This window comes from Delphinus delphis, chromosome 6, assembly GCF_949987515.2.
Source record: "Delphinus delphis chromosome 6, mDelDel1.2, whole genome shotgun sequence".
Taxonomy (NCBI): Eukaryota; Metazoa; Chordata; class Mammalia; order Artiodactyla; family Delphinidae; genus Delphinus; species Delphinus delphis.
In genome coordinates, this window is record NC_082688.1 from 101037873 (window position 1) to 101098820 (window position 60948).

The window sequence follows — 60948 nt, forward strand, 5'->3', positions numbered from 1 at the left end:
GAGTGACTTTGTGGAAGTTCAGACAACAGGTGCTCCTGGAAGGCTTTTATCCTTAAGCTTTGTGAATTGACATTTACCTCTGAATTTTGAAGTTTCCTGTTACTTTCTGCTTGGAACCTAGAAGCAATCCATCATTGTAGTTCCGAGGTATAAAACATCTTCAAAAGGTTCATATCTTGAGAATTGTTCAACTCTCTAAAGAGTGAGCCTTGATCCTCAACAATTTATTTTATCATCTATTTAGAAAGAATCTTACTTAGTTAAATTATAGTCCATCTCATTTTTAAAAAATTTTAATTGGCTTAAAATACCCGTAACATTTACTGTCTTAACCATTTTTAAGTGTACAGTTAGCATTAAGTACATTCAGTAGCATTAAGTACATCAATAGCGTTAAGTACGTCAATAGCATTAAGTGCATTCACATTGTTGTGCAACCAATCTCCGGAATACTTTTCACAAAACTGAAACTGTATACCCATCAAACAAAAACTCCCTATTTCCCTCTTCCTCCAGCCCCTGGCAACCACCATTCTACTTTCTGTCTATGAATTTGACTATTCTAAGTACCTCGTACAAATGGAATCAAAAGTATTGTCTTTTTATGTCTGTCTCATTTCACTTAGCATCATGACCCCAAGGTTCACCCATGTTGTAGCATGAGTCAGAAGTTCCTTCCTTTTTAGGGCTGAATAATATGCTGTTATATCGGTCACCTATTTATCTGTCGATTGACACTTGAGTTGCTTCCACCTTTTCGCTATTGTGAATAATGTTGCTATGAACATGCTTGCACAAATACATCTTTCATAGTATTTCTTTCTTTCTTTTTTTTCTTTTTTTTTTTTTTTGGCGGTACACGGGCCTCTCACTGTTGTGGCCTCTCCCGTTGCGGAGCACAGGCTCCGGACGCGCAGGCTCAGCGGCCATGGCTCACGGGCCCAGCCGCTCCAAGGCATGTGGGATCTCCCCGGACCAGGGCACGAAGCCGTGTCCCCTGCATTGGCAGGCGGACTCTCAACCACTGTGCCACCAGGGAAGCCCTGTGTCTCTTGTTTTTAATTAATCTCTTGCCAGATCATATGCTCTACTTTAGTTTTTTTCCTTTTCTTAGTGATTCATTAGAACTTTTAATATATTAAGGATATTAAACATTTGGGTGTTGTGTGATGAGAATGATTTTTTTTCACTTTTTATCATTCACTTTAATCTTCTTAACAGTGATTTTAGTATTCACATATTTTAAATTTTCAAAGTCAAATATAAGTACATCATTGTGAACTCTTCAGTTTTTTCTTAGAAACAGTAACTATCACATAAAGGAGATTAAATATACTTACACATACATCCTTCTATCATAAATGGTTTATTTGGTTTTTTATGATATTATGGACATGTTGTACATATAGATAAAAAGTAAATACATCATCATTAATCAAAGGCAATAGCTGTCATTATTTTGGTATTTATGATTCCAGATTCTTTTTAACATTAAAATATACATTGTTTTTTTAACTTGTTCTTTTCACTAAATAATATATAGTACATTTTTTATCATTTCATAATCTAAAAATTATTTTTATAACTCTATGACTTGTATTTCTTTATTAAGAAAATCTTTTTTTCTTGAACATTTTCAGTCTTCTGCTATTGTAAAAAAAAAATGTTGCTAGGATACCATGGTAATTAAATCCTTGTGGACATTCATGATTATTTCCTTAAGATCTGTTTCTAGCACAAGTTAGTATGTCATGGGTATGTCTACTTTAAAGTCTCCCATCAGGGCAACAGACTACTAATTTTGAAGTGGGACGATGAGGTCAGGCTGCTTCAGTTAGAATGTTGGTTTTGCCCCTCACTAACCATGTCACAAATTCTCTGTGTCATTTTTCTCATTTGTATATCATCTGTAGTAGTATCTACCTCAGAATTGCTATGAGATTATGTGAGCTAATATATACACTAGCAAGAGTGTTTGGTACATAGCAAGCAATCAATAAATGCTTTTTATGGTTGTGTATAGCCAAATTGTTCCTGTAAATATTGTGACTATTTACAATTTTACCATTACATTAAAAATTCCCACTTCTACAGGTTATTTTATTTAAAAATCTTATGATTAATTGTATATTTAAATTTGCATCTATTTAGCTTTCTAGCAAGACTAAACTTCTTAATTCATATATTTGTAGCTGATATATGTATATATATTTCTGAATTACTTGCTTAAACATTTTCCAAAATTTGTAATGAGATGCTTGTTTCTTATTTATTAATAAGATTTTTTTAAATGCATTGATATTAACTCATAACTTAAATACTACAGTTATTTCCTGTCAGTTGTTTGCCTTTTAAGTTGTATACATATTATGACTAATTTTTATGTAGTCGAATATACACATTTCGGGGGGAGATAGAAGAAGTGGTACGATACTTTTTTTATAAAGAAACTTCTTTCTGTGATTACTAACCTGTTCCCTAAAGTACTAGAAATTTATAGACATTATAGGAATTAAATATAAAGTTTACAAATCCAAGGTAATAATAAAGCAAAAGCTTGGATTTAGAAATTTTTTTTAATGAAAGAATATTTAGTAATATATTTTGAGTAGAATGTGTGTGTGACAAAGAGTGAGAGAGAGAGAGAGAGATGAGTCCCCTCAGTAATTCTTGAGATGATTTGGGACTATCCCATTTGGCCCTATGAATAAAGACCTGGAGTAGTTTTACGAAACAATATAGGCACTTCACCAAAGCCAATATTGTTTCACCTGTAAAAATCTGCAAGTGGAACTCCAGTTTCTTCCCTAGGAAGACAAAGCCCAATTTTACTGGAGACAGAGAAGAAAGTTCAATCCCCTCTTCATTAGGGTGTACCAACTCAGCCTGGAGTTATGAAAATCTCTATATCTCCCTTACTACCTTCAAGTACCACCACCCTCCATTTTATTATACTACCCACAGGATGAGTGTTGAAGGGGAAATTAAAACTTACTTTGTTTCATATCTTGTTTCTGGTGTAAAATGCCACTCATTTGGAGGAAAAATTATCTCCTAAATCCACCTTTGGAACTTAGAAAACTTGTCTTTATTGCACTCAAACAAAAGCCAAGATTAAAGATTTACAACTGTATTTATCTTAAAAATTAATGGTTCCATTATTTACATGTTTGTCTTAATCTGGTGTGTATTAGTGCTCATGGAAAAATAAGATTCTCACTTAATTTACTATTAAATGATTGACTAATTTCTCCGGTTCCATGAATTTAAAATTTACCATTTCAGCATACCTTTAGAATATAATACGTATAAAATTTAAATTCATGCATAAATGGATCTGTATCCTACTATGCCAATAGAAATACCGTTTTTATTATCATGGGTTTATAGTATGTTTTACTCTCTGAGAGGATATTAAATCCTTTCTGACTCTTGTTCTTTAACATTTTCTGGCTGAACTTTCCTCTTTATTTTTCCCAAAGAAGTATAGGATTTCTTAAGAGAAAAAATATTAAAACTATTCCAGAGGGTTTTTTTCCCTAATTTTTGAAAATTTATGTATACATTTGGTGAGTATTGCTATGTTTATAGCATCTTCCCATCTGGGAACGTTATATATGTGTAATTAATATTTTATTCTATGTCCCTAAAAGTAGTCATACTGTATACTCTACCTATGTGTGTATGTATGAATGTATCTATCTATCTGGACATACATATATATACATACTTTGTGCATAATTAGACAGTTTATAAGTATAAAATGGTTATGTACTCTTGTATATTTAATATTTTAAAATTTGAATTGCCAATACAAGATTTTACTCATATATTCTTTCAGAGAATTGCTGATAAACAGCAATACTACTAGTTGTCAGACATTTATCTTCATCTGGATATCTTAGTAAATTATTTTTGTTTAAGTAGTGCATCATTCTCTTTAGATTTCTAGATAGGTAATCGTGTCATCTACAGATGCTATTCTTTAATTTCCCAGTAGAAATTAGTTTTTTTTCCAGTTTCACTCACTTATCGGGCACTGATAAGATAGTGTACATAACTGTAGTAAAAATTATTTCACCTTAAGTTTTGCTGTTCTCTTTACTTTCAAACATTTCTCAAAGAAGTGGTCGAATAGATGTTTTCTACTATCTAGTCTCCAAAGAACACCAGTTTTGACAATCACCCAGAGGCAAGAGTGCCTTTGTGGAAGTCCGGGAATCCAGCAGAGAAGTTCCTGCATATCACTTGAGTGAAAAAATACAAAATTGATGCATCGAAAGAGCATAAAAAAAGTTTCACTTTACCTACATCACCCCTCACTCGTGGCAGAACAGGAAGTTCCGAGAGAGATGTTCTCAGCCAGAATTTCTCCCACAGGGGAAAGTGAGGGTATGTGAGTGAAAAGCTGGTGTTCCCAGAAGTGCACGCCACTGCCAAAGGGCTCAGTTTGGTCTTGCCCCATCCAGAATAGAGGAGTTCTGCATAACTAGAGGGCAGGGAGAAGCTGGGGGAACATCACACAGGGTTTTCAGAGAGGACTAACTAACCACTGTGGGGTCCATCAGGAAGTCTGCCCATGAGTCACTGGGGGTGCCTTGACTGAAGATTCTCTCAGCAGTCAGTTGGAGGAATCTGGAGGTGGTGATTGCTTCTTCAGATTTGAAGGTAGCAATGCAAGACTTCAGGGAACATGAAAGATCAAGGAAACATGACACCACCAAAGGAAAACTAAAATTTTCCAGTAGCTGACCCCAAAGGAAAAGAGATCTGTGATTTGCCCAATAAAGAATTGAAAATGGTTATTTTAAGGACGCCCAGTGAGCCTCTGGAAAACAATACATGAACAAAACAAGTTTAACAGCTTTAAGGACACATATAGGTGCAAAGCGATGGGCTAGAAAAAGGTATTTCATGCAGATGGAAACCAAAAGAGAGCAGGGGTAGCTATACTTATATTAGACAAAATAGACCTTAACTCAAAAGCTGTAACAAGAGACAAAGAAGATCCTTATTTAACGATAAAGGGACCAATTCATCAAGAGGATATAAAAGTTGTAAATTACATGTACCTAACATTGGGGCACCTAAATATGTTGAGTGAATATTAACAAATCTGAAGCAAAGAAATAGACAGCAATACAATAATAATGGGGGATTTCAGTACCTCACTTTCAATGATAGATAGATCTTCCAAACAAAATTGATAAGAAACCATTGGGCTTGAACTACACTTAATACCATATAAACCTAACACATATGCAGAACATTCCATCCAACAGCAGCAGAATACATGTTCTTCTCGAGTGCACGCATAACATTCTCTAGGATAGATCACTGTTAGGCAAGAAGACAAGTGAAATTAGTCAGAGAGAGCAAGACAAATACTGTATGATCTCACTTATATGTAAAATCTAAAAATGAAAAATTAAAGTTGAACTCATATAAACAGAGAGTAGAATGGTGGATACCAAGGGCTGGGGGATGGAGGAGATGGGGAGATCCTGGTCAGTAAAAGAGTCCAAGCCTTCAGTTATAAGATGAAAAAGCTCTGGGGATCTAATGTGCTGTCTAGTGACTATGGGTAATACTATATTCTTAAAAACATATTTTTTGTAAGTATTCTTTAACACTTCTCTATGTGTATTAACAGTTACATTCATTCACTGATATAACACCTTTCTCAAATGTAGCAAGCAAGTAGCATTTTTAGAAATATCCTTTTTTTAACAGCTGTTCTTAAAATATTTCTCTAAATGCATACAGAATGTACTGAGAGTAGACCGTAAGTGTTCTCGCCATACACACACAAAGGTCACAATGCGAAGCAATGGATGTGTTAATTAAAATGATTGTGGTAGTCATTTCACATAGTATGACAAATCATCTATTTGTATACTTTAAATATGCACAATTTTCTTTGTCAATTATACCTCAATAAACCTAAAAATTTCTTTGTTTTGCTAAAGAAAACAGTATTTTCTAAAAATCAGGAATAGGAGTTCACTCATCAAATTATAATTGAAAAAATATTAGTCAGTACTTCCTATGAACACAGTATTAAGTATATCACATGTCCGATTGCATTGAATCCCCAAACTCTATAAATCAGGTATTATAATCTCAGTTATACAGATTAGGAAATCATATTTTGGAATGTTAAAAAAAACTTTTCAAGTATTATATTTGAAAGTGGTTCCTGAGTTTCAAATTCGTATCTTAAATAATCTATGTTCTTTTTTTTAGGGTTTTATAAACACAATTATATTCTTTGTCTCCTCTGACTTACTATAATGAATTAAAGTAACTAATTTTTCTTTAAATTATTTTCTTTCAATTCCTACAATTGGCCATGCCGGTTACTTATCATGTAGTGTTGGATTCAAGTAGGTAGCACTTATTTATGATACATTAAATTATATACATACAGCTTCTCTGCATTTGTTTTTGTTTTGTTCAATTTAGAAACAAGAATTAAAGTATATCATACTTATGATCTCAATTTCTCTATTTTCATTTCTCTGGCCACGCTCCAATCTCACATTTCTACCACATTATTCAAATTCAACTGAATTTGTCACTTCCATGCTACCTGTCAAATTTAATGGTCAATTCTCTGTCCCTATTCACTATCTTCAGCAAACTTTGAGACAGCAAACCCATCCCACTATCTTGAAATGCTTTCATCACTTAGCTTCTGAAACAAATCACTGCCAGATTTTCTTTCTCCTTCACAGTTTTCCTCTTTCAATTGCCTTTTCTCGGTCATTTTCCTCTTCCCCAGCTCCAAATGTTAAATTTCTCTAAGACTTAGTGCTTGGACTCTTATTTTCTCAAATTACACTCTCTCTCTCTAGATGATCTTAGCCAGTCCTGTGGCTTTAAATGACATCTATATGCTAATGATATTTGTGTAGGAAAAACCCAGTTCTCTTCCTGTTTCTCCTTTATTCTCACACTACGACCACAGTCACATTTCTGACACCAGATGTATGGGTTTTTTTCCACACCAAGTAATTCTGCAACACCAGCTGTGTGTCCTACAATTTACCTCAATTCTGAAACTATCTACCTAGAGATAATGTCAGGACCCACGTTAAAGGGCCCCCTTGCCAACATCAAATGCCATTAAGGGCTCAGTTTACAAGACTGCTCCCCCTCCAATTCAAATGCCAATTGCATATCCAGTTTTTTACCTGTGCTGACCAATTGGCTATGAATTGGAGGTTCCGATGACCCTCCCTCTTCAGTTTTGATTAATTTGTTAGAGCAACTGACAGAACTCAGGAAAAAAGTTTACTTAATTTTTTACTTAATTACTGTTTTATTAAGTAATTAAGTTAATTTAAAGTAAAATTAATTTAAAATAAAATTAAAGTAAAATTAAGTAATTTTACTTAATTACTGTTTATCAGTTTATTGTAAAAGGATACAATAAAGGATACAGATGAAGATCCAGAAGGAAGAGATGCATAGGGAAAAATATGTAGGAATGGACATGGAACTCCCATGCCTTCTCCACTCTCCCCACCTCCACCTGCTCACCAACTCAGAAGCTCTCCAAACCCCATATTAATTCTATTTTCATCCCTCGTCCCTCTCTGGAGAATCAAGGATGAGGCTCTCAATTCCAAGCTTCTAATCATGGCTTGGTGTCTCTGGTGATTGGCCCCCATTCAGGAGCCCACCAAGATTCACCTCATTAGAACAAAAGACACTGCTATCAGCAAATTCCAAGGGATTTAAGAACTGTGTCAGGAACTGGAGTAAGGAACAAATATTAGAACAGAAGGGGCTCCTAGTGCTTCAAGGACATTACACTTAGGAAATTATAAGAGTTTGGGGAGCCCTGTGCTGGGAATCTGGGACAGAGACCAATATCAATATTTTCTATTATCTCACAATATTCAAATGTTTCCAGTCTCGGTTTATCCAGTGAAATCCAGACTTTTCTTTTTCCAACTAACTTTTTGATTCCTCCATTTGGATATCTAGCAGAATTCAAAATTGGCATAATCAAAATGAAACTTAGGACAATTATCAATTTTAGTGGTTAAAAATAAGAAAAATGTGTTTTATATTTACTTCATTTCTGTTGTTTCCAGCCCTCTTCCACATTTCTGTCTGGTATCATACTCCTTCAGCCTGAACATTTTCCTTTAACATCTTGTATATTTCAAATATTCTGAAGAGGTTTTATATTTTATCTTCATTTTTTAAGGGTATTGATATTTTACAGAATTCTAGATTGCCATTTTTTCAGTACTGTAAAAATGTCACTCCATTGTCTTTTGAATTGCCTAATTTCTGCTATTGTTCTTATCTTTGTTGCTTTGAATACAATTTGTTTTTTTTCCGCCTCTGGCTGCTTTGTGGATCTTGTATTTATCTTTGAGTGTTAGCATTTTACTATTTGTCTGTCTGTTTGATATTTATCCTGCTTGGGTTTCTTTGAGCTTCTTGGATTTAGGGTTTGATGTATCTCATTATTTGGGGAAAATTCTTGGTCATTTTCTCTTTAAATATTTCTTCTACCCATTCTACCTTTTCCTCCTAGGGTTTCAATTACCTGTAATTAGATTGTTAAATACTATCCAACAGCTCTTGAATGTTCTGTTTTGTTTTCACTCCTTTTCCCTTTGTGTTTCAATTTGAATATTTAAAAAATAATGTGTATTAGCTTATTTTCTAGGTCACTGATTCTTTTATCACCTGCAATAAATCTACTGATGAGCTCACCTAAAGAATTCTTTATGTCTGCTATTGTGTGTGTATTTATTTATAACATTTCCATTTGACTCTTTATCAGTTATCAGCTTAAATTTCCCATATGTTTATCCATGTTTTCCATCTTTTCCACTAAGCCTCTGGCATATTAATCATAGTAATTTTTAAATTCTCTGATTGATAATCCCAGATCTGATTCATCCCTGAGTCCAGTTATAGTCATTGCTTTAGTTCTTGACAGAGGGTTGTTTTCTCCATGCTCTGTTCATGTCTTACAACTTTGTGTTGAATCCTGAACCTGATATAGTGGATATCGAGGTAAATTATATCCATGGCCGGAAATGGACATGCGTCTTTATCTGCCTTGCTGTTTGTGTGGAGGTTTCACTTCTTTTAGCCAGGGGTTGAACTAGCTTTTGGTTTTTTTGCTGCTATCATTACCTCTAATGCTCCACCGAATTCAAAGTTCTCTAATAGTGCTCTTCTGTTGTCTTGTGGTTAGGGTGGGGACTGAAATATCAGAGGGTTTTTGTCAGTATTTCTTCTCTGCCCTCAATTTTCAACCATCCCTTCATGCCTGAACCACATATGGGGCTCTTCCCACGTTCCTTCCCTTCTCCCAGCAGCTCACATATCTTGTTTGTTACTCAGGGCCAGGTTCATGGCTGGGACAGATGGGTCTTCGTCCAATCTCAGTCTTAACTTAACCTCAGTCTTGCTGTGCTTGAATCTCAAGTTTAAGATTTCTCAGTGTTCTTGCCTGTCCTCTCCTTGGAAGGAAATCTCTGTCTTCACAGTTGATTTTGAGAGGGAGAGATTTTTTTACTCCCCCAGTGGTAGCGGACCTCTGCTTAGTCTGCTGATGATTTCTTGCCCTTCCTCCAGAGAGAGATAATTTATCTCATCTTTTTTCAAGCTGCAGTGCTTTTTCTAAGCATCCCTCTCCAAGGAGACCAATGTGTCCTACAGTTGGAAAGGTCTCCAATTTCTCCCCAAGAGGTAGACAGACTGTGCTTCTCTTCAACTCCCTAGAAGCAATCAGTCTTTATTTGTGCCGAGTCAGGAAGTTTGCTATTCTCTTACAGAAGTCCATGGGTGTTCTTCTGATGAGAGTGTTATACAAACTATCCAAAGATGCCCTCTCTCTATTGGTTCTACGTTATTTATTTCTTTACAGCAGGCTGGCACCTTTAGCTCAAAAGCCTGCTGGGGCCAAACTAAAATTTTTACATACGCATTTGCTCAAAAATATAGTCGAAATCAGCATATTTTTAGTGAATTAGAGAATGCCTGCTTTGCATCCTCCCCAACATTGCACTCAAAACCTGTTAGCCATAGATAAGACAAACACTGGGATTAGAAAAGACCCAAAACCACGGTGCCTTTTGGAATTCTTTTACCCAGAGACTCCCCATTGAACTGCTGAGTGACATTATCCAGAAACAAAGGCTCCCTCACAAATTTCTCCCTCTCTCAGGAGTTCCCGAGTCCTTTTTCCCTCCTAGAGGGTAAGCCTGTACCATTGTCTCTGGAAGCTCTCATGCTATGAGGTACTCCCTCCACCATCCCACATGCAAATCTATCAAAGTGCCACCCAAATAAAGCTTTATTGTTTGTTAGTCACCTTGTGGTCATATACTTTTCCTTAATCAGCTCCAAGTACATGAAATCACCACAAGTGGCCGTGAGGACCAGGTGATTTTTGGTGATGATCAAGGAATTCTATGGTGTCTAACCAGTTCATAAAACAATCTATTGGAAATCCATCCTGGACATCCTTGAGTGGTTGAGATGCCAAAATTTGGAATGCCTATGTGTTAGTTTGGTATGGCATTGCTTAGTCTGTATTAGGCTCTGTATTTTTCATGGTCTCCTCATGTGCTTCATTAGCCTGGCAGTACCACCAGTATTGGAGCGAACCCATACCATTAGAACTAACTTTGGGGGTCAGAAGCACCGAGCTGCCCAGGGAAAGTGGTCAGCCCACCTGCCTGGGTTCCCCACTAGGCAGGTGCTGATCTTTGTAATACTTGGGGACATAGTAGAAAAAGAGGAGAATTGCATGCCTCTAGACTAAAGATGGGGCACTGATAACCCCATAACTGGCTAAAGTGGCAGGAATTCCCCGTAGCTGGGCCAGTGATTTGGGGTACTCTGAGACTAGAGGATTTCCTCACCTCTGGGGATTTGTGTAGTTGGTAAACAAGCCAATAAGGCACAAACATGAGGCTGCGGCCAGTCTCCAAAGTACAGTTGGAAGAATAGCCTTGCAAGCAGCTAGCATGCCTCTGTGGTACTTAGTTATGCTGCTGTGATGTCATCATTGCAGTTTCCTCTCAGAGGACTATTCAGACCCCATCTCTTGGCCTGAGCTAGGTAGATTGTAATTTTAAGTGAATAAAGGCAAGGGGATTTAAATCCTTGTCCATCCCAGGACTCCAAAGAGATAGCTGTGCTGCTGAACAGAGGTTCCAAACCATAAGTTACGTGCTGGGCCTTGCTTGTGGTAGCTTCTCACCAGGAGGTCACACAGAGAGGAGGAGAAGTCCAAGGTCTTGAGGGAGATGATACAGAGTGGAAAGACCCTAGGAAGGTGGACTGGTGCTCTCCAGATGAAAAGGCAGCACAGTGTCTCCATTACTGTGACTGGGATAATTTGCCCTCTGCTTTGACAGTAACAAAGTAATAAGAAATACAAAAGTAAAGGGCCAAATTCTTTTTCCATTTAGGTTATTACAGGATATTGAGCAGAGTTCTGTATTATACAGTAGGTCCTTGTTGATTGTCTATTTTATTTTATTTATTTATTTTTTGAATTTTATTTTATTCTTTTATATAGCAGGTTCTTATTAGTTATCTATTTTATACATATCAGTGTATGTATGTCAATCCCAACCTCCCAATTCATCACACCACCACCACCACACCGCCGTCACTTCCCCCCTGCGGTGTCCATACAATTGTTCTCTACTTCGGTGTCTATTTCTGCCTTGCAAACCAGTTCATCTGTACCATTTTTCTAGATTTTGCATATATGCGTTAATATACAATATTTGTTTTTCTCTTTCTGACTTACTTCACTCTGTATGACATTCTCTAGGTCCATCCATGTCTCTACAAATGACCCAATCTCATTCCTTTTTATGGCTGAGTAATATTCCGTTGTATATATGTACCACAACTTCTTTATCCATTTATCTGTCGATGGGCATTTAGGTTGCTTTCATGACCTGGCTATTGTAAATAGTGCTACAATGAACATTGCTGTGCATGTGTCTTTTTGAATTATGATTTTCTCAGGGTACAACCCAGTAGTGGAAATGCTGGGTCATATGGTAATTCTACTTTTAGTTTTTTAAGGAACCTCCATACTGTTCTCCATAGTGGCTGTATCAATTTACATTCCCACCAACAGTGCAAGAGGGTTCCCTTTTCTCCACACCCTCTCCTGGTTATCTGTTTTAAATATAGTAGTGTGTCAGATACAGTAGTTAACTATGTCAGATAAATGTATGTATAACTGAATCACTTTGCTGTACACTTGAAACTAACACAGCATTGTTAATCAACTATGTTCTAATATAAAATAAAAATTAAAAAAAAAAGTAATGGGCCAAGAAGGAGGAGAAGGGTCTCAATTGGAGGTGGAAACACAGCTTCTTTCTTACCCTGGGGACAAATCTCTCCTCAAGGAGCTAACCCAGGAAACAAATTAAAAAGGGGCTACTTTGTTATGTAGAATGTATCTGATGCGGAGTGAGCTCCAGCTAACGGGCTGAATTTAAACAATTGGCTACTGTAGTTTTGGATGCAAAAATTGGATTTGGATCCTACTAAAGGATCTTGCACAATTAGCTCAGAAGGTGGGAAAAATCCACAGAGGAAGCTTTGGACCCCGGTACACATATACCTTGCTTATGTGGATTTTCAAGTCCTGGAAAGCTATTCAGCCTACATGAGGTCTCATAATGGCCTGGGCAGACTGTCAATGGAAAACGTTAGCTGAGACCAAAGATCTCTTCCACCAGTTAGGGATTTTGGACTAAGTTTATCAGGCAACAGATGGTATTGTAGCATGATGACTTGGCAGGTCCAGAGGGCGCTGATGAGTATTGAATCCATCTAGATGTTTCTCAGAGTGGCTTCTGAAAAATATAAGTTCTCTTTACTGGCAACGACGGCCAATAAATAATTGAAGAGACCAGAGATATCCTGGATTTATTACAAGTTCTGATAATCATGTCCTAGGAGTTATCCACACACATTAAACAAATGGCCTAAGAACTGGAACTCATGGCTGAATCTCATCATACTTTAGGGCCCATAGTGTTAAATGACCATGTGATGCATTACTTATTGGCTGATGAGGGGAGGGGGTGGTCTGTGCACTTGCTGAGACATCTTCCTGTAGATAACATTCATCAAGTTTTACTGATAATCAGAGACATGTACCAAAGGGCCATAATGTTACTCTATTATAAATAATTAAACAAATCAAAGTCTTCTTTTCATCTGTCCTCCTGAATTTCCCCAACAAACTGGACAGACTGGCTGCAAATGGACTATGAAATCCTAGTTGTGGCCATATAGGATTTTGGGTCTTTAGACTGCTTTATCACCTACTCCAAACTCAGGCTTTATGAAATAACTTACCCTTAGATTGTATAACAACATGGGCCACGGGATATATTGTAATACAAATGAGCCAAAAATTACCTCTATATATTGGTCCTATGTTTAATTCTTCACATCAGGCTTTTGAGAGTGGGACCACTCATCCAATTGCTTTAAGTATAGCCCATGAAATTTTGAGAGAGTCTAGAAATTAAAAGAGGCTTTGAACTAAAATAAAATGGAAATACAGGGACTTCTCTGGTGGTCCAGTGGTTAAGACTCTGCACTCCCAATGCAGGGGGCCGGGGTTTGATCCCTGGCCAGAAAACTAGATCCTGCTTGCCACAACTAAGAGCCCGCATGCTGCAATTAAAGATCCCACACACAGCAACGAAGATCCTGTGAGCCACAACTAAGACCTGGTGCAGCCAAATAAATAAATAAATATTTTTTAAAAATGGAAATACAGCTTATCAAAAATTGTGGGATACAGTGAAGCAGTGCATAGAGAACATTTTGTAGCATTGAATGCATATATTATTAAAGAAGAAAGATTAAAATCAATAATTTAAGCTTCCATCTTTGGAAATTAGAAAAAAAGAACAAATTAAATTCAAAGTAAGCAGGACAAAAGAAATATGCTATTAGAGTGTAAATCAATGAAATTAAGAACAGGAAATCAATAGAGAAAAATCAGTGAAGCCAAAAGCTGCTTATTTGGGGCTTCCCTGGTGGCGCAGTGGTTAAGAGACCTCCTGCCAATGCAGGGGACACGGGTTTGTGCCCCGGTCCGGGAGGATCCCACATGCTGCGGAGCGGCTGGGCCCGTGAGCCATGGCCGCTGAGCCTGCACGTCCGGAGCCTGTGCTCCACAACGGGAGAGACCACAACAGTGAGAGGCCCATGTACGGGAAAAAAAAAAAAAAGGGTATTTGAAAAGATCAATAAAATTGATGTAACTTTAGCCAGATTAAGAAAAAAAAAGGAGAGGATACAAATTAGAAATGAAAGAGGGGACATCGCTACATATCATATGGACATTAAAAGGATAATAAAGGAATATTATAAACAACTGAATGTCTCTTAGATAGCATCATCCATCAGAGGGCAGATAGCAGAAGCAAGAAGAACTATAATCCTGCAGCCTGTGGAACAAAAACCACATTCACAGAAAGAAAAACAAGATGAAAGGGCAGAGGACTATGTACCAGATGAAGGAACAAGATAAAACCCCAGAAAAACAACTAAATGAAGAGGAAATAGGCAATGTTCCAGAAAAAGAATTCTGAATAATGATAGTGAAGATGATCCAGGACCTCAAAAAAAGAATGGAGGCAAAGATCGAGAAGATGCAAGAAATGTTTAACAAAGGTCTAGAAGAATTAAAGAACAAACAAACAGAGATGAACAATAAAATAACTGAAATGGGGCTTCCCTGGTGGCGCAGTGGTTGAGAGTCTGCCTGCCGATGCAGGGGACATGGGTTCATGCTCTGGTCTGGGAAGGTCCCACATGCCGCGGATCGGCTAGACCTGCGAGCCATGGCCACTGAGCCTGCGCGTCCGGAGCCTGTGTTCTGCAACGGGGGAGGCCACAGCAGTGAGAGACCCTCGTACCGCAAAAAAAAAAAAAAAAATAACTGAAATGAAAAATACAGTAGAAGGAATCAATGGCAGAATAACTGAGGCAGAAGAACGGATAAGTCACCTGGAAGACAGAATGGTGGAATTCACTGCTGTGGAACAGAATAAAGAAAAAAAACACAAAGAGAAACACACCGAGACACACAGTAATCAAACTGGCAAAAATTAAAGACAAAGAAAATTTCTTGAAAGCAACAAGGGAAAAACGACAAATAACATACAAGGAAACTCCCATAAGGTTAACAGCTGATTTCTCAGCAGAAACTCTACAAGCCAGAAGGGAGTGGCATGATATACTTAAAGTGATGAAAGGGAATAACCTACAACCAAGATTACTCTACCCAGCAAAGATCTCATTCAGATTCGATGGAGAAATCAAAAGCTTTACAGACAAGCAAAAGCTAACAGAATTCAGCACCACCAAACCAGCTCTACAGCAAATGCTAAAGGAACTTCTCTAAGTGGGAAACACAAAAGAAGAAAAGGACCTATGAAAACAAACCCAAAACAATTAAGAAAATGGTCATAGGAACATGCATATCAATAATTACCTTAAATGTGAATGGATTCAATGCTCTAACCAAAAGACACAGGCTTGCTGAATGGATATAAAAACAAGTCCCATATATATGCTGTCTACTAGAGACCCACTTCACACCTAGGAACACATACAGACTGAAAGTGAGGGGATGGAAAAAGATATTCCATGCAAATGGAAATCAAAAGAAAGCTGGAGTATCAATACCCATATCAGATAAAATAGACTTTAAAATAAAGAATGTTACAAGAGACAAGGAAGGACACTACATAATGATCAAGCGATCAATCCAAGAAGAAGATATAACAATTATAAATATATATGCACCCAACATAGGAGCACCACAATACATAAGGCAACTGCTAACAGCTATAAAAGAGGAAATCGACAGTAACACAATAATAGTGGGGGACTTTAACACCTCACTTACACAACCGGACAGATCATCCGAAATGAAACTAAATAAGGAAACAGAAGCTTTAAATGACACAATAGACCAGAGAGATTTAATTGATATTTATAGGATGTTCCACCGAAAAACAGCAGATTACACTTTCTTCTCAAGTGTGCATGGAACATTCTCCAGGATAGATCACATCTTGGGTCAGAAATCAAGCCACAGTAAATTTAAGAAAGTTGAAATCATATGAAGCATCTTTTCTGACCACAACCCTATGAGATTAGAAATGAATTACAGGGAAAAAAACGTAAAAAACACAAACACATGGAGGCTAAACAATACGTTACTAAATAACCAAGACATCACTGAAGAAATCAAAGAGGAAATCAAAAAATACCTAGAGACAAATGACAAAACACGACGATCCAAAACCTATGGGATGCAGCAAAAGCAGTTCTAAGAGGGAAGTTTATAGCTATAGAAGCCTACCTCAAGAAACAAGAAAAATCTCAAATAAACAATATAACGTTACACCTAAAGGAACCAGAGAAAGAAGAAAAAAGGAAACTAAAAGTTAGCAGAAAGAAAGAAATCATAAAGATCAGAGAAGAAAGAAATGAAAGAGAAACAAAGAAAACAATGCAAAGATCAATAAAACTAAAAGCTGCTTCTTTGAGAAGATAAACAAAATTGATAAACCATTAGACTCATCAAGAAAAAGAGGGAAAGGACTCAAATCGATAAAATTAGAAATGAAAAAGGAGAAGTTACAACGGACACCACAGAAATACAAAGTATCCTAAGAGACTACTACAAGCAACTCTATGCCAATAAAATGGACAACCTGGAAGAAATGGACAAATTCTTAGAAAGTTATAACCTTCCAAGACTGAACCAGGAAGAAATAGAAAATATGAACAGACAAATCTCAAGTAATGAAATTGAAACTGTGGTTACAAACCTTTCAACAAACAAAAGTCCAGGACCAGATGGCTTCACAGTTGAATTCTATCAAAGATTTAGAGAAGCGCTAACACCCATCCTTCTCAAACTCTTCCAAAAAATTGCAGAGGAAGGAAAACTCCCAAACTCATTGTATGAGGCCACCATCACCCTGAAATCAAAACCAGACAAAGTTACTACAAGAACAGAAAATTACAGACCAATATCACTGATGAATATAGATGCAAAAATCCTCAACAAAATACTAGCATACAGAATCCAACAACACATTAAAAGGATCATACACCATGATCAAGTGGGATTTATCCCAGGGATGCAAGGATTCTTCAATATACACAAATCAATCAATGTGATACACCATATTAACAAATGGAAGAATAAAAACCATATGATCATCTCAGTAGATGCAGAAAAAGCTTTTGACAAAATTCAACACAAATTGATGACAAAAACTTTCCAGAAAGTGGGCATAGAGGGAACCTACCTCAACATAATAAAGGCCATATGTGACAAACCCACAGAAACATCATTCTCAATGGTCAAAAACTGAAAGCATTTCCTCTAAGATCAGGAACAAGACAAGGATGCCCACTCTCACCACTATTATTCACATAGTTTTGGAAGTCCTAACCATGGCAATCAGAGAAGAAAAAGAAATAAAAGAAATCCAAATTGGAAAAGAAGAAATAAAACTGTCACTGTTTGCAGATGACTTGATACTATGCATAGAGAATCCTAAAGATGCAACCAGAAATCTACTAGAGGTAATCAATGAATTTGATAAAGTTGCAGGATACAAAATTAATGCACAGAAATCTCTTGCATTCCTATACACTAATGATGACAAATCTGAAAGAGGAATTAAGGAAACACTCCGATTTACCATTACAACAAAAAGAGTAAAATACCTAGGAATAAATCTGTCTAGGGAGAGTAAAGACCTGTATGCAGAGAACTATAAGACACTGATGAAAGAAATTAAAGATGATACCAACAGATGGAGAGATATACCATGTTCTTGGATTGGAAGAATCAATATTGTGAAAATGACTATACTACTCCAAGCAATCTACAGATTCAATGCAATCAATCCCTATGAAATTAGCAATGGCATTTTTTACAGAACTAGAACAAAAAATCTTAAAATTTGTATGGAGACACAAAAGACCCCGAATAGCCAAAGTAGTCTTGAGGGAAAAAAACGGAGCTGGAGGAATCAGACTTCCTGACTTCAGACTATACTGCAAAGCAACAGTAATCAAGATAATATGGCACTGGCACAAAAACAGAAACATAGATCAATGGAATACGATAGAAAGCCCAGAGATAAACCCACGCACCTATGGTCAACTAATCTATGACAAAGGAGGCAAGGATATGCAACAGAGAAAAGATAGTCTCTTCAATAAGTGGTGCTGGGAAAACTGGACAGCTACATGTAAAAGAATGAAATTAGAGCACTCTCTAACACCATATACAAAAATAAACTCAAAATGGATTAGAGACTTAAATGTAAGACTGGACACTATAAAACTCTTAGAGGAAAACATAGGAAGAACACTCTTTGACATAAATCACAGCAAGGTCTTTTTTGATCCACCTCCTAGAGTAATGGAAATAAAAACAAAAATAAACAAATGGGACTTAATGAAACTTAAAAGCTTTTGCACAGCAAAGGAAACCATAAACAAGATGAAAAGACAACCCTCAGAATGGGAGAAAATATTTGCAAAAGAATCAACAGACAAAGGATTAATCTCCAAAATATATAAACAGCTCATGCAGCTCAATATTAAAAAAGCAAACAACCCAATCCAAAAATGGGTGGAAGAGCTACATACACATTTCTCCAAAGAAGACATGCAGATGGCCAAGAAGCACATAAAAAGCTGCTCAACATCACTAATTATTTGAGAAATGCAAATCAAAACCACAATGAGGTATCACCTCACACCAGGCAGAATGGGCATCATCAGAAAATCTACAAACAACAAATGCTGGAGAGGGTGTGGAGAAAAGGGAACCCTCTTGCACTGTTGGTGGGAATGTAAATTGAGACAGCCACTATGGAGAACAGTATGGAGGTTCCTTAAAATACTAAAAATAGAATTACCATATGGTCCAGCAATCCCACTACTGGGCATATACCCAGAGAAAACCATAATTGAAAAAGACACATGCACCCCAACGTTCATTGCAGCACTATTTACAATAGCCAGGTCATGGAAGCAACCTAAATGCCCATCGACAGACGAATGGATACAGAAGAAGTGGTACATGTATACAGTGGAATATTACTCAGCCATAAAAAGGAACGAAATTGGGTCATTTGTAGAGACGTGGTTGGATCTAGAGACTGTGATACAGAGTGAAGTAAGTCAGAAAGAGAAAAACAAATATCGTATATTAACACATATATGTGGAACCTAGAAAAATGGTACAGATGAACCGGTTTGCAGGGCAGAAATTGAAACACAGATGTAGAAGACAAATGTATGGACACCAAGTGGTGAAAGCAGCGGGGGGTGGGGGTGATGGTGTGATGAATTGGGCAATTGGGATTTAAATGTATGCACTGGTGTGTATAAAATTGATGACTAATAAGGACCTGCTGTATAAAAAAATTAAATTAAAAAAGACTTGTTCATCATTAGGAAATCTATTGAATAAAAAGGTAAAAGCAAATAAAATAAAATAAAAAATAAACAACACTATGCTCACGAAGTTGATAACCTAGATGAGATGGACCAATTCTTTTAAAGACACAGTCTCTCAAATCTCACACAAGAAGATGTAGATTACCTGCTTAGGCCTATATCTGTTAAGGAAATTAAGTCAATAATTAATAGGAAAATTAAAACAGGAAACACCAGGCCCAGATGGATTTATTGGTAAATTCCACCAAATATTTAAAAAAGATATTATGCCATTTCTCTAGAATCTTTTCCAAAAGATTGAAGCAGAGATAATAAATCCCAACTCATTCTAAGCCAGCATTAACCTAATACCAAAACCAGGCAAAGACATTATGAGAAAAGAAAACTGCAGAGCAATACCTCTCATGAGCATAGACACAAAAGTCCTCCAGAAAATATAAGCATATCAAACCTAACAATATATAAAAAGAATTATACACAGTGACCAAGTGGAACTCATCTCATGTATACAAGGCAGATTTAACATTCAAATATCAAGTAAACTGATCCGTCACATCAGCAAGCTAAAGAAGAAAAATTACATGATCATATCAATAAATGCAGAAAATGCATTTGACAGAATCCAACACGTATTCATGATAAAAACACTCATCAGACTAGAACAAGGGGGTACTTCTTCAACTTGAAAAGAACATTTGCCAAAAAATCCACAACTGATATTATACTTAATGATATTAAATATGAAACTCCAACTTATTCACCAAAATTAGGAGCAAGGCAAGGATGTCCTATCTTACCATTCCTTTTCTCCATCATACTGGAAGTCCTAGCTAATGCAGTAAGACAAGAAAAGGAAACAAAACCCATGTAGATAAGAAGGAAGAAATAAAACTATATTTGTTCCCTTATGACATGATTGTCTATAAAGAAAATCCAAAAGATTTGACAAAAAGCCTCTTGGAACTAATAAGCAATTACAGCCAGGTTGCAAGACATAAGGTTAATACACAGAAGTCAGTCACTTTCCCGTATGCCAGCAATGAACAAATGGAATTTGAAATTAAAAACACATTATCATTTATATTAGTACCTCTCAAAAATGAAATACTTAGATATAAATCTAATAAAATATATTTAAGTTCTATATGAGGAAAACTTATAAGCTTTGATGAAAAAGACCAAAGAAGAACTAAATAAGTAGAGAAAGATTCAATATTTATGCATTGTGAGTCTCAATATTGTCAAGATGTCAGGTATTCTCAACTTGATCTATAAACTCGGTACAGTTCCATTCAAAATATCAGCACATTATTTCTTGTATATCAACAAACTGATTCTAAATTTTATATGGAGAGACAAAAAAAAGTCAGAATAGTCAACTCAATATTGAAGGAGAAGAACAAAGTTGGAGGACTGACATTACCCAACTTCAAGACTTACTATAAAGCTACAGTAATCAAGACAGCGTGTTATTGGCAAAGGAATAGACAAGTAGATCAGTGGAACAGAACAGAGAGCCCAGAAATAGACCTCCATAAATGTAGTTAATTGGTCTTTGAAAAAGGAGCAAAGGCAGTATAATGGAGCAAAGATTTTTTTTTCAACAAATGATACTAGTACAACTGGACCACCACATGCAAAAAAAGAAAAAAAAAGTAAAAGAAAAAAAGAAGAAAAAAGATGCATCTAGACACAGACCATACATCCTTAACTCAAAATATATAATATGTATAATGGACCTAAACGTAAAATGCCAAACTATACAATTCATAGAAGATAACATAGTAGAAAATCTCCATGATGCTGTGCATGGCAATGACTCTTTGTTACAATAGCAAAGTCACAATCCATGACAGAAATAATTGATAAGCTAGACTTCATTAAAATTCAAACTTCTGTTTTATGAAAGACAATATCAAGAGAATGAGAAGACAAGCCACAGACTGGGAGTAAATATTTGTAAAAGCACATCTGATAAAAGACTGTTATCCAAAATATACTAAGAACACTTAAAAGTCAAATATAAGAAAATGTACTGCCTGATTTAAAAATGGGCAAAATTGCCAACCAAAGAAGATATACAGATGGTAAATAAATATACGAAAAAGTGTTCATTATCATATGTCTATATGGCATTGCAAATTAAAACAACAATGAAATAAACCACCCACCTATTAGAATGAACAAAATCTAAAACACTGACAACACCAAATGCTGGTGAGAATGTGGAGCAATAGGAACTCTCATTCATTACTGGTGGGAATAAAAAATGGCACAGCCACTTTGCAAGACAAGTTGGCAGTTCCTTACAAAATTAAACATACTCTTAACCATATGGTCCAACAGTTGCACTCCTGGGCATTTACCCAAATTAATTAAAAAGTTATGTCCCAAAATAAATGGGCATGAGGATATTTATAGCAGTTTTATCCATAATTGCCAAAACTTGGTAGCAACCAAGATGTCCTTCAGTAGGAAAATGGATAAACTGTGGTACATCCAGACAATGGAATATATTACAGCACTAAATGAAAATAAGCTATCAAGTCATAAATACACATGGAGGAAACCTAAATGCATATTACATAGTGAAAGAAGCCACTGAGAAGGCTACATATTTTATGATTCTAACTACATGACACTACGTGACACTTTTTCTTACGGAAAAACCCGAAAGAGCTTTTTGGCCGACCCAATATATTAGTGGATACACGTCGTTACCCATTATTAAAACCCAGAGAATGTGCACCTCCAAGAACCCTAATATAAACTGTAGACTTTGGGTGATAATGATGAGTCAGTGTAGGTTCATCAGTTGTAATAAATGCATCACGGTGGTGCAGGACGTTGTGAGGTATGAGTGCAGGGTGTAAATGGGAACTCCATATCTTCCACTTAATTTTGCTGGGAACCTAAAACTGCTCTAAAAAATAAAGTCTATTAAAAAAAATCTGTACAGTTAATTCTCAAAGTACTTTCTCAAAACACTTTTTGGTTTTTTTTTGTTTATTTGTCTTTAGGTTGTTTCCTATCCAACTGCTGAAAATAGTCTAAAGTAGAAAAAAATACCATTGAGTTTTTGGTAAAGGATTTTTTACTTCTCTTCCTCTTCGTCTTCCTCTGTTTGTTTTTTTAACCTGAACATTTTTTTACTGGTAGACTATAGAATGTAGTGTTTTAGAGTGCCCTAGTGGTATCAGACTGACTTCATTCAAATCCAGGCTCCACCCCATACTTGTTGTATGGCTTTAGGAAATTTACTTACCTACTCTAATCCTCGAGCTTATCAGATATACAATGACAGGGGAAAACACATACCTCCTTTGTTTGTCATGAAGCATTCTGTTAATTTTAAATTCACAGAAGCTATTGTTAATATGCTTGTTGCCACTGAGGAGGGAAATGGGATGGTCCTGGGGAAATGGGTCTATTGTACAGACAAGTCTACTCAAATCCCTGATCTCTGTCCATTGCTTGGTTGTACTTAGTCATCCTAAAGAGTAATTTCTGCCTTTTAGGTTATGCCCATTACCTGTCATTAAAGATTTAGTTTTTGCACAAAATTTATACTTCTCTGTGAACCCAAAGATGGAAGAAGAAGGAAATTTTTCTTCACAATAAGGAAGAACTCCATGAGAATAAGTCTTACTAAGAAATACAGATTGCCAGCAAACACATGAAAGAATTCTCAACTTCACTAATCATTAGAGAAATGCAAATCAAAACCACAATGAGGTATCACCTCACAGCGGTCAGAATGGCCATCCTCAAAAAATCTAGAAACAATAAATGCTGGAGAGGGTGTGGAGAAAAGGGAACCCTCTTGCACTGTTGGTGGGAATGTAAATTGATACAGCCACTGTGGAGAACAGTATGGAGGTTCCTTAAAAAACTACAAATAGAACTACCATATGACCCAGCAATCCCACTACTGGGCATATACCCTGAGAAAACCATAATTCAAAAAGAGTCATGTACCAAAATGCTCATTGCAGCTCTATTTACAATAGCCAGGACATGGAAGCAACCTAAGTGTCCATCAACAGATGAATGGATAAAGAAGATGTGGCACATATATACAATGGAATATTACTCAGCCATAAAAAGAAACGAAATTGAGTCATTTGTAATGAGGTGGATGGACCTAGAGGATGTCATACGGAGTGAAGTAAGTCAGAAAGAGAAAAACAAATACCATATGCTAACACATATGTATGGAATTTTAAAAAAATGCTTATGAAGAACCTAGGGGCAGGACAGGAATAAAGACACAGATGTAGAGAATGGACTTGAGGACACATGGTTGGGGGAAGGGTAAGCTGGGATGAAGTGAGAGAGTGGCATAGGCTTATATACACTACCAAATGTAAAATAGATAGCTGGTGGGAAGCATCTTCATAGCACAGGGAGATCAGCTCGGTGCTTTGTGGCCACCAAGAAGGGTGGGATAGGGAGCGTGGGAGGGAGGAACAAGAAGGAGGGGATATGGGGATATATGTATATGTACAGCTGATTCACTTTGTTATACAGCAGAAACTAGCACAACATTGTAAAGCAATTATACTCCAATAAAGATGTTTAAAAAAAAAAAAACAAGAAAAGTCTTACTAGTTTAGGGGTCGTTAACTAGTTTAGGGGTCATTAACTAGTTTAGGGGTCATTAGCAGTCCTTGCAAGCTTTTTTCAATTATTCATTTATAAAATGGAAATGATGATATTTATATTAGAGCATGGTTGCAAAGATTAAATGAGATTCAGGGTGCCATCCTCTGAAAATACTAGCTCCTTTTGCAAATCCCTGTGATTTTCATCCTTTTATCTTATCTGAAAGGAACAAATCTTAATTTCCCACTTTTTTTAAACATCCATAGTTGTCAAGGTGCCACACATTATACACAGAAAGGCCCTATTTTCACCTTCTGCTTTAACGTAGCACTTATTCTACTGTAGCTAGGGCAAATATAAATATCAGTGCACATACTTGAGGACAGAAACTTGCTAGAAAGCTAAAAATGTTCCAGCATCCCCTACTATACTTTCGTTCCTAACTTTTCACGTGTGTGTGTGTGTCTCCTATCAAGGAGGGAGGCAAGTATTACCCTTGTGCATGCACGCTTCAAGTAAGCATTCATGAGGGCAAATGGCAAAGCAGTCAGTGAGTGGAGACCCAGGTAGAAAGCAGAATTCCTGGGCAGGCTCCCTGAGTCCATCTCAAAATGAAAGTATTTCCCTCTTGCTAATGTCTATATATATATATATATGTATATATATATATATATATATATATATATATATATATATATATATACACATTTTAAACTTTTTATTTTATATTGGAGTATAGCTGATTAACAATGTTGTGATAGTTTCAGGTGCACAGAAAAGTGACTCGGCTATACATATACATCAATGTGTACATTTGATATAGTCATCAGGAAACCATATATAGCAGACTGCAGTCATTAAACTTCAATTCGAATTATTACACTGTCACTCACAAACTCTGGGGCCATAGCAAATTTACATCTGTGAACATGAATTTCTTCATCTGTGAAGATAGGAATTATACCTGCTTTGGGGTGAGATAATGAATATGCACAGAAAAGATAAATGTTTGTGTGACTCTAGTCAGAAAGATCTATGTAAACTTAGCAGAATACATTAGTGTCCAAGTGGAAGAACATTTCCTCAGTCCCTCACTGCTCTAGCCTCCTGCAATGGAAAACCCAACTTTAAGATCCTCACCAATGAAGACACAATTACTTTACTTTTTATGAGTAAGTAATTGCAGAATATCAAGTGCTTTGTGTTTGTAATTTCCATGTCAAGAAGAGTACTTATAAGTGAAGATTTATGTGCATTTCTAAGCAGGATCTTAATGAGAAAGTGAATATTACAAAGTCCATTCAACCCTTTGTTCCCAGTGAATATTAGAAATGTCCATTTAGCCCCATAGCATGTGATTATCTTCTTGATATCTAGTTTATGAATGTAGGGAGTTCTGTGTCCTCAGTTTTAAGTCCCCTTAATAAATATATGCATTGCTTTCATTGATTTATTTATCCATATCCCTTACAATCTTCTTTTCTCAAGAAAGGCAGAATAGTAAAAGATAGGGAGGCACATTTGTGTCATATTTATCATGGCTCCCCTTTCTTGTGCCCACAGCAGACATCACGAATCAATAACAGAACTCATGGTCTCAGAATCATTCACAACACAGGGTTTCAAGTAGTCACTACCAATCTGTAATGTTTGACTAATAAAATAAAATCCATATGCCATCCAGTCTATAGGGAAAGGAAGAATGCACAGGAAGTTAACAGGATTGCTTTACTCTCAACTGTCTTAGAGGTCTTGGATATATCACACAACTTGTCTAAGACTTACTTTTCACATTTGTAAAACAAGACAATTGTGGTGGTTTTGTGATGTGTCAACACAGCTGGGCTGAATTACATACCCATAATTTCCTTTCCTGTGTGTTTCCAGCTAGCGCTGGCCAGAAGAAAGATTCTTACAGGAGACTTGGAGGACAGAAGTGAAGCAGCAGCCATTCTGTAGACCATACACATTGTCACTCATCTGCTGATTCACCTTGCTTGTGTGAGGCAGCAGTTGAGCCTGTGATAGCTTCACCTTGCCAAGGATCCTCTTTCTATTTCTCCAAGTCCTGGGCCATGTATGTTTGTATCCCTGGCTCCTGCAGGATATCCTCATCACTAAGTACAGAGGTGACAAGTCTGTTGCAGGTTTCACACCATCCTTTAGCTTGTGCTTGTGGGTTCCCACTTGATCTTACTCTTTCTCATCCCTCACCCATCTTCCCTTCCCAACTTCTGTCCTGTGAACTTTAGACTCCAGAACTGGACACAAAAAACACAACCTTAGACCTGAGGCCCACAGCTGCATAGGATCAAGTCACTGTAACAAATCCATGTATAACCTAGGGATTCTACTTCTGTGATTGCACCCTGACTGATGCAGGAATTAAAATCACATGTCAGATAATTTCTAAAATTTCTTCTATTTCCTTCTTCTTACACATGGGAAGCTCAAACAGCAGAATGGTTAGGCGCCCACACTTTGTGGTCTAGGCTAACTCACGTTCAAATCTTAGTTCTGACACTAGCTGCTCATGTGTCTTTAGACAGTTTTTAACCTCTCTGAGTATCAGATTTCTTGCCTGTAATAGAGCGGTATTGTTTATCCCTATCATAAGACCATCATGAGGATTAAAGAAAATTATAGAACGCTTAGCATAGTGCCTGACACTCAACAAATAGTAGCTTTAAAAAAAATGTAACTATAGATCTTTAGTCTTATTACATTTTGGATTGACAGGATACTAAAATAAAAACTCTAAAAATCTTCTTTGATTAACTCAGCTGTGAATAAGCCATGTATGAGAAGGAAAAAAATAAAAATATCAATTTTATTGACAAAAAAGTATATTGCTTATACTTCCATTTTATTTTTCCTTAAGCTATAATTTGCTATTTGATTTATAGTTCATTATTTTAAATCAGTGGCTTTACATTTTGAAACAAAATACTTATCTGTCAATTAATTCTTTTTTATGCTGTCCTAAGTCTGTGTATGTCAGTGTCGTACAGTAGAAAGTACACCCAGACAACTCCAAAGTCCTGGATTCAAGCTTGACTTCCCCGCTTCTGACAGGGAACAATTAACATAGCATTACTAAAAATTGCTTCCTTATCCATGAAATGAGGGTAATACCTCATAGGAGAACTTGACTTTAAAGGGTTGTCATGAAGGTTAAAGGCGAAAGAATGTTGGTAACTTCAGAGTGCTATAGAAATGTATGATAGTGTCATCATTATTAGATGTATTCTTATTAAATGCCAATCTGAATTGTTCTCTTGCCTCTGCTTAGCCAAATAGTAGTACTATTTAATTTCCACTTTAGGAAGATAACTTGGGAAGCATGAAGTCCAAAGGGAATCAAGGTTTGCTCTTACTCCTCAAATGAGAATAATGCAACACATTGTGTTTATTAATTATTTAACCATTTGGAAATGTGGGAGGAAACAAAGTAGAACTCCTAACTTTCTCCATTATACTTTTTTTTTGCATGGTAGGTGTTTATTTTGAATAAATGAATAATTAAATGCTAGCTCTAAAAAATAAAGTTAGCACACATTTATTCATTGCTTAGAATGGTCAGGATACTTGGCCAGGTGTGATAAGCGTACCAAAAATGAAATTGATAGAATCTCTGTCTTTAAAGAGAAAGAGACCTAATAGGGAGAATAGATCATGTCACATGTAGAAATTAAATATAATTCACAATAGAAGATGAGTGTCAGCATCTGGAGGAAACCCCAGCTTAGATAATCAGATAATTTCCTTCTCATTCAGGGCATTTTTGTATGACCTTATACTTTTTACCACCAAGTTTACTGAAATTGAACTAGCATGATCCAAGTGAACTCCAAGTTAGGCAATTAGGCCAAGGCTTGTTATCTTGATCAAAAATAATAAAAATAGAGAAAAAAAGGAAAGATGGCTCCATTGCATGTATTTGTTAGTGAGGCTGTTGAGAACGCTGAGAGGAGATGATTCTTGATCTTATTTGTGTAGAGAAGAATGTCGTTTTTGATGAAATGTGATTTATTTAGACAATGACACTCGGTAATGAAAGGAAAGGAAATTTTCTTTGCATGGTCAGGAATATTTTGGAGAGGAAGTCTAAACTTGGTCATGGGAAATAAATTTTGGTGGAAAAAATTGCTCAGATAATTCCTCGTATTCATAGTTAAAACATGGGTAAATAGGATTTCCAACTATTAGATCAATATCTACTTTGTCTCTACTAAACCCAGATGCTATACGGGTCTTGATTTACTGTCTGCACACATAAGGAGTTATTCATTCTAGATTTCTCTAGCACACTCTTCCCAATCCCTGGAATACTTTCTTATAAATTAAGATTCACTTGATTTCTTTTAATTACCTATCTTGATTCACCATTGCTGCTATTTAGGTTCATTATTAATTTTAGTTTATTGACTTTTTTGCAATATCTTATTTCCAATAGGTCATCAATTCACATAGATTTTTAAATTTTGTTTTCAAATTTGTGAATGCAACACACATTCAAAAAGAAAATAAAGAATAAATGTCCAGTACAATGAATAGTAAAATAAATATCTATACAACTATTGTACAAGTTAAAAAAAAAAAAAAGAATACTGACAAAATCCCAGAAGTGCTTCTTCTGGGTTTTCTATGCAGAAAATAAAATTGTCTTTTTATAACAAAAATTTTGTTTCTTCATTTCTAATTATCTTATCATTCTTGTTTTGTTGAGCTGCATAGAATCTAGAGTATTATAATTACTATTTCTTATGCGGGATCGTATTTAAATGACATAAAACCCAAATAGAAATTTTGAGATACTAGATTTTCCCAAACAGGAACTGGCAAGTGGCATCTCTCTCATGGTGACTATAGAATCCCTTTTAGTATCTTGGATAATTAATGACCTTTTTTCTGATTTCCTGTCATATTGGTACTTTTTATTTATTAATTATATAATTTTTTCATGTTTTTGTTTAAGAAATGTGACTTAGCAGTTCATAAATGGACTCACCAAAAAGCTTATGATATAGCTGGAGAGCTAAAACATACACACATAAAACTTAAAAATTTTTACTGAATATTTAACAATGATGTAGTAATTAAAATATGATGTAGGCAATAAATGCTTTAAGATTTCTCGTGAGATGATATGTATAGAGAGCTGATTTACAGCTGGACTGGAAATGCTGGATCTTTATCTCTGGGGACCCCTGGATGTCTGGTTTTACTTTTAGCCAAGATAATTGCAATGGTATTTATGATGCGCTGAAACTCCCCTAGTGACCTCTAGGTCAGTTTCTTTACTGAAGGTCTGTAACTGGCCTAACCGGTTTGATAACCTCACTTGATTATTTAAAGGGCCACTGAGAGCTTTTGGGAGGATTTCTTCCTAAGATTCTTGGCACAGATTTTCTGGTTCAAGCAAGAGGCTCAGTCCATTGCCTGGTGCTTAGAGAAAGGGTCCTGGGGAATTTGGGCCAAGTGACATCTCTTGGACCTCTGATGCTCCCCTGCATTCTCTTTTTCCTGCTGTCCTGTACCCTTTACCTTGAAATAAAAGCCTCACGTGAGTACACTCTGTAGAGTCCAGTGGTGGCATACCCAAACTGGAGAACACCTTGAACTTAGTTGAACACCAGACAGCCACCCAGATGGGACGACTGAAATGACACTCCCCAATGCTGTAATTTAGATAAGAAAGGCTAAGGCGTTGTCTAGGAAAAGGAAAAATGAGGTAAGTGGTTAGGAATGAAAACATCGTTTCCACGTGGTTTCTCCCTGTCCACACCTAGGCTGAGGTCCCAAAAATATTCCTTCTACTCATGAGCAGAAAAGCATTTGTAGACCCAGGGCCTAGGGAGGTAGCTAAATGGATAACACAAGGGATTCAAACAGAGGGGAAGTCAGTCAAGAAGGTGTGTCTTTCTAGTGACTATAACAGAAAAGATTGGGATTGACATATACACACTACTATATATAAAATAGGTAACTAATAAGAACCTACTGTATAGCACAGGGAATTCTACTCAGTACTCTGTAATGACCTATATGGTGGACATATGTATATGTATAACTGATTCACTTTGCTGTACAGCAGAAACTAACACAACATTGTAAATCAACTATACTCCAACAAAAATTAATTTAGAAACAAAGAAACAGACTCACAGATACAGAGAACAAGCTAGTGATTACCAGTGCGGGGGAGGGGCAATATAGGGGAGGGAGGGTGGGAGGTACAAACTACTGGGTATAAGATAGGCTCAAGGATCTATTGTACAACACAGGGAATATAGCCAATATTTTATAATAACTGTAAATGGAAGGTAACCTTTGAAAACTGTATAAAAATAATTTTTTTTTGTAAAAAAGTAAGAGGTGGCTTTTTGCTCCTGTCTGTTCTAACTAAAGTGACTGAAAGCAGAGTGAAGCTACCAGAGTCACTGTGTTAGGGCCTGTGACTGTCTGTCTGTAAGGGGGAGGAATGGAGTGTCCAGGAGGAATTTGCTTTGACTGGAATTTGGTAAAGAGTTAAGTTACCTTTTCCATACATTTTGCAGCTCTTTTTGGAATTGCTTTTGAAATGGAAATTGGATTTGGAAGGTTAGAGGTGACAGCCTGTGCAGTCTTACTCAGGATCCTACACTGGTTTGCAGCCTTCCTAGAAATGGGTGTAGAGGGACAAACTCTCACTCTGTTAAATTGCATAAAGACAAGAGTATGTGGTGTGTGCCCTGAAAAGGGATATTGCCTACCTCCTCTCTTAGATATTAAATGGAATCCCCTGAGGCTGCTGAAATGCTGGAAATGCTAGTAGCTTTAGATTGGTTGCATGACGATGCATAACCCAACACTAAGACTCTGACTCAGGTGATGACTGATGGTGAGATAAAAGGGAGCTACAACTTCGTGGAATCCTCAGTACCTACATCGTTGGGGGGATAAGAGCATGTGAGGGAAGCTGCCCCAGATCTCCTTGCTCAGCTCCCCTGAATGAGATTTAATGATAGGAGAAAAAGATTAGGAAGACTCAGGAGAAATGGAATGATAAGAATATGAGAGATGGGGGGAAAAACAACCTTGGACAACTGAGCCAGGCAGAAATGTCTTATAGTTGATTCAAAATGGCATGAAAAAGGAAGAGATCAATGAAGTAGTCAGTAACTGTTAATGAATCACTATAAAAGATTACAAAAGCTCCAACATCAACTCCTCAGATTATAAAATGACAGTCACTCAATTTATCCTTGCTTTGATGGATTAAAAATCTGAGTATTACACATAAGCAAAGTCTAAAATCTCTTCAGAGCCTAGGCCAATGGAAAAAGTGCAGAGCAAAGAGAGGCTTATGACTTTGATGGGAGAACCCAAGTCCCAGAAAAACTCCAGCCAGGGACCCAAGGCCATTTACACTGGTCTGGTACCAGCAGCCTATGGGTGGTGAAAAAACTATTGGGATTGCTGGACATTGGTACCTAAACCTGCTCATGAAGGGTTTAAGGGCAATATAATTACATTTGGAGAATATGGTGATGTAAGTGTAGAAGGCTTGCAAGTGAAAGTATGGTTCAAAGTGGGGATTTATGAATACAAATTGTGCATAGTTATTGCCTCGCTCTTACAAAGAATGTGTCGTTGCAATGGATATGATGTCTGAATGGGGACCCTTCCCTTATCCGAATCATTGAGAAAGGGATGTTGTGCAAGTCTGCTCCTTCCCCCACTTCAATTAGACATGCTAGATAGGAAAACTTTAGAATTGCCTGAGGCCACTCAAGTGGTTAATTTAAAACAATATAGGATGCCCTGGAGAGCAATTTTGGCTTTAAGTATGGATCTGTGATATGCAGTGATATCAGTGACCACAAATCCCTTGTTTCATAGTTCAGTAAATTCTCCAAGAAAAGCTGAGAGCTTGGAGGTTAACTGTACATAGTAAGAGAACTGAATAAGGAAATCGGTGATGATGGTGGAAGTTTCTACTACCTGCAGTTCTGCTGACTGGCGCTTCTGGCAAAAGTCTGTTACTGCCATCCAGCGGCAACAGCCAGGATTATTGGATGAGGACTAATGGACTGGTAAAGTAATTTGGAAAAGGGGGGCTTAGATGACTAGAAAATTAAAGGAACATTGAACTGGGGTCCTCTGTTATGGAAAACCTTACGGACCTGAAGAAGGAAGTTAAAGTGGGACATATGTTTGCACATCAAAAAGCCCCCTTCCCATTTCTAAGGTGACGAGCCAAAAAGTAAATGCCCCACTTGCACCTTGAGGGTAGACTTTTGGATACAGGAGATCAGTGGCTGGAGAGACATTCAAGCAACGCAACAATGGGCAGGAAAAAGATGTATTCACCTATCTCACTCAGAAACTTGAAAGGTGATTAAAAATTGTTATTTTTGTTGACAAGAACATGAGAGACTAAAGCTAGCCATGGGCTTCATACCAAGGTGATCTGGGTCCACCCATAGCTGGCAGGTAAATTTATGATTCTGTGGTGGATTCCAATGGGTCTTCACTGGGATAGATATTCATTCTGGGTTTGGATTTGCGTATCTGGTAGCTGAAGCAAATTCCCCTAACACAGTAGAAGCTAGAACAGAAAATACAGTTTCAATTTGGACTTCTTGCTTATTTATCACCTAATCAAAGAACCAATTTTATCACAGGTACACTGCAATGTGAACTGAAAAGCATCATATACAAGGAAGTTTACCCCTACAAAGTCATGGGTTGACTACAAATTGGAATAAGCAGATGAAACACTTGCTTACTAAATTGAGAATGATCATAGACTGAAGGGATGGCTTCCAAGATTGGATAAATGTGTGTTCAAATTTAATATGCATAGAAGTAAGGGGGGGTTGTCATTAGATAGATTGTTGAGAAACTGTGGAGAAGATGGAGAGGAGGGGGTGGGGCATAGGAACTTACATAAACTTTTTCTCTACTTGTAAATTTTTTTCTTTATCCTTACCTGATACTGTAGTGTCAGGACTTGGGTTTCATGTAAGAGTTTCAGGTAAAGAATCAATTGCTTAGCATGACACCATGATGGTAGCCCTAAATATCACTGTACAGTTTCCTAAGGGAATTATAGGTGGTTGTTTTTCCCCACCTGCCTAAGCTGGATCTCTGTCTGCTTTCCTACCCAGTGAATGGGATAGTCATAAGCTTGTATTTATCCAACCCTACTCCATTTGACTGAAATGGACAAAGGGGAAGACATTGACAAGACTCCCTCTTGCCGCCTGTATGGGTCAGTCCTCTTCTGAACCTTACGGTTGTACTGAGAGGATGGAAGGAGGATGTGGGTGAAAATCAATAGCAAATTAAAAGAAGAAATGTTTTATGATCTCAGGGGGCTTTCAAATTACAATGATGGGGCAGACATAGAACAGACATTCCCTTTCCAAAACTGAGAAATGGTAAGGAAGCAGGGGGTCATGGGTCCTCAACAAGTCTGAAAACTAGCAGAGAAAATTCCATTCGATTTTAAGGCTTGAGACTAACCCTCTTTGGTTGAATGCTTTGTCTTCTGGGGCCCTCGGTGGCAGCCCTGGGTGATGATCTGCTTCCTCTGCTCCTGGGAAGCAACCCCGCCCCTTGGAACTCATGATGTGGCCCTACATTTTGGAACTGAGAAGCCTCCCTTGGCCTTTAGCCTCCAAGTCCTAATGTCAATGACAGATCCACTGGCCTCTGAACTTCCCTTGAGGTCATTCTTCCCTTTTCTCAAAGAATAACTGATATTCACAGCCAGATAATTCTACTTGCCTGTTTCCTGCCTGTAGAATCCCAGAAGTCTGACAGCCTTCCTTTATTTCATCTCATCTCTATCTCCGTCAGTCCAAGCTGCAAGTGTTTCTGCTGAAATGGTGGATTGGACTCACAAATCACATGCCTAGTCTCCTTAGCAAACGGTTGTCCAGCTACACCCCTGGTGTTCTCTCCAGAACATGCTTACTCATTTTGTGCAATGTGGATTGGCTGACAATTTCCACATCTTCGCATTCTGGTTAAAAATTCCTTCTTTGGTTTATTACTTTCCCCACTTACAATTTCTTCTTGCAGCCCAACAGAACACGATTCAGATAAGCTCTCTTCCTCTTTATGATAAGGATGACCTTTCCTCCAGTTACCCATAACATACTCTTCATTTCTATCTGACATACCGCCGGAAGCACTTTTAACATTCATATTTCTGCAATATGGTGCAGTTGCTCCATATTACATTCACACCGGCAATGTATGAGGGTTCCAATTTCTTCACATCCTTGACAACCCATTATTGTGTTACATTGTTATTTTTATTATAGTCATCTTAGTGGGCATGAAGTGTTATCTCATTTGCTGTGCACTGCCCTGATGGTTAGTGATGGTGAGAATATTTTCATGTGGTTTTTGTCCATTTGTTTATCTTCTTTGGAAAAAATAACAGCTCAGATCCTTTGACTGTCTTTTAATTGGGTTATTTTATCATTGAGCTGTACAATTTTTAAAATGTATTTTAGATTTCATGAGTGCAGTTGAGCTGGGAGACAGAGCACAGCTGCCAGGTGTCTGAGTAGCCATGTAAAGCAACAAGGCAAAAATGAAGGAGTTAAGCCTTTAATCACTAGCCAAGATGGTATAAACAAGAGGTTAAAATCAGAGAAAGTACAGACTCCCCTGTTCCATTTTTCCCCATGGAATAATGTACCGTTTGAGAGTCACGTGGATCAGTCTGGTGCAGGGCTTGTCTCATGGTCAAGGAAGCCCCCAACAAAAGCCTCTAGCAGTTTTGTGGACCATGGATTTGGGAGGAGAAACAGGGGTAAAGCTTGTGGAAGTGCTGGGTACCGAGTTGGAGTAGTTTAAAGTGTCTTCAAGGTGTTCTCCTCCTCCCCTACATAAGGAGGTCTTAGCAGAGGTGTTTGGGAAGATCTGCCCAAGGCTAGGAATGGAGTTAGGAATGCAAAAAAAAGAGCATGACCTTGACCAGACAGAGAGGCTTGAGTCCTTGACTACAACTCTCTTCAGAAACTGCAGTGCATAGCTATGCACCAAATTCGATGTGAGGAGGGAAAGCTTTCCCATATGAGGCCTGCCTGGTAAAGCCATTGTAATTGCCTCTGCTCAGATATGAAAAATCACACATAGATTTTTAATCAAGAGTTGAACTTCTTATTAGATACAAGTTCTGGTACTAGATACCAGTACAAGTATACTAATTACAGTATGTTTGGGGAAACTTTTCTCCTATTACCTACATTGTCTTTTCACCTTCTTGATGGTTTGGGAAGTGTATATTGATCTATCTTTAAGTTCACTGATTTTTTTTCCTTAGCCGTGTTCAGTCTACGGATGAGCCCATCAAAGGCATTCTGCGTTTTTGTTACAGTGTTTTTGATTTCTAGCATTTCCTCTTGATTCTTTCTTAGAGCCTCCATCTCTCTGCTTATATTACTCATTTGTTTTCACATCCTGTCCACTTTTTCCATTAGTGCCCTTTGCGTATTAATCATAGTTACTTTAAATTTCCAGTATAATTCCAACGTCTCTGCCACATCTGAGTTTAGTTCTGATACTTGCTTTGATCCTTCTGTCTTTTCTTGCCTTGTAGCCTGCCTTGTTATTTTTGTTGAAAGCCTGACATTATGTGTTGGAGAATAGGAAGTGAGCTAAATAGGCCTTTAGTGTGAAGTTTGTCTTAATCTGGGTAAGAGTAGGTTGTGCTTAATGTTTACTGTAGCTGTAGGTGCCAGAGTCTCCCAGTGAATTTAGTGTCCTTGTTTTTGTTTTCCCTGTTGACTTTGTACTTTCCTAAGTATTACTCCCCAGAGGGAGTCTGTGTCTTGGAAAACTAGCAGCTGCAATCCACTGTTATTCTGCTGGAGGGCTGTTGGTGTGGTGGTAATGTGGGGTGGGGGAGAAGAACCATTTTGTAATCATATGATTAAATTGCCTTCTTTTCGTAGGTCTATGTCCCTGTGCTCTGACCTTCACAGTTTTTTTAGGAAACATTTTCAATTTTTATCCTCAGGATTATTAATCAAAATGGCAGAAGCTTATTTACAGAGCCATAGATCAATAATAAAACAGGAGGGAAATGAAACTTACAAGAGATATCTTGAAAAATTCCAAAGGAATACACACTAGCTAAAAATCTACAGTTAAATTGTGGCTGCACAACTGGCTATAGTCAATCCTGTATTTAATCCATAAGTTCTTCTTTATATCATAGGCTTTCTCTTTTCCAACTTGTCACGATTTGGCTTTACATTCGAGAATTTTTTTTTTCTTCCAGTTTTAGCCTAGTGATAACCACCTTGCTCAGATGGACGTCCACGTGGACAATTGTACTCTTAGCTTTCTCGCAGCCACTTGATGTAGATGATATATTTCTTTCTGTGCACCTGCACTGCGTTGCCAATTTGCTGACCTGTGTAGTGTTCCTGGGCCACCTGGAGCTCGTCGTCCTTGCAGAGGCGGATAGACCAGACATTGTACTTCTGCTGCATCTCCCCTGAGAGCCAGGCAGACATGGGCCAGGGGGCACTGAAGTGGTGTTTGCTGCAGTCCTAGGTCACAAAGGGATTGAACTTCATGATGACTGTCTACCTGGCACCCGCTGGGCTCAGAAGTGTGCGCTTTCACATGTATATTTTAGATCTCCTCACCTCCTTTGGTGAATCATGAAATCTAGAGGGTGACGCAAGTGAGAGAAGTGCCCTTATTGCAGGTATGACAGACTCTGATGAAGTTTGATTTTTCCCTGGAGAATAGCCCTTTGTTGTGGAGAAGACTTTAGGCATATTTCACAATTGTTACTCTTCCTCTTTTCCTGCCAGAGCCAGGAGGGGCTCTTTCTCAGAATTTCACCATGAGGACCTAGTGGGTTTCCTGGAGGTAAAGCCCAGGAAAGTGTGAGGCCCCATAAGACTCCGACCAGCAGGAGTTTCTCTCCCATAGGTTGGTCCAATTCAGTCTCCAGCAGTTTATCAAAATTACCGTTTAAGTGTTCCTACCAGTTTATGGTTCCAGTGATTTCTGCTCTTCGGGTAAACAGATCTCAGCTGTGACTCTTTGGAGTCACCTGTCTAGATTTTGGGGTGGCAGTTTTCCCAACAACCTCAGTTCTCTGGTAGGTCCAAGAAGACTTGTTGATTTTTAGTTCATTTTACTTGGCTTAGTTTTTTTCTGGTTATAAAGATGAAAGTGATGACTTCAAGCTCTTTACATGTCAGAGATGCTAGAAGACATATGTGAGCTATTAGAATGTTAACTCTTTATTCTCTGATTTTCAGAGTGGATGCATCATCCTCTTAAAAAAAAAATCCCTCTCAGTTCAGATTTTTTTTTTTTTTTTTTTTTGGTTGGAAATGACTGGTTGGGGTATTTCATGTCACTGCAGGCAATAGGCAATGCACTTAAGAACTTGACTCTGAAGTCGAAAGATGAGAGTTTGAATTCTGGCTCTACTTCTTTTCCAAGTACGTTACTTTGAGAAAAATATTTCACACTGTTGTTCCTTAGTTTTTTCATCTGTAAAATGAGGTTCATAATAGTAACTTTCTCTCAAAGAGAGGATTAATTGTGTTAATACATACAAAACATCGTAGAACAGTGTCCAGCACAAATTAAGGACTTAATAAATATTGACTATTAATAAATTTCTCCGAAGTTTATTTGTTCCTCTATTGGTGTGAGAGTGCGGGTGTGTTTTTAAGACAGTGTTTTCACTGTTCCTGTAGAGTTTAGAGAACAGGCTCAGATTGGCATCAGAACTGATAGAAATCAGCAAGCAACGGTCAAGCCATGAGCGTAGGCTATAGCAAAGGGTTTTCTAATTGAGACACGCCTTTGATTCTGACAACGAAGGGCAAAAGTCCAAGAGCTTTGTTTTATTTTGTTGAAATCATTGTGTTTTCGAAGAATTATCTTCACGGATAGTTTATGGATTCTGGAAAACTCCCTACAAAAACAAGACTCTTTGATCCACGAGCGTTTGTTTTTTATCTCAAAAAAAAACACAAAAAAACAAAAACAAAATAAAACCACCACCAACAAATAAACCCAATAGAAAATTTTAAAATAAAAAATTTTGAGGAGCTTTGAAGGCCTGTCCTTCTCCCTAGAAAGCGTCCCTCACTGTTATGATATACACAACTGCATTGCCATGACTGGGAATGTGACCCAGGTCCTTCAGCCGAAATAGAGATGTTCATGTAAAGGGGGACGACCATGTAGGAGGATGTTCTCTTCTGAGCTGACTGTTTGGTTCCACAGTGATTTTTTTTATCCGTGCCAAGACTGGCTAATAAAGACATATTGAGGTAAAAAAGTTTGTCCTCAAGAATACCCAGTCTATTTTGCTCTGTTCACCAGTTTCATCTTACCTTCAAGCCTGTAAGCTTCCAGTATCATGAATAGCAAACATTAATAGGTGTCTGTAAGTTGCATGCAAATGTGTTATAAATTATGAGAAACATCACATGGGGTTCTTGCTCTCCAAGGTTTCACGGTCTAGTCTTTTATGCTGCTCTTTGAAACTTCGACTTAGTTCTGCTTTCCTTGAATCTTACTCTGTATTTTCTCTTTAATTTTTCCACTAAATTACATACCCTTGGAGGGAAATATAAAACTCATTTAACCCCATTCATTTAACATTTTGTGGCAAAGATAATGCTATCATGCTGTGTGTCCAACGTTTCAGCTTACCTTATATCTAAGGAATTCACTTTATTCATTAATTTTCAGAATTGATGTAGGTTATCCACTCTGTGGATGTCATGGAGTTTTTGTCTATGGAATGTAGTCAGAATGATAGAAGCTATCTTCAGGTCTGGCTCTCAGATGATCCTACAAGGTCTTTCTTGCTTTCTCCCTGTGGAGCCAAAAATGAAGGACTCCAAAATAACAAAGGCACAATATGGAAGGGGACTGGTCCCTAAATTACATCTTGTCAGAGTGCTACCCCAAGGGCCATTTAAGAGTCACCTGATAAAGAAAATCTTCATCCAACTTTGAGATCAGAGAATATAATTTATTATTTATTAATAATTACTGATTTATTAATACACAATAAATGAGTTTTTTACAGGTGTTTGTTACAGCAGTTATCATTAAATAATACCCAGGTAGAGAACTGAATCTCAGAGAGTTGAAGTAGTTTGTTCTAAATGACATATGGTTTTGTGCCAGGGCTGGAACTAAAACTTTCTGATCTCTAATTTGATTTCATTTTCTCTTTATTCCTTTCACTGTCCAGTCTCAGCTAGTTATAAAAAAAGGAAAAAATATCAAAACATGAAAAATTAACATTGAGCTGTTTAATGTATAATAATTCCACTCAATTACTTCCTCTCTGCACTTAAAAAACACAACTACTGAATTTCAAGACACTCATTCTTTGGGTACTTGCCATTGCTTCTCCTAACATAATTTCTAAAATTGTGAATTTCAAGAAGTCTAGCTAAAAGTTGGGGAGATGTATATGGATATTAGACAATTAGTCAAAATTAAATCACGAGAGTTATCACTAACTCTGTTTATGAAATAAGTCCATTTTCTGTCCCAGGGATCAAATTTCCCTTTGAATTGAAACAATAGTCACATGAGCTTGTTAATCTTTAACTCCATTTAATACTCCATCTATGCCAATGGGATGAGTTGGACAGTTAAATGGATCTGAGTAAAAGAAATAATTTAGGGACAAAGTAAACAATCAAAATGCTTTGCAACAGAGCAGATGCAAATCTTAGTGGGTTTCTCACCATCAGCTGAGAAAATAATAAAATATTCATATCCCACAGAAGCATTTTAAAAAAGATTGAAAACAGGGCAAGGTTTGTTACTTGTTTCCTGTATGCTACAAGTCTGAGATCAGTTGCAGTAAAAGTTGAAGATTACTTGAAGAAGTCTGGCCTGTTGCACACAGGGTACATAAAGTGTTCCCAAAGCAAAGCTCTTTAGTTCAATGGCTCTGAACGTAAGTGGTTATGACTAAATCACAGAACGTGACAACTTCTGAGGACCATGCTGTCACCTCAAATGCTCCAGTGAGTAAATGAGGAATGCCAGCCGGCGATAGGAAGAGTATTTTCTTGCCCAATTCTCTTTTTTGGCATAGTGAAACATTTGCATAAAGTGACTCAATCAAAAGCAAACTGCATATCTGTTGTTATGAAATCTTACATTCTTCCACAGTGAAGGGAAAGAGAAAAAAAAAAGCATAGAAGAAGAGGGCCTTTTTATTTTACAAACAACAAGAAGTTAACTTTTTCTGTGAGTTTTTCCTTAGGAACTTGTTGGGAATCTGGTAGTGTTATGAACTATATTTCAGTTTTGATTGGTGGATTTTGTATTTTCCAATTTTGGAAACTTTCCATGTTCTGTTTCTTTCTTTCTTTCTTTTTTTTTTAACATTTGTAAAGTAATTCCATGAAATGACTTTTTAAAAATCTTTCCAGAGTTCTCTGCCAAAGATCTTTGAGTAACTTTTCCTACACTGTGTTACTACAGTTCTTTCTTCAGAACTGATGAGCTACTCATATGCCCTAGGGCAGGGCTATATGGCCAAATAAGACTAGAATGGCTTTTGAGATGTATTCATTCATATTTTGTCATTCATATAAAATGAATACACTGCACACCATACAGTTTCTATGTAGTAATCGTCTAAAGAAAATATGTCTGTGTAGTATAAGGATAATTACTACAAAAATCTCATCATAGGGAGTATTCTAATGTGAACTTTAGAGCAGGTATTTTAGAATAGAGTAAAATATAGAGAGTATACATACATACTATCTTATGGTGTTAATTTAAACTTTGATATTATATGTAATAAGCACTGACCTGAACAAGATAACCTATATGTTTTATACTCTATTAAAAGTGAAGAATTTCCTCATTCAGTCTTCAGAAGATAGGAGAGATTGTGCTACATATGCCCTTATTAAAGCTGGCAATCAGATTGACTTTGGACTTTGACCTAAAGCTCAAGGGCTCTGGACTATCAACTAAGGAAGCGACCTCATTGGAAAGACCAAAAACCCAAAGGAAAGCCACACCTGTTCTTCAAGGGGAAAACAGATGATAAATGACATGATGTACTTTCTCCCATAACTATTTTCTTTTTTGCCCTTGAGTAATTTTTCAGATATAGGCGGTCCCCATCTTGTAAGTTCACAAAGTTCATTTGTCAGGAGAACTGTTGGAACTGAGAACATAACATCCCATAAAATCAGTGTTATGCTGGTGGTTACTGAGGTTGATGTGTTTTGTTTTGTTTTTTTTCTGGATAAATCCCTCCCTTTTCTGCTGTAGATAGTACCCCCTTCTCTACCTCTTACCCCATGGCCCTCAGAGAACACCTCCATACCCCTTGACAGCAACTTTCATCAAAGTTCAGTGATAGTCAAAGAAGAGGACACAATTTAACTTGGGGACAATCCTAGTAATCCTCCCTAGCCCGTAGTCATAATGACTTATCTAAGTGGTGGGCATGTGGCTCCAGCTGAGCCTGGCTAATTGGATTCCTTTCCAGGAATAGTTCTCACTGGAGCTGTAAAGAAAGAACTCTATTATCTCTGTTCTGAAGCTGTGAGGCTGTGAACCCACTGCTTCTAGAGTCAAAGTCTCCCACTGTGTGAAGACACTGGCTTATAATAAGAAAGAGGAAAACTAACAGGCAAGGCCAGAGATGAAAAAGGAAGTGGAGGAGGGAGAGAAACCTGACAACATTGGATCCTGGTTTTCATTACTTGAGGACCAGAACTGCCTTAGTTTCTGTTTTCTGAGGTTGGTTGTTCAACTCTTTGTTTGAGTATAAGCCCCCAGTACTCTTCAAGCAAAGCAAACAAAACCTCTCTCATCCACATTTTTTTTTCCTTAGGTTTTTTAAAATTGTGTTTCTGTCTCTTATAATCAGGTGTCCTACCTAAAATGGTTGATTTCTGAGGCTAGGATTTAGAAATGTATTCTGTCTGTAATGTAGGAAACTAGCCATTCCGATGAGTGTAGGGACCCTCTTCTTCCTTTTTCCTCTGATCTGCTTTCAACAAGCGTTCAGTGAGAGCAGATAACCTAAAGGGAGAAAATTCAGGCCCAGGATTTTAAATTAAATAGCTCCTTCCCTAGCTGTAATCACAAGTGATAACAGTATAGTGAAAAGGGAACATATTGATTTGAGAATTACTGCAGTTTTCTGGGACCCTCAGACCAAGTAAAGAGGCCAGGGAGACCTTTAATGTTGTGTAGGCTGACCGTTAAAAACAGTATTTATGAAGGAGGCAGGTACAATGCTGACAATAACTGAGATAGCCAGGGCTTTAATCATTTAAGAATGGCTTTCATGGCATACTCACCCACTCATTTGTACTTTGTTTTGTTTTCCAAAACAGCTGAATCATCTCAACAATGGAAAAAAACTTTAAAAAAAGTACTGCTCAAAATAGCAGTTACATTATTGTGATGATTGTGATTATAATCAACATTTATTAGAGTAGTTCATTTCAGATGAGAATATTCTTCATTTTTAGAGGTGCAAATCTTCTGAGACTCTGATAATACTTTGCCACACCCTAGAACAATTAATTCTTATGCACTTTTAAATTACAGATGTTTAATCTTATGTATGTGCTCTACCATCTCAATGACCACCTAAAAATACACACACACACACACACACACACACACACACACACACTAATGTAGGTACATTCCCCATTTCAGAGCCATCGTGTCCACTGCTTCTTGGCATAGCCACACTCAAACCAAATACACCTGTACAACAGTGTCTTTGGTGAAAGGCAGGGGGTGATTAGAAAGAAGAGTACATCATTGAGCTACTAAGTAAAACTGTTTAAAACTATTATACACAGGGCTTCCCTGGTGGCGCAGTGGTTGAGAGTCTGCCTGCTGATGCAGGGGACATGGGTTCGTGCCCTGGTCCAGGAAGATCCCACATGCCGCGGAGCGTCCGGAGCCTGTGCTCCACAACAGGAGAGGCCACAACAGTGAGAGGCCCACGTACTGCAAAAAAAAAAATTAAAAAAACCCTATTATACACATAAAAAGGATCCAAAACAAACAAAAAAAATGATATAAAAATACTCAATAACAGAGTTAAATGAAATCAAATAGAACTTCTAGATATAAAAGTGACTCGGGGTTATTAGCAAGATCTTAGGAAGTCCCAGCCCTTGTTCTGTCACAGAAACACTGATTTAACATCAATGTATGGATCAAAATAACTTTATGCAATTTCCAGGATCCAGTTAAGAGGCTGCAACGTCCCAGATGAGCACAAATCCAAGAGTAAACTCATTGAAATGGGTAAGAAGAGCAGTTCACTTTTTCCATGTTAGACCCTCCCCCAAGCTGTCTCAGGTCAGCACTGAGAGACATCACCTTGGACTGAGATGTCTTCCTTGGGAGAAGGAGAGAGTAAAACATGCATTCAGTGTCTCTAGTCTTTTGAGGCATTGCCCAGGAGATCTACTTCGGTCCCACTTAACCCAGAGTGAAGTGTTGAGGGAATAAGTAAAGTGTGAAAGTCTAGGGGTAGATAAGAACAAAAATGGGCAGTTGGCTCTCAGCAGCCAGCATGATCTACAAGGTTGGGAAAAGGTGTATAGGCCATGAAGCTTTCCCTTTAGGAAGGAAGGAGAGAAGTGGAACTTGCACCCAACATCCAGGCCATTCACTGCATCAACCTAATGAAAAGGAGTGGGTAATTTATGGTAACCTGCATGGCTCTTCAAGATTAGGAGAATGTGCATACCCCTGAAGCATCTCTTCCAGGAAGAAGGATGAGGAATGAACTATGCATATTCATAGAGAAGGTTTTCGAGGGTCCCAGAATTTCAAGCCAGGCTGATTAGTGAAGATCTCTCCCTGTCAAAGTCAGTCCACAAAGACTGAAAGGATGACTCCTTCTTCAAATGTGCCAACATGAATGCAAAGCTACAAGAAGTATGAAAAATCAGGGAAATTTCCACAAGCAAAATAATAAAATAAGTCTCCAGTAAGCAACACTAAAGTAACAGAGATCTATGAATTGCCTGAAAAAGAATTTCAAAATAGTCATTTTAAAGAAGCTCAGTAAGCTACAAAACATAAAAAAACTACATTAAATCAAGAAAACAATACATGGACAAAATGAGAATATAAATAAAGAGAAACCATAAAAAGAACCAAACAGAAACTTTGGAGCTGAAGAATACAAAAACTGAGCTTAAAAATATAACAGAGAATTTAAATAGAAGACTTGATCAAGTAGGAGAAAGGATCGATAAACTCAAGACAGGTAATTCCAAATTATACAGTCAGAGGAGGAGAACAGAAAACAAGAATTTAAAAAAAAAAAAAGTGTAGAGAGCCTAAAGAACTTATGGAATACCATTAAGTGAGCCAATATGCATTTCAGCTGAAAACGTCCCAAATCTCAGGAGAGAAGTAGACATTCACATTCATAAAGCCTAAACCTTCCAAAGAGGATGAATCTAAAGAAATCTACACCAAGACACATTATGATCAGATTGTTAAAAGTCATAGACAAAGAGAAAATTCTGAAAGCAGCAAGGGAAAAGCAACTCGTCACATATATGGGAGCCCCCATGACTATCAGCCGATTGCTCAGCACAAACCCTGCAGGAGAGAGTGAGATGCTGTATTCAAAGTGGAGAGAGAAAAAAAATTGCCAGCCAAGAATACTGTATCCTGCAAAACTGTCCATCAAAAAATGAAGGAGAAATACTTTTCAAGACAAAAGATAAGGGAGTTAAATCTTCACTAGACCTGCCATATAAGAAATGGCAAAGGGAGACATGCTAAAGGGAGTTCTTCAAGTTGAAACAAAAGGACATTAAGCAGAAACACAAAAGCATATGAAAGAATAAAACTCACTGTTAACTATACAGACAAATACAGAATACTATGGTATTGTAATGTTGTTGTGTAAAACAATTTAATTTTAGTATAAAAGTTAAAAGAATTTGAAAAAGAACAGAAAAAAGTTAAAAGACAAAAGTATTAAGTATAACTACTATTACAAAAGTTTGTTAATGAATATCCAATATAAAACACATAAATTGTGACATCCAGAAGATGGATGTGAGAGAAGTAAAAGTGTAGACTTTTTGTATGTGATGGAAGTCACTTTGTTATCAGCTTTAAAAGGACTGTGTAACTATAAGCTGTTTTATGTAAGCATCATGTTAACCACAAGCAAAATACCTGTAGAAGATACACAAAACAAAAAGAAAAAGATATTCAAAGAATATTACTCTTAAAAAGTCAACAAAACACACAGATAGCAAGAAAGGAAAGCAGAAACGAACAAGAAGATGGACAGAAAACAATGATCAAAATGACAGTAGTAAGCCTTTCCCTATCAATAGTTACTTTAAATGTAAATTGAACTCCCCAATGAAAAGGCATAGAGTGGCTGAATTGACTAAAACTCAAGATTCAAGTATATGCTGTCTACCAGAGACTCGCTTTAGACTTAAGGATACACATGGGCTGAAAGTGAAACCACAGAAAAAGATACCCAAAAGAGGGCAAGGGTAGTTATATTTAGACAGAATAGACTTTAAGCCTAAAACGGTCACAACTGACATAGAAAGGCATCATATAATGATAAAGGATCAATTCATCAGGAAGATATAACAATTACATATAAATACATATGCACTCAATATGAGAGCTCCTAAATATATAAAATGAATATTGATAGTACTGGGGGGAAAATAGACAACAACAAAATAATAATAGGAAAATTCAAAACCTCATTTTAACAATGAATAGAACATGCCAACAGTAAATCAATAAGAAAAGGGAATTTGACCAATACTAAAGACCAAATGGACCTAACAGACATGTACAGATCATTTCATCCTACAGCAGTAGAATACACAGACATCTCAAGTGCACAAAGAATGTCCTCCAGGAGAAATCATATATTAGGCCATAAAACAAGTCTTAAAAAATTAAGGAAAACTGAAATCATACCAACTATCTTTCCCAACCATATTGGTATGAAGTTAGAAATCAAAAACAGAAGGAAAATTGGGAAATTCACAAGTATGTGGAAATTAAACAACACACCCCTAAGCAATCAATAGGTCAAAGAAGTAATTAAAGGAGAAATTTTAAAAATATCTTAAGACAAATGAAAATGAAAGCACAACATCCCAAAACTTATGAGATGCAGCAAAAGCAGTTCTAAGAGGGAAGTTTCTAGTGATAAATGCTACATTAAGAAAAGAGAGATCTCAAATAAACAACCCAATTTTACACCTCAAATAAGAAAAACAAACTAAGCCCAAAGTTAGCAGAAGGAAGGAAATAACACAGTAGAGCAGATAACAACAAAATAGAGATCAGAAAAAATAGGAAAAAATCAACACAACTAAGACCTTTAAAAAAAACAAAACAAAATTGACATTTAGCTAGATGAAGAAAAAGAGAACACTCAAGTAAATAAAATTATAAATGAAATAAGAGACATTATAACTAATGTCATAGAAATAAAGGACAAAATAAGAGGCTAAAATGCAACATATGAAAAATTATACATCAACAAATTTAATAAGCTAGAAGAAATGGATAAATTCCTAGAAACATACAACCTATCGAGACTGTCATGAAGAAATGAAAACTCTAAACAGACAAAAGTGAATAAGGAGATTGAGTCAGTAATCAACATCCTCCCAACAAAGAAAGGCCCAGGATCAGATGGCTTCACTGGTAAATTTTACCAATCATTTAAAAAAGAATTACCACCAATCCTTCTCAAACTCTTCCAAAGAATTGAAAAGTAAGGGACACTTCCAACCTCATTTTATGAGGCCAAGCATTATCTTGATACCAAAGCCAGACAAAGACACTGCATAAGAAGAAAACCTATAGACCAATATCCCTAATGAAAGTAGATGCAAAAATTCTCAACAAAATACATTATACACAACAGTTAAAAGCTGAAAGCTTTTCATTTAAGATAGGAACAACACAAGGATGCCCACTCTCATCACTTCTATTAATATAGTATTAGAAGTCCTAAGAGCAACTAGGCAAGATAAATAAATAAAAGGCATTTAAATCAGAAAAGAAAAAGTAAAATTATCCTGTTTGCAGATAATGTATATAACAGGTTGTATACAAGCCTAAGGACTCCACAATAAAACTGGCAGAACTAATAATTCCATAAATTGGAGTAAAATTTTAAAAATTAAAAGAGAAGCAAGAGAATGGATTCAAGGCACCACGTGGAAATGCATTATGTTATGGAAGAATGTTTTACACTCATTCTCTTGGAAAAAGAAGGATTTGGCAAGTTATGTAGTCTTCTCTCTTACTAACTCTTCTATTGCTCAGATCCTCTTCACTATGAAGCATTGTCATCCTTGACCATGGCTGTCACACAACCCTCAAATATTCATGGCATTTCACAGTAATTGTTTTTTTCCCAAGAATTCAAGAGAACGTTTCTAGGCATCTGAATGATGTTACTTGTAAGACCAGATATTTAGTTTTAGGTTGCAGTGTACTAACACAGTGCTCACTTCCAAGTGACAATAGTTTAAAAATATTCTGTGTGTGTTGTCATATGCAGGACATTTTAAAATACAGAATCCAAGAACCTCCCTTGCCCAAGTGTTCAAGTAGTGCTGCCAACTGGAGTACTGGAAGGACAGAATAAAGAGAATGCAGTATTAAAGAAGGAATGGGTGGAATTTTCTCAGAAATAAAAGAAGACATAACGGCTTAGAAGCTCAGATTCAGGAAGCCTAAGGAATCTAGTGAAGGATAAATAAATTAGATTGAGCTAAACACATCACAGGGAACCTCAAGACACCAAAGGAAAAAGAGATTCTGTAAATAACTGGAGATGAAAAGTAGATGAAAAGAAAAAGTTCTTTTCTACAAAGAACATGTTTACCATTAACATACTCATACTGAAGGAGTCTCAAAGAATGTACTTCCTGAAGAAAAACAATAAAAACCTAAGGAAGATAGGATATGCAAGACAGAATGGTAAATAAATAAATTGGTACACATGAGGGAAAGTATGAACCAACATTAATGGTATAAAATAATAATAATGAAGACTAATTTAATGGAGGGCATATACAGGTGCAACTAACATATTGGCCAATGAATGATATGATGTAAGTTGAAAGGAGGATAATTGAAATTTAAGTGTTCTAAGGCTCTTGAATATTTTGGGAGAGAGTGAAAATTATGATTTACTTTATACATTGTTGAGGAAATACATGTGCTACAAATTTGAGGTAATCAACCAACAACAGAAATATAATGTATAAATGTCAAACTTAGTGAATAAAAGAAAAAATAAAACAAAGAAATCTGTAGCAGCAACATGGTAAACAGAAACACAGAAAAAGATAGTAAACATAACTTTAAATGTATCAGCAATAAGACAAAGCTTATCAGCTAAAAACGTATGCAATTTAATAAAAAGGAAAAAAGGGGACTACCCTGGTGGTTCAGTGGTTAAGAATCCGCCTGCCAATGCAGGGGACACGGGTTCGAGCCCTGGTCCAGGAAAATCCCACATGCCACAGAGCAACTAAGTCCATGTGCCGCAACTATTGAGCCTGCGCTCTAGAGCCCACGAGCCACAACTACTGAGCCCATGAGCCACAACTACTGAAGCCCACACGAATAGAGCCTGTGCTCTGCAACAAGAGAAGCCATCGCAATGAGAAGCCCATGCACCGCAACGAAGTGTAGCCCTTGCTCACCGCAACTACAGAAAGCCCCTCAGGCAGCAACCAAGACCCAAAGCAGCGAAAAATAATAAAATAAATAAATTTTTTAAAAATTTAAAAAGGAAAAAAATAAAGAATTTCAGTTACATGAAAACATATCTAAAACGAAAGTGCACTGAGAGGTTGAAAGTAGAAAGATAAAAGTTACAATAGACAGATCACCAAATAAAAGCTAGTGAAGTTACAGTACTATCAGAAAAAATATTTTAAGGCAGAAATATAGAGATAAAATGGTTGCTGCATAACCATAGAAAGAAGAACTTATGAAGAGGATACAAATGTGTATGCTTCAATCTGTATAAAGCTTCACACCATATAAGGCAAAACTTGATAGAATTACAAGAAGAAAAATATAAATACATCATTGTAATGACAGAATTTAGAGTATGTCACTAGGTGATTAATTGATTAAGAAGAGAATATCTTGGTTAACCATATATAAAAGTTAAACCAGACAATGAAAACATGATAGATAAACCATGATACATAGATAGATATGGATATATGTAGATACATATAGATATATATGTAACTTATGAAATTGCCTCTATTCAAAGATTCTTTTTTTTAATTAATTTATTTAATTTATTTATTTTTGGCTGCGTTGGGTGTTGGTTGCTGCCCGCGGGCTTTCTGTAGTTGCGGTGAGCTGCTCCACGGCATGTGGGATCTTCCCGGACCAGGGCTCAAACCTGTGTCCCCTGCATTGGCAGGCGGATTCTTAACCACTGAGCGACCAGGGAAGCCCTATTCAAACATTCTTGACTTAATAGAGAATATAGAAAACTAAATCCATTACACATTCTTTTCAAGCACTCTTGATAACTAAAAGTTATCACAACTAATAAAAGTTTATTAAGGTAACTGGATACTAGAGAAACATAAAATTTAACTGCTTATTGTAGCCCAGAAGGCAAAGGTAAAATCTAAAAATATAATGAAAGAAATGTTTATTTCCCAATTGCAATTTTAAAAGACCCTTAAAATACTATATAGAAATAAATTTAATAGAGCTACATAAGACGAATGATGAATTAGTAAACTTAATTATACAAGAAAATAATTTTAAAATGTTGCGGTGTTCTAAAGTATAAGAACACTAAAGACTGTTGACTGATAATTTTCTAGCAGTTTTCATCTCTACAAAAGAGGAGATAAAACATTCTGGAACTGATTTAAAGTAGTAAGTTTGTGGATGTGGCAGAAGGAAAGGAATAAAAAGGAATTGAGGGTTCTGGTAAAAGGGTAATTGATTGTCTCTGGGGCCCTGCCTTGGTAAGATTAAGTGGTAAGTGAGGGTTGAGAATTTTTTTTTTAAATGGAGGCTAGAAACATATAAAGGCAGTGGCAATGGAAACAAGAGGACATATTCAAGAAATGCTAATGAATTAAAATAGGTAGAAATTGTGATTAAGTGAAAGTGGGGGTTGATGGTGAGAGAAATACCTAGAATAACTCCAGTGCTTCTGTCTCAGATAACTGGTGCATTTATACATTAGGGAATATGGAAGGGGGGGGGCAGGATTAGGAGGAAAAGGATAAAATCAGTTATCAACAAATTGAGTTTAAGGTGCATGGGGATAATCCAGGTGACCATGTTTAATAGACAGTTTTATAAATAAATTACAAGTCCAGCAGCATCTTAGGTCAGTTTCCTCAGGAGATTCTGGGAGAAAAATTCATGGGCAAGTGGTTTATTAAAGTGCTTCCAGCAGTAGTGGAGGCTGAATGAGGAAGAGAAGTCAATCAAGGGTGCAGTCTCAGGTGAAGTCCCAGCCTCCTCTGATCTCAAAAGGAACTCTGGAGAATAAACCACACGTCATACTTGACTTGCTCAGTACAAGGGAGCTGGGCTTTTATACTGTTGCATCCATCATTAGCTATGGTCTGCCCCACAGGACAAAATTCCAAGTACTTAAGTTCTTCACATGTTCAGGCAAAGTGGCTCCAGTAGCCCAAGAATTGCCTTCAGAAGAGGGATGCAGATGCAGAGGCAAGCCTTCAGAAACAAAACATGCAGAACCTGAGGGTGGGCACATGGAACAAGAAAACGGGATACGAGAAGGATCTAGCCAGAACACTGAAGCATCCAGAAAGAGACCTAAGTTTAGAATTCATCCACCTGTTTGTAGAAGTTAGAACAAGAAGTGGATGGGATATGAAAGCAGATGGTTTAAAAGATAGAAATGATCTTTGAGAATATGATAGAAATGATCCTTGAGAATAACATTTCAAAGGAAGAAAGGCCTGTGAAGAAACTTGAAAAAGCGAAGAAAGCATCAAGAAAAATAAGAAGAGGAGCAGACTATGGCAATATCCTGGGATGTAATCATTATTGGCTTTTGCTTATTTGCTTTATAACTATTCACATACTCATACGGCTGTTTTAGAAGAGCCAGTTGTGGGTACCAGTGGAAAATACTTGTCAGCGTGGTACAGATGCCTCTCCTGGGGAAGTCCAGTCATCTATCCCAGAAGCACCCTTCAGCTTCCTCCCCTACTTTCCATAGAACCCCAACTAAAGCCAAAGGACCCTCACAACTGTGATGTATACTGAGCCATGTTTGAATATGGAGAGTCTTGAGAGAGCTCAAAGTCTTCTTGACCAAGTGTGGAGTGTTTTTAATTAGGCAGTCTAGGAGGCATCAAGGACGATCAAGCACAGACATTCTGAAAGGGTGAAGGGAAATTGCCTGAGGGACTTGGAAAAGCCTTGGGTAATATTTATTTAAAACAGTGAGTGAATCAGACTGTGCTCAAGTCTTCTGGTCTGAGTCCCAAACAGGAAATAAAGCCATAAGAATTGTGACTCAGAGGCTAATCTCTCTACTTACCTGGCAGGAAGAGGGAGAAGGGAAGGGAAAGGGGAATCTGGAATGGGGATGGAAATCTTTCCCATCGCCCAAGAAAAGCCTTCTGGTACTCTCAACAATTCTGATTCTTTCCCTCCAGGTCCATCCTCTTCTATATTTTTTAAAGGACAAAGTTCGCCTTGGGTGTGTTGTTATTTGATACTTGCTACATAAGAATTATTACTTAAATAACACAATATTTACTTTGGAAAAATGATAAAATCAAAAATCATTTTGAAAATCACCTGCATTCTTATAAACATAACTTTTGGACATTTCACATGAGTAAAAGTGTTGATTCTTAGAATTATATTGTGCTTTATTTTTATGGTAATACATATTTTAAAAAATAATATTGTCTTATGGCTATGCCTTATAGAATATTCCTTTGTAGAAATATCACAATTTATTCAACCTCTTGACTATTGTTTGACTTTTTTTTCTAGCCTCCTGTTTTTAAACTAAGTAAAATAAATAAGACTCTGATACCGGGTATGTAACTGGCATTCGGTGGCGTGGCTTGGATCTACTAGCACCTGCATTTTCTGGGGATAGCCATTGATTGTATTTGGAGGAAATGCATCACTGGTAGATAAGATGAGTGTGTAATTTGAAGCTCTAACAGAAAGAATTGTATCCAGATAGAATACCTCCAACTCAATTAGTAATATGAAATTATTCCCCAATTTTACAAAAATATTTAAAAGATAATTGTGCAAGCCTAACACATTTGAAGTCTGTGTGAAATTTTGGAATCCAAGGGGACTATCTCCAGTAGCACAACAGCCACCACTTCTCCCTCCTCTTCATAGAGTAGGATAAGAAAAAAATGTAAAATGTACTCTGTGACCTGAAAGAAAAATGCCATCTAACTGGGAATGCAGAACAACATAGGCAATATAAAAATTATTCCTGCCACTCTCTCCACTGCCCTCCAAAATACCCTTCTGATATTCTTAACCTCTTTACAACCACTGCATTTATATCCACATTTTCTCAAACTCTCTCTGCCATGTCTGCACTTTGAGGCAAAATGATTCCAAATGCCAGTGAATTTGGATTCTATTTCTCTTACTAAACTCTCCTTATTTCCTTCATGCCACCTGCTCATTCCAATTTTTTCATCCTGATCTCCAAATACCCAAAGCTGTATGTTTTTTCTCTTAATTCTTGTAACTCATAGCTAGGTCCATTACCTTCTAAAGTTCTGGATCTTATGGTCAGACATTCAAAATCTTTTTCATGAATAGCCTAGCATTCTTGTTTCTTTCATACTCCACATGTTTACTTCTGATTCTTAGTTTGTTATGTGTTGCCAAAGAAAGTCTCAAATCTAGGATATCATATTCCCTATAAATTCATGATTTTCCACCTTCATTTTTGTATTGACAGCTGCTCAGTAATCCTTTCATTCACATTTTATGGATTTCTTATGGCATTATCCACAGCTGCTATTCCAAAACTTTTCCATACTCCTTTGAACAATCTCTGTAAATTGCTTGACCTGAAATATTTCCCCCTTTGTTATTTGCTAACAGAAACCCCCTTTTATTCAGGAAGCAAAATGCTCAGCCCCAGAATAAAACTTGTGATTATTCTAAGCCAGTCATGCTAATCTCATTTTCTTTGCTGATTTATGGTCATTTATTGACCAGTATTGGTCAATGAGATTAGGGGATATTTGCTAGTGGCTTCTGTAAAACATTAGATGTGTGTGTGTATGTGTGTGTGTGTGTGTGTGTGTGTGTGTGTATTTATATATAAAATAGCCATATGTAATATCTATCTATATTCAGGAGAAAATGTGTTTCTTTTCTATCTTTTTTCTCCCTTCTTTGGAGAGGTCATGTGAAATCTTGATGCAATACCCATCTTACCACTTTCAGAAGAAGATGGAGAAGATTTTGAAAATGACATACCTGTATCCTAACATTTATTGAGCTCCTCAAGTCATCCTGGAATTGCCTGTTTCTAGGTTTCTAATATATGAGATAGTCAGTTGCCTGTCAATTACTCTTAGTTGGCAGTTATGCTACTTGTGAGCCCAAATATCCTAAGGGATCAACTTCTTAAGCCCCAAACCTTATTACTGCCTCTTGATATCAGCAGATGTCACTGCTTCCTACTTTACTAACTATCCTGCAAGGGCACAGCTAGATCACCACCCGTTCTATTCTCCCTTTCTTCTATTTAATAGGATGAAGCTCTCTTTCTTGGCAAAATTAACTCATTTATCTACCCGTTGGAGTCCCTCAGCTTATCCCTGCTCTAGGACATTGCTCCATCAAGCCTCTGTTTCACTTGAGCCTTCATTTCTTTTTTGTTTGTTTGTTTTTCTTGCCTCCTCCTCACCATTTTGGTGACAGAGGGATCCCCACTGTAGGGTTATGGGGATGGCCAAACACATGAAACCTGACGCTGTACAGGTTCATTTGACAACAGTTTATTAGTCACATGTACTCACAGACCAGAGGAGGACACCACTTGTGACGCATGGTCACGTGGGGTTTGCATTCCGAAAATAGTGAACCAGAGGCTGCCGTAACAAGGGCGTGAGGGGAATCCTGGTACCCATAAGAGGACGTGACTTGTTTGTTTGAATAGTTCTGTGGGCTGGCAGGGAACTGAAGCCTGCTACTTAGGGATAAGGAGGTCTGTGCCTGGTCCCCATGATAAGGAGGGTTGTTTGGCTAAGGGAGCTTATCGAAAACACAAATGTGAACATATTGTTCACATAACAATAAACTTAACACCTAAACATAAACTTAAATATACTATTGATATATTTTTAAGACTTGTTTTCTTTTAATTTTGTGAATACTTTTCATTTAAGCGTGTACATCTACGGTGTCTTACTCATGATTGTATTGTCTTTACTCCAAGACCAAATTTTAGATACTTATTTGTTTCTGATGGTATGCCCTTGTTATATTTTTGATGACTATTCTTATGGCTAGATATTTGCACATATAAGTGATTTTTTTCCTTCGAATTAATGCTAGGAAGTAGAATGTAAGCATTAGCTACATGTTAATTGTCATATAAAAAGTTCATCTTAATTTATACCCTCAAAAATGTACTAGAGTGCACATCCAATACTTTTGATAACACCAAGCTTTATACTATTTTAATTTACTTCAGTGTGATAAGTAAGAAAACTGTCACTCTTGTTTAAATCTTTGTCTCTCCATATGTTTATTGGCTATTTATATTTCTTCTTTCATAAACCAGGGATTAATATTATTTCTCATTTTCCTGTGTATATGTTCATATCATTTTCTGACTGAATATTTATAGGATATTTTTATTCTAGAAATAATTTTTAAAATTTCCTGTGTCTAGTGACAAATATATTGTTGGAGTGGGTACTTTTTCATTAAAATTATCTAGTTTTTATTTAGGAGCCCTCTGCATCTAAATATCAAAGTTTTCTTATCTTAGGGCAATTTTCCTCCCTTTTCTTTACTGTCTTCTCCTCAATTCATTTTTTAAAAAATTCCTATTATGACTACATTTGACCTCCCTATTCTGTTATCTACATTTCTGACCATTTCTCTCTTCACTTTTATGTCTTAATAGTCTTACTCTGATTTTTCTAAGTAACATTAAAATGTCCTCTAATTTTTAAGTTTCATTTTAAGCACACTGCCTCATTTGTACTTTCTTTTGTTTAACAATCAAGTTTTGTTTAATTTCTATTCTGTCTTGAGTTTCTTTCTTTTTCCAATTTCACAGATGAAATATCTGCTCAGGTTTCTTTGAAAGTTTAATTAAAGATATTCTAAAGTTTTCTTCTGCTTCTTTCAGTAGCTGTGTTCCATAAGATATAGTCACTTACTGATTTCTCCTCTATAGTGATGCTTCTGTTTATTATTCTAATAGAAAGAGACCATATTTTTCTATTTTAGAGAGTTGAAATGGATGCTCTTGGATAATGTTTAGGCCCCTGTTTAAGTCACTGATAACCTATAGGAGGTGGAAAAATTTATATTTATTAGAGTTTAACCTTGCCAGGCCATATATCCAAGACCATTGCTGAAAATAGAGGGCTGTATCTCATGAAGGCAGGTTTGCTTATGTGTTAAATAGTTGCCCTTTACAAGGCTGTTGTGGCAGCCTAATTATGTCTTAGCCCATGACCCCCCTCTTTTGCTAATCCCAACACTGGCCAGTAGAATATTACCCACATTTCATTTAGCTTGTTCTTTACTCAGCAACTCAAAGGTATGACTTTAAAAAGGGAGTCTTTACCTCCCCCAAAATATCAGTAGGATAGAAAGTAGGCTTTTGCCAATTCCCCCAGAGACTTCTTCCCTTTCAGTGTCTTGTTTTCTACACCAGAAGATGTTATTATAGTTCTGCTGGGTAGTGAGTTCTGTGTCCCTAAAACAGACTTATTCTATTATGTGGTAAACAGCAGGTCACTCAGTAATTCCCTCAATTCTGTCTCACAAGCAGGTATATGTCAGATATTTTTCTTCAATATTATTCAAAGTGTTGGTGTATTGCTGGAACTATTCTTTTGTTTTTAGTGTCAATACACTTTTTCTCCCACTATTTTTATTTCTTATGATTATTTAAAACAAACTTTGATAGGGATGATGAAGGATGATTCTCTTCAGTTTGTATTAAATATTTTAAATGGATAGTTGGTACTCTTTTCTCATAATTTTTTAAAATCAATAACTCATTATTAAGTCCTTAAATCCACTTACTGCCTAGAAATAGACAACTAAAAGTTCTGGTTATATTAATTAGTCTTAATTAATAAGTTCTTATTTTTTCTTACTCCCTGTATCAGTCAGGATAAGCTATCTGTATGCTACAGTAACAAACAATCCCACCACCTATGTCTTTAAACAAATGAGATGTATTTCTTGCCCATACTGCATGCCCTTTGTGGGTTGGCAGGGGGCTCTGATGCTCATACACTATGTCCTAATTCTTTGTCCCAAGCTAATGAAGCATCTATTATCTGAACCTTCCGTCAGGGCAAAGGAAACAAAAGGAAGCATCGGGAAGTTCTCATTGACAGAGCTTTCAATGGAAAATAATATGTATCACTTTCAGTCACATTTCATTAGCAAAACAAGTCAGGGAAACACAACCTTTAATGTACCACGAAGAAGAGAGAGCTAGAATATTTATGGACAGTTTTAATAACTACCACATTTCCTATCATTTTTAACTTCTAATACTATTGCCAACCCAAACTTCTAAAATTTCCTCTTTGTTTTCCATGACACGAAATCCCTAGCTCTCTGATTGTTTATCATATTTTCCTCCAACTTCTTCTCTTTTTGCAATGACCTAAGTGTAGTTGATCCTTAAATTTCTGTCCTTGTTCATTTTCCATTTTATCTCTTTTGTCTGTCCTTGAGTGACCCTATAGTAACATTAGATACATATTATCAACCCAGTCTTTCATCATTCATTTACCAGGCATTTATTGCCAGTCTTGTATGTGCTATGGGACATAATCAAGATAAAAGCCCTATCTTCAGGGAAGTCACAGATTAGTTGGAATGGCAAAACTCAAACAGTTTTTGGTAAAAAATGTGCTGCATGTTTTAGTAGATTTGTGGTATATGTGATAGTAGAACTTATGATTCTAATGAGTAAGATAACTAAGTAATTTGAAATCTGACAACATTCAAAGTTATTCTTATAAAATTACCCTTAAAATATGAATAATAACAGCTAAATCTCTGAAATTCTTAATGACATCTTTTACTTAATCATTTTCAGGTAAAATTTATTGTTTGAATATTTACATGAAAGAACTCTGGAGGAAAACTATCATGAAAAGGAAGTTTAAAAGTCATGCCATTTTAAATTTAATACTTCCTGTGGATTATTCCTGGTTGTGAAAACACTACTAATCTGGAAATTTGAAATGACAAATGCCAAGGTTTTTTTTTTTTTTCATTTTCTCTAAAATGATTAGAAGGTGTAAGAAATGGTTTTGACTACTTGAAAGTCAAACTCTACCTCTTGATCTCTGCGTCAAGCAAAACACTACACAAAGTAGTGCCTGAAAAATATTTATGAGATGAAATGAAATTGATTTATTCTCTATCTTAGGAAAATTTGGTTTTTTCACCCTACTTATTACTTGGAAGTTAAAAGAATCCAAATGGAATATAAAGATTAATAAAACAATAAAATAAGGGCTATTAGAGAAGAATGAGATTGGAGACTTGAATCTACCACTGTCTGTGCATGAGCAAGTTACCTTACCTTACTGTGGTTTGGTTTTCTAGCTTTGAAGCTTGAGGAATCAATGATTTTGAATTGGAATGGGATGGTGATAAGAACAAGTCTAAGGTAGTATCACTTTCCCTTTTTTACCTTTGAATTTATGTGTATTTGAGCTGTTCAAAGAATCTAACACCCTCAAAACCCTAACCTCCAATGCCAAAATCTGTATTATATATTATTTTGAGAGTCGACATGATGTACAATTTTTATAGGTAGCTTATGGAAGTCAGTCTGCACCCATCTTAGAAAAGTAGACATCTGAGGTAAGTGTCCAAATTAATAAGGTAAAAACAAATATTTTCCCATAGAACCCAATAAATCACTGGCATTTCTCAAATTTAGTATAATGGGGACCTGAGAAAGAGGTAAGTAAGAGAGAAAGAAGTATCGTTTAATTACTTTCCATTTCAGGACCTGCAGAGTCTCTGAATTGTATATTTTTATAAAATGAAAATCAGTTACTTGCAATCATATTAGTTCCCTAATACCTTGGAGAAACCCTTTATATAACAGATGTGTGTTAAGATCATTTGAACTATTAAGGAAGCCATACTCAAGCATCATTTAAAATTTAAAGAAAACAGTAGGGATTTGATGAAAAAAGATGACCCTGAAGGGTGAGTCTGTTGGGTTTAAACCTGTAAAGGGACAGTCAGCCTCAAACATGAGGGTGAGTGAACGTCCACATCGTAACTCAGAAGTTAAAGGCACGTGTTTGGTATTTGGAGAAAATGTGAGACTTTTCATTAGCAGGTGAGACCCTAAATGACTCTGCAGGAAGAAAGCGTCCTAATTGTGAATTACACATCAGCCATTGCAGATGCTCTCAGTGGAGACTTTCACTATAGCAATCTTCTCAGTAGATGACTAAGCCAGACCTAACTGTCTCTGTTAATTAAATGCTCTGTCATGATGTTTCTTTACTAAACCATGTTGGAGCATTTAATTAACACATTAAAGTGTGCAATATTTTCTCTTTTTTTCATAAATTTGTTTATTTATTTAATTTATTTTGGGCCGTGTTGGGTCTTTGTTTCTGCTCGCAGGCTTTCTCTAGTTGCGGCGAGCAGGGGCTACTCTTCGTTGCGGTATGCAGGCTTTTCATTGCAGTGGCTTCTCTTGTTGCGGAGCACGGGCTCTAGGCATGCGGGCTTCAGTAGTTGTGGTGCGCGGGCTCAGTAGTTGTGGCTCGCGGGCTCTAGAGAGCAGGCTTAGTAATTGTAGTGCGTGGGCTTAGTTGCTCCATGGCAAATGGGATCTTCCCAGACCAGGGCTCGAACCCACGTCCTGTGCATTGGCAGGCAGATTCTTAACCTCTGTGCCACCTGGGAAGCCCTGTAATAATATTTTCTTATGTGGGACAAGAGGTTAGCTTTTTTTAATACAAGTTGAATTTTTTTCTTTACCCCTTTTTTCATTTTTTTGGCAGAAAATGGATAAAAGATGCATGATTTCCAATACAAATCTGAGTACATTCACTTGAGGAATAAAAGTATAATGGATTATTTATGCTATATTGTTTTCATGATGTGCTTTAGATCAGTACATTCAACTTGTCACCTTTAACTACACTTACAAAGTTGAAAATAATTCTGTTTTGGTTCCCTCCTTGGCTGTGGAGAGCATGAGTTCTTTCCTAGTAGAGCTTATGAGTCTTTCCATTAGATATATTTGAGTTTGGGACTCTGACTTCTCAGCTTATTGTTTCTAAGGAAATGGCTCGGAAAGGTCACACATCAGTTTTTTAGAGTAAAAATAATGAATGGGCATTTGAAATGAATAAGAATTAGTTCTCACCCTCTGCCCCACCTAGGCCACGTGTTTGCCTTGTGCCTCATTTCCCACAACTGGAAGCTCCCAGCTGAATAATCACATCAAAACATGCTGAGCTAATTGAAGAAAGGTGCTATATAAACACGAGGTACTATTATTATGGTCATTTTCCCAGACCTTGGGCTTCCCCACCCACTTCCTCTAAACGTACAATGAGGTGGAAGGCATTGCTTCCTCCAACTAGATGCAGAGTTTGAGAGCAATGCCTTTGGTGCCCTCAAGTGGTTGCCTCTAGAAGACATCTGCTGTGGAGCTGAAGTTCATGGCATAGAAACGATGCCCTAGAACCCGCCAGTTTAGAGGGGGAAATATATATGAGAAAAGCATATAAGGCTTCTTAGGTTAATATTTTTCAAACAAAATTATTTACACGTATTAAAATGCCAGGCAGTCTTCACTATATTTCTTTATTTATTTTTATTTTTTAACATCTTTATTGGGGGATAATTGCTTTACAATGGTGTGTTAGTTTCTGCTTTATAACAGAGTGAATCAGCTATACATATATCCCCATAACTCCTACCTCTTGCGTCTCCCTCCCTCCCACCCACCCTATCCCACCCCTCTAGGTGCTCACAAAGCACGGAGCTGATCTCCCTGTGCTATGCAGCTCCTTCCCACCAGCTATCTGTTTTACAACTGGTAGTGTATATAAGTCCATGCCGCTCTCTCACTTCATCCCAGCTTACCCTTCCCACAGCCCTGTGTCCTCAAGTACACTTTCTACGTCTGCGTCTTTATTCCTGTGCTGCCCTTAGGTTCTTCAGAACCTTTTTGTTTTAGATTCAAAATATATGTGTTAGCATATGGTATTTCTTTTTCTCTTTGACTTACTTCACTGTGTATGACAGACTCTAGGTCCATCCACCTCACTACAAATAACAATTATGTTTCTTTTTATGGCTGAGTAATACCCATTGTATATATGTGCCGCATCTTCTTTATCCATTAATCTCTCAGTGGACACTTAGGTTGCTTGCATGTCCTGGCTATTGTAAATAGAGCTGCAATGAACATTGTGATACATGACTCCTTTTGAATTATGGTTTTCTCAGGGTATATGCCCAGTA

General features: G+C 36.9%; 1 pseudogene; it reads right to left on the reverse strand.

The window, feature by feature from the left end:
• Nucleotides 1-36331: 36331 nt before the first annotated feature.
• Nucleotides 36332-36737, reverse strand: LOC132426783 (ribosomal protein uL24-like pseudogene; annotated as a pseudogene).
• Nucleotides 36738-60948: the final 24211 nt, after the last annotated feature.